Source organism: Physcomitrium patens, chromosome 1 (genome assembly GCF_059467195.1).
Source record: "Physcomitrium patens ecotype Gransden chromosome 1, ASM5946719v1, whole genome shotgun sequence".
Classification (NCBI taxonomy): domain Eukaryota; kingdom Viridiplantae; phylum Streptophyta; class Bryopsida; order Funariales; family Funariaceae; genus Physcomitrium; species Physcomitrium patens.
This window is the reverse complement of record NC_143410.1, coordinates 3,426,952-3,499,040: the sequence shown is the minus strand read 5'-3', so window position 1 is coordinate 3,499,040 and position 72,089 is coordinate 3,426,952. Positions and strand designations below refer to the sequence as shown.

The 72,089-nt window shown below is 35.0% G+C and overlaps 1 protein-coding gene and 1 long non-coding RNA gene across 3 annotated transcripts; both read left to right on the top strand.

The window, feature by feature from the left end:
- Nucleotides 1-30,181: 30,181 nt before the first annotated feature.
- LOC149989826 (uncharacterized) lies at nucleotides 30,182-33,834 on the top strand. The gene is made up of 2 exons (XR_016498360.1): nucleotides 30,182-31,696; nucleotides 31,817-33,834. It is a non-coding gene; the product is annotated as an uncharacterized LOC149989826 (long non-coding RNA).
- A 2,327-nt stretch (nucleotides 33,835-36,161) lies between these two features.
- Nucleotides 36,162-39,034, top strand: LOC112293745 (GCN5-related N-acetyltransferase 7, chloroplastic). 2 transcript variants are annotated; one of them, XR_002973339.3, is made up of 6 exons: nucleotides 36,162-36,973; nucleotides 37,357-37,515; nucleotides 37,654-37,752; nucleotides 38,245-38,365; nucleotides 38,461-38,678; nucleotides 38,865-39,034. XR_002973339.3 is itself a non-coding variant. In XM_024543944.3 (5 exons), exons 1-5 carry the CDS (start codon nucleotides 36,605-36,607, stop codon nucleotides 38,613-38,615), a joined length of 903 nt encoding a protein of 300 aa, XP_024399712.1. In that variant the 5' UTR covers nucleotides 36,181-36,604; the 3' UTR covers nucleotides 38,616-39,034. The 2 variants fall into 2 exon arrangements, 1 of the variants encoding a protein (XP_024399712.1); XM_024543944.3 differs by having other exon boundaries at nucleotides 36,181-36,973; nucleotides 38,461-39,034.
- The last annotated feature ends 33,055 nt before the right edge of the window (nucleotides 39,035-72,089 follow it).

The following is a 72,089-nucleotide window of genomic DNA, read 5'->3' as shown; positions in this document are numbered from 1 at the left end:
AAATATATTCAACTGCCAACATGTTGCATCAACATCTAATATTGATCAAAAAATAATATCATGGATATATACATTTATTTCAATAGTTACTTATATGATTAGATAGAAGGATCTATTTTTCGTTGCCCTTGTCAAAAACCAACTTAGTTGCACACACAAAAAAAAAATAGTAGAGCTTGTAACAAGTATAGCTTGAATTTGGTACTGCTGCTCTTATTTGCTGAATGTTTCTTTCTTCAATGAAGCACAATCAATCAATGCAAAATAGTAGACGTGTAGTACTTCCACCATAAGAAACATATATAGGATAAAAAAAAATTAAAACAAAATAGAGAGATTAAGGTCTCGAACCACCTAGATCCTATCAATAAAGAAATTAGTAGAATTCTACAGTAGCTTTTTGTCTTTCTCTTTAATTCCTTTATTTTCTTTTATTTATTTATTTTTTCTACTCTTCTTTTTCTTCTTCTATATTTTTTTATTTTTCTTCCTACTTTCTTCTACTTTTTGCTTATTTCTCTTCTCTCTATTTTATTTTACTTTATTTTTCGAGTTACAATTTTATTTATTTATATTTATAATTTATTTATATTTTTTAATTTCTTTTGTAAATGATCAGATCTGGTTTTCATTTATCTCTTTGCCCAATTAACTTTTTAATCACAAAGTCTATCATTAAAATATTATAAATCTTTATTAATTAAATTAAAAAGAAGATATATAATTTAAACTCTCTTTCTAAGGATAATTCTATAAGAGATCCATTCTTACAACTAATATTCTATTTTATTTTTTATTTTTCTATTTATCTCAAGATTATTATACTAATTCACTAAACTAATGACTTAAAGCAATATAAGAGTCTTTTTTGTAGTTACACAACTAGTAAATCAATTATATGACTCACATATGGCAACTATCTAGGATGACTTGCAAAAAAAAAGAACCTAAAATTGACCATATAAAATCTATAATTTGAGAAGCAACTTGGCTTTAGATGCTATCAATTTTTTTATTTTTTATTTTTTTATTTTTTAAGAGTCTAATCAAGTACTCTTCTTATTTACATAGAGTTTGTTGAATGTTTTGTGAAGAACTAAATTAAATAGAAGATAAGATGAATGAACATATGAATTATTTGTCTTCAATTGAAGAGTTTAATTTTCTAAATTTTATCTAATTTTGATGATCCATTACTTAAAAAATTAAATAAGAGTGAATTTAAAGTGATCCATTTGACCACATATATAATAAAAATCACACTTATATTCTTTACATCTATTTTTTGAAGTTCTAGTAGGAAAATCTTCCTTGTTGAGAATTTTCAATCAAACTGGATTATTTGGATAGTGTTTTTTAACTAGATATGTTTTCAATTATATGGCATCAAATTTTTTAGGAAAATCTAGTCTCTTAGCATTTTATAAAAAGACCAACATGCTAAGCTAAAAGATTGTAATCTTATGTCATTTGTCAAAGATAATTTTTTTTCTTCTCTAAATTCTTTCTATATACAGAGCACTTTGTCTTCTAGCTTTATTGAAACTTTCTAACTGTTCAAGCCTATCAATTAAAGATTGTTTAATTGAAAATATTTTAGATGACTTCTTTAGATGACATTTCCTACCCTTTTCTGATACTACATATCCTAGTAGAACTTCCTTTCTCATTTTTAGGAATATTTTGTCAAGGTTCAAACCTATACTAGTTTTTTTTACACCCTTGAAGATTATTCTTTATACAATCATGGTAGTTTGTTTTAAAAGATTGGATACTAAAATCATCAATGAATATTGTCATTGATTTGTGTAGTAGATCTGAGAAGGCATATGACATTGCTCTTTGAAATCGACAAGAGCATTGCAAAGTCCAAAGGCATGACCACATAAATGAAGGTATCTCAAGGTGTAGTGAAGGCCATTTTATGGTGATTTTCTAAGGCTATAGAAATTTCATTGTAACCTTAATATTCATCTATAAATATATATAATTTATGTCTAGTTACCTCATTTAGGATGGAATTTATGATTGAGAGGAAAAATTGATCATTTTGAGTGCACTTATTAAGCTTTTTATAGTCTATATATACTCAAAGTTTTTTCTTTTTCTTTTTAACTAATACTATTAATGAAACCTAATCTATAATTTCTACGAGTTGAATAAATCTAATTTTTAATAATTTTTCTATTTTTTCCTTGACATTTAATTGAAGATTAGGATTCAAGTAGCAAATGCATCAAAATATGAACTAAAATAAACCTCTACTAATTAGAAGTTTATTCTAGCTTATAATGAGTAAATTAATTTGTAAATTATAATAAATAAAGCTATGAATCGAAGTTTATTCAAATCACTCTTAACTATTTTTAAATAATCCAAGCCATTAAGCCAAAATTCTATAATTAATTCACCTTTATCATAATAAATCACTCAACAATTTAAAGCCATAATTTTTTTTTTATTATTATTTTATTATTATTACTACTATTATTAATTTTATTTTATGTTATTATTCTTATTATTATATTTAATTTTAATGAATATTTATCTATTAATAAAAAATAATCTATAAATAAAAATTTATTCTTAAATAATATTTCATCTACTTACTTTACCCATACTTAAAAAATCATCCTTAAAAAATCATCCAATACAACTCTTTTATACAAATCTTTCATTTAATGGCATTTTAATTTAATTGTATTAATCTAATATTTCTTATAATCAAGGTGCACCTTTTCAATTTAAGCTTCTTTGGTAGTCTAGCCTTCAACACCACATATTGTACCGTTAAAACTGGTAGGAGGACTTGGTTGCAAATTCCTTCTTTTTCAATGCATTTTTTAATATCTTGTAATTGCAAGTAGGTTGTAATGTTCTAAGCAGAGTGTCACTTTTATACACATCATATCTTCTTTGAATCTTGTACTATTTTCTTGAGGATATTTATTAAGATTTGGTATATTCTTTTTGTATAATTATTAATTTGTTGATGATAAGAAATAATCATATAATCATTTATATTAAATCTATTGATCATTTCTTCTATCATACTATTAAAGAAGTATATTCTTTGATTATTAATCAAAATTTTGGAGCAACCAAATCAAGTAATGATTTTTTCACAATAAAATCATAAAATCAGCCACGTAGTTAGTATCATTGATTTTGACAGCTCTTGTTTCAACCCAATTTGTTAAATATTTCATGGCTATTGCAATATGCTTTATCCTTCTTGAAAATTGGAATGCACTTCTTCTATATAATTAATTCTCTATTTTTCAAAGAGAACTTAAGGCAAGAATATATAGAGATGAAGTACCATATGCAAATCATTTTTTATATAATATTTACGAGCATCACATCTTTTAGCATAATCATACATATTTTGAAATATAGAAGACTAATAATATCTAGATTTTATTAACTTTTGAGCCGTCAATCTATCCAAAAAGTGTCTTCTATATGTACTATCATGGCATGCCATTAATGTAGCAAGTACTTCACTAACTATCATACATTTTTTAAGTAAACCATCTATTCTTTGATAATATAATCATTTTTCTATAATAAAAAAATAAATACTATTAATTCTAATTTTATGTCATTTATATTTGGACAATTCTTTCAAAAATTGATTAGAATTTAAATTTTTTGTAATGTAGTTTTATCAAATAAGATAGATGAAAATGTTAAAAAAGAATTTATTTACCAATTTTTCATTAATAGAAATAGGGCTTAATTTTCTTTCTAATCTTAAAAGATGATCAACTTGATTATGTAATTTTTCAAGTTTGTATTTCATCTTGTAGTCAAATTTTTCTAGTGATAATATCCATTGAGCTATATAATCACTCAAATTTTCTTTATTGACTAGGTATTTGATAGCCATATAGTCAGAAAAAAATACCATAGAATTTAATAAAAAGCAATGTTGGAATTTCTTCACAGAAAAGACTATAGGCAAACATTCTCTTTTTGTGGTACTATAATTTTGTTTTTCTGCAATTAACTTCTTGCTAACAAATATTATAGGATAATCTTTATGCCTACCTTTTATTGATTGATATAATATACTACTTACTACTATAAATAAAGTATTTAACAAAACCTCCTTTTAGACTGTCAAGTACATTTTATCAAGATTTAAAGTAATTTCAGTTTTTTTACACCTTTCTAAGGTTTCTTCTACATTTTCTAGATGGTCTTTGGTATTAAATTAGATATTAAAATCATCTATGATTACTGTCATAAATTTGTGTAGCAAATCCAAAAAAGTAAAGATCATAGTTTATTAAAAGGCAGAAGAGGCATAATAAAGCCTTAAAGGTATGACCAAAAAAATAAAAGTACTTCAAGGAGTAATAAAAGCTATTTTATATCAATCTATTAGAATTATGGTAATTTGATTGTATTCTAAATATCCATCCATAAATGTATAGATTTTATGACTCACTACTTCATCTAAAATACTATTAATGAAAAAAAAGAAAAAAATGGTCTTTTGGTATATGTTTGTTGAAATTTTTATAATCCATGTATATTTTTAATTTATCATTTCTCTTCTTCACAAGTACCATAAGAAAGATCTAATTTTTTATTCCTATTGATTTTATAAAACCTACTAATAATAAATTTTTTAATTCTTCTTTAATAATAAATTAGAATTAAAAATTCATACATCATTTCTTTTGTCTAATGGCTTTGGTATCAAGAATAAGGAGAATATGGTATTGAGCCACCTTAAGTGGTATATCCTTCAAATCCTTGTAGGACCATGTTAAAATGTCTTAGTATTTTATGATCAAGTCACAATATCTAAATACTTCCTCTTAATTCAAATAAGCTCCAATTTTAATGTTTATAGGCTCTTCTTTTCTATGAAAAACATCTATAAGTTTCTATTCAAATTCTCATATAAGAGATTGTTCAAAAAAATGTCTATACCAATGACTAGGTATAGGAAGGTAGTTGACAACTTCATTGCCATCCAAAACTTTTGATGAAGTGTTTTGAAATCTTAGAAGTGGAACTAATTCGTCATCTCATTTAAGAACTTCAATTTTTTCTTCTAAAATTCCATCTACATTAATGCTAAAGACTTTGATATCTTCAACTTCTACAATCTCTAACGTTCCTTTCATAAAATTGATTGATTTGAAATAATCAAAATTAGAGTCAAGTTGATTGTTTAACTATTGTTTAAATTTTCTATTATTATTTTAGTAATAGAGGTTGGAACCTAGATATTTTAATTTCTTTAAACTTTGATCAATTGAATTAATCACCTTTGTTAAATTATGTTGTTTTTTAATTTATTGGATATCCTTCTCAAAATCAATGGAATTATTTTTTTATTGATCAAATTTAAGTTGTATAATTATTTCGGTTCTATTTTTCCATAGACCATAGATAATGTGACATTTTTCTCCTTTCGAATTAACTATGGCTTTTGAATCCCTCAACTATGGCCTATCAAAAAATAAAAATAAAAGAATCTTTTGATCTATGCATTCAAATGACATGTTATGTCACGGCATATTCTTTTCTTTCAATCCACATCTTACAATTTCTATTTGATCCACTAGAATAGATGGGCTTTGATTTGCTATCTTTATAACAAAAGGAGATGGATTAGTATTATTTAGTCGAATATTGGGAGCAACGACCAATTTCAATGCAAATACTAGGAGGCCAAGTTCAGTCACCCCGTTACAGTCAGCCGGGGCATACTGAAATGCTCCATTCGATTCCAATAACGGGAGTCAGTAGGAAGGGAAAGAACCAATTCAATGACGGATGAGCCAGGTTCGAAGAGCCAATTGGATCCAATTTCAAGACATCCAATCCGGGTCCTATTACGGGCCTCTTACTCAATATGAGACCTGACTTGGTCGGACAATCCAATGCGGTTCAATTATGGGAACATCTACGTCTTACTACAAGTCTCTTAGCCAATATGAGACCTGAATTGGTCGGGCGACTCAATGTGATCCTGATTACGAGGCTCCGATTCCGCTTCAGGCTGCTCCATCCTTCGTACCGTTCCGAGAACGTCCTTTTGGTAAAAAGATCTCTTAAAGGTAAAAACGAAGGAGAGAAAGCTCTGAAGGCAGGAGCCAATTTCGGATCCAAGACAGAAGATTGAAAAAATTCAAAGGCTAGGGTTTGAAAGAGGAGAGAATTAGGGTTAAAAGGGGAGGATAGGTTAAGAAATGAAGTTTTTTTTTGGGAGGAGAATAAGGTTTGAGAAGGTTCGGAGAGTGAGTTTCATGCTTCGGAGCGGGGAAAAAAGACAGAGAATTGGGTTTTTTTTTCTTCATAGGGTTTTTGGGAAGACTGAGGCAATTGTTGCTGAATAGTCGAAGTGTTGTACTGGAATCGAGATTTTTAATGAAGTGGATGTGATTGCTCTTGACTGTTTTGTGAAATCGAGTTACGTCTGTGATGAAGAATTAAAAGGATGTCTATAGGATTGAGGATGCGGAGTGAATGAAATTTATTGGGTTAATCTAACAAGACAGTCAATGGATATAAGATCGTGAGTATAAAGCGGTATCAAAAATTAGCAGTTGGGTTGTTCTGGGTTCTCTGTAATGTCTAGAGGCCTACCGGCTGGAACAAAAAGGACTTCGATGAGCAGTCGAAGAGCATTCATATAGATTTAGGATGTATTCTTGTAGTAGTTTATATTCCAACAGTAAAAAACTGATAAACTACTAGAATATTAGCGAATCTCTATACTACCTTCTACAACCAGACGCCCGGCACGTTCTCGAGCAGGAAAGCGACTAATACGACATAAAGTGGTAAATCCGACGTGAAAGCTTGAGGTCGAAGATATTGGATTTTGTTTGATTTTATTTTTATTTTTATGGGAAACAAAAATAAAAATTTTGAAGGATCTTTGGGAAAAGTTTCTGGTGGGGGTTCTTCTAAAGGACAAGGTATGCACATGGATCCGTCTATTGCTAGTATGTTTCAAGCCTTCTCATTATCAATGCAGCAACAGTAAAGCAATGATCGAAAAGAAGCTTTGGCAACCAAAGCATTGTAAGCAGTGATCAATAAAATTGATCAATTTGATGGAAGGAATATTTCAAGGTATTTAAGATGTTATGTTCGTGAAATGGAATTAAATTGGGTTTTTGAGAAGAAAATGGTTGAATTATTTGGACTTGCCACGATACCGGAGATAAGAGACCATATTATATCGATTACGAATCATTATGGAAATTCATGGGAGGTTTTTTCACATGCATTGAAAGACAAATATTTCTTGAAAGATGCTGATCGCGTTACTAAGAAGCTATTTCTAGAATGTATTGAACGGCACAATAAGAATTTGCAAGCAACAGAGCTACTAAAGAAATTTGAGAGGCAGTACTCTCAATTATCGAAGGTAGAAAAATTGACATTCGAGCCGAACAAAGTTGATCTATTTTTTCAAGCTGCTGATGGAGAATTGCAAGGGAAATTAGAACTCCTTCTTCAAGACAAAGAAGAAGATGAAGGATTGACAACAAAGTGGAAGAACGTTGAAGATGCGGTGGGGTTGCTTACAAAAAGAGAAAGGAGGAAGGATAGGAGCAATATTCCGAAAAGAGTACAAGCACCCAAAGCTCCTGTACGTACAATACCACCAACAATGCCTACAGTTCAACCTTCGACATCCTTATAAAAGAAAGCAGATATGGGGATGGAAGAAATTATATAAGGAATGCGAGATCTTCAAATCAAATTAGCAAGACTTGAAGAGAATACTTCTACAAACAATTTGAAGAATGTTTCAAAACAAGGATATGTACAAAGATGCATTTGGTGTGATGACGCTTCACACACTAGGAAAGATTGCAATGAATTTAATAATATGATACGACAAGAAATTATTTGCTGAAAAGATGGAAAGATAGCATTAAAAGATAGGGAGGATCTTCTTCAAACCAATTTTGGCAAGAGAAGAATGAGAGCATTGGTTCAAGATTACTTAAAAGAGCATGAAATAGCAGCACGAGAAAGTACAAGTTATGATGCTAGAGTAGATGATGACCTTGGTGGAAGTACGGAAACTAGTGAGTTTTGGACTTCTGCCATTTCTACAATGCAAGAAGAGAAATTACCTTGAGAAGCGTTATTGAGGACTGCAACTACAATATGAGATACAACATGTTGGAAAGATCCTGTTGAGTCTCTTTCAATTCATGCATATATTGCTAAGAGCCAACATAAAGCTTTGATGGAAGAAAAGAAACCAGGAAATTTTGATGATACGAGAGAAGGAAATTCTTCTAAGAGGCAAACTGTCACGGCCATAATCATGTAAGCTAATAATTACATATAGAAATAGGTAGAAGTAAGTAAAAGTAGATAAAGTAAGTTAATTGTATAATATTTAATATAAAAGCTTCCTAGAAACTTCCTAGACGCTGCTTTGACTTCATAGGTGTCTTTAATTGACTTTTTGGATTAGAAACGTGGTCAACAAGTTGGCCATGTGCCACACATGTTGTTAGCTTGAAGATCAAGCTAACTATGTGGCCCACACGTAGAAAAACTTGCCTTGTAAGTCAAGGCATGTGTCCTACAAAGTCAACACATATTAGAGGTCCTATAGAACATCGCCACGTAGCCCCTAGTTAGATAGTATATATAGAGACAAGAGTGAAGGCTTCTTCACTCTTGTCAACTCCTTTCTTGCTTCTAGTCTAGTTTCAAGGGTCTCTAGTTTTCTTGTATTTTGGCAATAGCCATTCCAGTTTCTTTCTTAATATACATATTTCTATTTTGTCCTATTTCTTCTTGAGAAAAGTCTCATTTACTCTTTAGCTTTCATCGAGTTCTTGTCCTTGACAGATTGACAAGAGTACACTTACAATATCAGAGCTTTGTTTTTTCTTGAGTAAGAGTGGATTACCCTTTCTCTTGACAAGACATAAGCGTATTAGAAGTTTGCGGATTACCCACTTCTAAACTGATATTGTTCTTAGTATCTTCTTTGTTATCAAGTCTTTCTTTTCTTTTGTCTTGAGCAATATCAAACAAATTTTTCTTCTTAGTGTCATTATGGCAGAGCTTGTTGAAATGAAGAGTGCAATGGCACAAATGCAAGAGCAAATGAGGGAGTTAATGCTTGCGATGCATCAACTCAATTCACCAACACATGAAAGAACAAGAATAGCAGAAAGTGGAGATATAGAGATGATCGGAGCTGCTTCAACATCTACAACAAATCACGTTCCTTCTCCAATTGTACAACACCCTATAAGCACTAGAGAACCAAGAATTGCCTTACCCGAGAAATTTGATGGTACGAGATCAAAGTTTCGAGGGTTCATCAATCAAGTACAATTGGCAATTGAACTTCAACCGCAAAGCTATCCAACTCCAGGATCACAAGTCAGGTTTATTGGCACTCTACTTTCTGGTTCTGCATTATCATGGTTTTCGTCTTTTCTTGAACAACAAAATCCAATATTGGACAATTTGGAAGCTTTTTTGGCAGAGTTTCGATCTATGTATGGTGAACACGATGCAACTTGTGTTGCAACAAATAAGATCCGAATTTTGCGACAAGGAAATCGCTCAGTAACAGTATATGCTTCACAATTTCGACAACTTGCAATTGACATCAAGTGGGATGATGCTGCACTCATCAGTCAATTTCTTTATGGATTGCAATACGAAGTAAAGAAATTGATGCTCAACTTACCTGATCCTCAAACTTTGAGTCAAGCAATCAATTTTGCGGTAAAATGTGATAATCGACTTTTTGAATTTCGATCTGAGAATCATTCACGGGAACCTCAACGTTATTACTCAATGGCAACATCAACATCTTTGCCAAACGTACATTTGGAAGTAGAAGACATGCAAATTGACGCGGTACGTTTTAAACCTCTAACTGAGCAAGAAAAGATTCGTCGTCGTCAAGAAGGATTATATTTATATTGCGGAGAACCTAAGCACACTGCTCAACATTGTCCAAAGAAACGACGCAACTATAAAATGAGGGGTACGACGGTCAAAGAAGACAACATGTCGGAAAACGGATTCGTCTAGCTACAATAGGGACCGTGCAGCTGGAACCTTGTACAACTCCTAATGAAGGTCCTATCCTCTCCTCAGAACCCTCTCCTTGTTTTATAATAGACTTATATTTAGGACCTAAGAATTACAAAGCCTCTGCTTTATTAGATTCGGGAGCCTCAGCATGTTTTTTTAGATGAACAATTTGTTAAAAGTCATAAAATACCTTTTATACAGAAACCTAAACCAGTACATGTAGAAGTCATAGATGGTCGTCCCTTGTCTTTTAGAGATGTCACTCATGAAACTCATCCTATAAAAGTAACAATAGACGGTCATGATAGCTACATAGCTTTTAACATAATTAAATCCCCGTCCAATCCAGTTATTTTAGGTTTATCCTGGCTAGAAAAATATAACCCTCAAATAGATTAGAATTCGCATAAACTTGACTTTTCCAAAAGCGTTATTAATAGTTCTACGAACCAAGTAAAAAATTATAAGTCTAGTACAGTAAAACCCGTACTGATAGGTGCAAAAGCATTTATACACGTAGCAAAAGAAGGATCAACTTTTGCTATTTATGCTGCACCTATTTCTGAAAACGTAAAGACTTCAAGTGGCATTCCAAGTCAATATCAAGAGTATCAAAACGTTTTTGAGAAAAAGAATGCAGATATTCTTCCTGAGCATCGTCCATATGATTGTTCAATCGACCTCAAGGAAGGAACTCAGCCACCATTTGGACCAATTTACAGTTTATCGCAAGATGAGATGGCTGAACTCAAGACATATATTGACGAGAATTTAGCGAAGAATTTCATACGCCATTCAAAATCTCCAGTAGGAGCTCCAATTCTATTTGTAAAGAAAAAAGATGGATCTTTACGAATGTGTGTTGATTATCGAGGACTCAACAAGATCACAATCAAGAACAGGTATCCATTACCTTTGATATCAAGACTCCTTGACCAGTTGAATCAAGCTAAGATCTATACAAAAATAGATCTAAGAGGAGCATATAATCTAGTACGGATCAAAGAAGGAGATGAATGGAAGACTGCGTTTCGAACCAGGTATGGATATTTCGAATATAATGTCATGCCCTTTGGACTCACGAATGCACCAGCTGCTTTTCAACATCTCATGAATGATGTATTTCGTGAATTCTTAGATAATTTTGTCGTCTGCTATCTAGACGATATCCTGATCTATTCCAAGAACGTCGAAGAACATGAAATACATGTTCGTCAAGTATTACAAAAACTTAGAGATGCAGGATTGTACGCCAAGATGGAAAAGTGTGTATTTCACACTACTCAAGTTGACTTTTTAGGATACATCATTTCAAATGATGGTCTCATGATGGATTCTAAGAAAGTCCAAACAATCGTGGATTGGAAGATTCCAAGGACGGTAAGAGATGTCCAATGTTTCTTGGGATTTGCCAATTACTATCGGATCTTCATCAAAGATTTCTCACGAGTTGCAGCTCCACTTACACGCTTGACTAGTAAAGATAAATTTCAATGGAATCAAGAAGCGAAAGCAGCATTTGAAGCCTTGAAGACATCGTTTGTCTCTGCACCAGTCTTATATCGTGTTGACTTTTCCAAGGCATTTTTTATGGAAACAGATGCATCAGATTTTGCCTTGGGTGCAGTTTTATCACAAATGGGAACAGATGACAAACTCCATCCGATAGCTTTTCATTCAAGAAAATTCTCAGCAGCCGAGATCAATTATGAGATCCACGATAAAGAACTTCTTGCGATCGTGGATTCCTTTCAAGAATGGCGTCATTATCTAGAAGGTGCTTCTAGTCAAGTCATTGTGTATACAGATCACAAGAACCTCGAGTATTTCATGTCAGCACGCGTGTTGAATCGTCGTCAAGCTCGTTGGAGTATGTCTTTGTCAAGATTCGACTTCATTATCACTTATCGGCCAGGAAAACAACAAGGTTTATCCGATGCCCTATCTAGACGTTCTTATTTTGCACCAAAAGAAGGAGATACAGCTTATGAGCAACAAAGAACGGTCCTCTTGAAACCGGAGCAATTTCATCTCCGAGCAATGAAATCAACATTGACTGTTGATTCAACTTTTCTCAAGCAAATCCAGTCCAGTATGTCCTCAGACCCTCTTGTTTATGATATCGAGAATAATTCTACCAAATCTCATGATCCTTCTAAGTTTGAGTTCAAGAATAATCTATTATATTTTGAAGGACGCCTATATGTTCCAGAAGGAGAAGCACGTTTACGTGTTCTTCAAGCACGTCATGACTTTCCAGCAGCAGGGCACTTTGGATATAATAAGACTTTGGAACTCATATCAAGAGATTTTTGGTGGCCACAAATGTGGAAGTCAGTCAAAGACTTTGTACAATCATGTGATATTTGTTCAAGATCAAAAATTCCTCGTCATCGACCTTACGGACTTCTTCAGCCATTACCTATACCAGAACAACCATGGTCTTCTGTTTCTATGGATTTCATCACAGATCTTCCAAGCTCAAGATCTTATGATTCTATATTTGTGATAGTAGATCGTTTCACCAAGATGGCACATTTTATGCCATGTACAAAATCTATCACAGGTGAAGAAACAGCTAAGCTTTTCATTGATAATATCTATCGCTATCATGGATTGCCTAAAGATATCATATCGGATAGGGGAACTCAATTTGTGTCAAGATTTTGGAGGACTCTTTTCAAGATTTTAAAAGTGGACATAAAGCTATCTTCGGCTTTCCATCCTCAAACTGATGGACAAACAAAGCGCATAAACCAAGTCTTGGAGCAATATTTAAGGTGTACTATCAACTACCAACAAGATGATTGGACAACCCTTCTGCCATTGGCAGAGTTTGCTTATAATAATACAGTACATTCTTCCACGCAACAAACACCTTTCTTTGCCAATTATGGCTATCATCCACGACTTGATACTTTTGATTTTTTAAAAGTTGATAATCCTGCAGCAGAAGATATGGCAAATCGGTTGTCAGAGTTACATGCAATAATGAAGGCGCAGTTGAAGGAAGCTCAAGAACGACAAAAGATAAATGCAGATCTATATCATAAGGAGCAACCACAAATCAACGTGGGTGATAAGGTATGGCTACTTCGTCGCAATATCAAGACTACTCGACCTTGTGACAAGTTGGACTATCGTAGGCTTGGGCCCTTTTCTGTTTCTGAACAGATCAACCCAGTTGCATATCGATTACATCTACCGGAGTCAATGAAGATCCATCCTGTATTCCACGTATCTCTTCTTGAACCATATAAGACAGTGGATATACAAGGAAGAAGACAAATGCCACCGCCTCCTATAGAAGTAGATAATAATGAAGAATTTGAGGTGGAAGAGATATTAGACTCAAGGCGACGCCAAAATAAGCTGGAATATCTTGTTCATTGGCGCGGATATGATATTAGTGAGCGCACATAGGAGCCATCCAGGAATCTAGCAAATGCATCAACTAAAGTCAAAGTTTTTCATCAACGACATCCATCAAAACCAAGATGAAAATCTCTCTTATAAAAGAGACAAGATTGAGGCAAGATAACATTCAATTTCCTATCCTTGTTTGTAACATCTTTACATTTGTGACGCTAATTAGATGGAGAGCCAACAACCAACGGATTCAACTCAAGAACCTTCGTGTGCTGACCTGCCAGACGAGACATTACGATTGTCACAACCTTCAAGACGACGCAATCGAGATGAAGATCTTCAAGAACGACATGTTCTTCCTCGAACAGATGGTGAGATACAACTCGTTTGGTATCACGATTTGGGATGGGACTCTCGATGTTTGGTGATTTTGCTAGAGGTAGGAACAACTCCTGATGGTGTTCCGAATATTCTATTCGAAGGAAGTTATGAAGGCCTCAATAATGATCAAATAACTGGGTGGTCTTCCCGCCCTGGTATGGGATACTACCGATGGTTGAGAGGCCCTATCAATCATCTTCGAAGAGAACAGAGATCAGAGTATGTGGCGAATATAATTCGTCGCATCATAGATTTCCTCAACATATGATGACCGCTCCTCGTGGAACTCGTCTCTAGAAGGGGGGATAATGTCACGGCCATAATCATGTAAGCTAATAATTACATATAGAAATAGGTAGAAGTAAGTAAAAGTAGATAAAAGTAAGTTAATTGTATAATATTTAATATAAAAGCTTCCTAGAAACTTCCTAGACGTTGCTTTGACTTCATAGGTGTCTTTAATTGACTTTTTGGATTAGAAACGTGGTCAACAAGTTGGCCATGTGCCACACATGTTGTTAGCTTGAAGATCAAGCTAACTATGTGGCCCACACGTAGAAAAACTTGCCTTGTAAGTCAAGGCATGTGTCCTACAAAGTCAACACATATTAGAGGTCCTATAGAACGTCGCCACGTAGCCCCAATTAGATAGTATATATAGAGACAAGAGTGAAGGCTTCTTCACTCTTGTCAACTCCTTTCTTGCTTCTAGTCTAGTTTCAAGGGTCTTTAGTTTTCTTGTATTTTGGCAATAGCCATTCCAATTTCTTTCTTAATATACATATTTCTATTTTGTCCTATTTCTTCTTGAGAAAAGTCTCACTTACTCTTTAGCTTTCATCAAGTTCTTGTCCTTGACACAAACTCGAGGAGACAAGGCTCGGGAGGCAGCTTCACAAGAATTGCCTGTAAAGGATATCTCAGCATCATTGGAAGAAAAAACAAGGGAGACAAAAGATAAGGGCAAATCAATTGCTTATAAGCTACTTTCTGACATTGAAGCGGCAACAAATTTGAAAGGGGTGTTAGAAGAACGTATATTAAATGCTAAGGTGGAATTCACATTGAAAGAAGTCTTGGAAATTGCAAAGAAGAAGTTTCATGATGTTATCATTGACAACATTAAGCGAAAGAGGCAATTAATGGACAAAACTAGAATGAATCATGCTATTGATGCAAGAATATATAGAGATGAAGAAGAGGTTGATATTGGTTACAAGCAAGTAACAAATGAAAAGAATGGATATAATCAATGAGTACGTTTCAAAGATTATAGTGATAAGAAAATAGAAACTTTGAGCCATTATACTCGAAAGCATTGAGCAAAGGCAACTACTGAGGTATTGGTGAAAGTAGGAGATATAGAAGAACCAATTGTTGCTTTAGTCGACCATGGTTCTGAAATAAATCTCATGTCTATAGATCTTTATAAGAAGCAAAAATGGCCAATTGACATGGAACATGGATGAGCAATACAAGCAGCTAATAACACACGGGGCGAATTATATGGAGCTTGTCCAGATGTCAAAATTCGGATTGGAGATGTTGCGACGGAGCAACATTTCTTTGTTCAAGATACAACATCTTATCCGTTGATTTTAGGACAACCTTATATTACAGCAATACGGATGGAAATAAAAGTACTTGACGATGGTTTTGCTTATGCAAGGTACGTAGCGAAGATGGGAGAAAAGCTATATAATTTCTAACAGTACCTCCTAACCATGAACAGAATTGAGATAGGTTGAGGGAGAATCCATTGCCAAAGATTGTTGAAGGATTTAAGGATTTTGGGGAGGTACCACTGTAAAGCGAGATTATGGAGGTACAAAAGAGGATGTTCTCTCATGAGAAGAAGGTACCTTTCATGCGAGTTTTATTGGTATTTTGGAGAATGGAAATATTTTGTATAAAAAAGTTGATGATTTTAAAAGAAAAGAAAGAAAAAGATTATATAATATTGAAGGAGAATTACGCAAATTAGGTACATTGCAAGATGATGAGAGGATTTTAGGTGTTTATGAAGAAAATGGACTGGAAGATTCATTGGAATTGATTACATCTATTGGGTTAGGAGATAATGATAAGATTGTTGAGATTCATTCAAGAGAGGTTTATACCATACTTGAATCTTTTCAAGCACCAAAAGTCACTGTAGAGACAAGATATAAAACGGCAGATAAGAAGATAAAGCCTGTTGCCAAACGATTATCAGAAGATTCTAAGGAACAAATGAGAGAAGCATCAAAAGAAGCAAGTTTAATAGATCCAATGAGTATTGGATATCAGTTTACTAAAGAGACTTTTGAAGAATTGAAGATTGGTTTTGATGGTTCTTTATTGCCGGAGGAAATCACTTGCTTCAAAAAAATGTTGGCTAAACAAGGTAGATCGTTTGCCTTCAAATCTCATGAAATTGGGTATGTGGATCCAAATATTATAACACCTATGGTAATCTTCACTGTATCGCATGTACCTTGGAATCTAAGACCAATTCCAGTAGCGAGGGCACATTTACTCAAATTAGTGGAACTATTAAAAAAAAAGATAAAGATGAAAATATTGGAACCCTCATTTGCACCGTATTCTAGTCGATGGTTTACGGTACGTAAGAAGAATGGATCACTACGGTTTATTCAAGATATGCAAACGCTGAATGCAGTAAATGTTAGGAATGCAGGAATTGGACCTATTGTGGATGAATTTCTCTGAGGCGTTTGCAGGAAGGGTGATCTATTCAATGGGTGACTTATATTCAGGGTATGATCAATTTCAAATTGCCAAAAGAAGTAGAGATATGACAACAATGAGGACACCACTCGGATTGGTTAGAATGTGCACTCTTCCTCAAGGCGCGACCAACTCAGTTGCGCATATGATGAATGGGATGAATAAGGTATTGAGAGATTTTATTCCGGAAAAGACTATGCCTTTTCTAGATGATGTTCTTATAAAATTGTGCAAAGAAGGAGACAAGGATAAAACTTTAGATAAGAGGGGGTGTCGCAAATATGTTGTTGATCATATACAAGATTGTGAAAAGATTTTAACTCCGCTTGGAGAAGTTCATCTTACATTACCGGGTATGAAGTCTGTATTTGGGGTACCTGAGGTTGTGATTGTTGGACATTTATGTGGATCTTATGGAAGAAAACCAGATCCGACTAAAGTTGATGCAATTAGAAGGATGAAAGAGGATTGTGAGTCTTTAACAGAGGTTCGAAGGTTTTTAGGTGCATGTGTATTTTATCGAATATGGATCCCTCATTTTGCTCACATAGCGGATCCATTATATGAACTGTTATGCAAGGGTTACTGATTTGAATGGGAAGAAAGGCATATTCACGCAATGCAAAGATTGAAGAAATTATTGATGTCACCTCCAATATTGAGGAAGGTTGATTATAAGTGCAATAGACCAGTGATTCTTACTGTGGACGCTAGTCCAATTGCCGTTGGATGGGCTGTGGGTCAAGATGATTCGAATGGGAGTAGATTTGCAGTTCGATTTGGGGCTAAAGTTTTAAGTATTCGTCAGCGTGCATATTCGCAAGTCAAAAGAGAACTTTGGGGAGTTGTTTTGGCTATGAAAGCTGAAAAGGACTATTTGATTGGGGCAGTAGTAGTAATTGAAACAGATTGCTTGCCATTGCTCGGAATGATTATTAACTGTTCAACGCCAGATATTGCAATGTTGAGATGGATTGCTTATATTAAGTCACTAAATCCGGAATTTAAGCATATTACTGGGAAAGACAATTTAATAGCAGACATGCTATCTTGAGCTAGATACGAGAAGGAGGACGAAATGATTGAAGACATTCATGACGTCAGATTGAAATTCTATTCAATATCAAATCTCAACAGAGAAGACAAGCTATTTCTTGAAGAATCTTATGAAGGAGAATTATTGGATATTGGTCATTAGTTGAATACCTTGACTAAGCAGGGGAATTGGTCTACAGAAAAATTCAAACAAATAAGAAAAAAAACATATGGATTTTTGCTTTGAGATGGATTCTTATGGAAGAGACCGAAAAAAAGAATTGGGATGTCACAACGAGTGATAGGTAAAAAGGAAGAAAAACTAAAATTATTAAAGGAGTTTCATGATAGTTTATGGGCAGGGCATAGAGGAATCTGGGCTACTTTTGCTAAACTCAAAGAACGATATTGGTGGAAAAATATGTATCGAGATGTGCTCTCATTTGTAGAGTCATGTGAAATCTGTCAATCGTATTCTAATATCCGACATCGAGATGGTCTTCATCCTACGTATCTTCCGGCTATTCATTTTAATGGATTGTTGATTTGGTTATTATGCTAGTTGAGTTATGACAGATGAGATATTTGGTTTTAGCTCATGAAGATTTATCAAATCAAGTAGAAGGAAGAGCATTGAGGACAAAATCTATAGAAGGGATTTGTAGGTGTTTTCTTGAAGATGTCATTTGCCGCTATGGATGCGTAGGAAAAATCACTGCAGATCATGGAGAATTAAATTCACAAGAAGCTCGTAAGTTCTTTGAAAGATGTGGAGGTAAACTATCACTGACTACTACTTATAATCCGGAAGGGAATGTAAAAAGCGAACGTGGTCACCCACCGATTGTGAAAGCATTAGTTAAAGCTTGTAATGAGAAAGTTAAAGAGTGGCCACGGCTTTAGTCATTTGTATTATGGGCTGATCGAACAACACATAGTTTGGTGACAGGATATATGCCAATAGAACTTATGATAGGTCGAAAACCAATTATGCCGATTGAAAAAAAGATACTTACTTGGAGTATGCTACCATGGGATGATGGATTGACAAGAGAAGAACTTCTGGCTATTAGGATTTGACAGTCGGAGTAATGATCGGAAGATGTGCAGATAGCATTGGAAAGGTTAAAAAGAGCAAGGTTACAAAACAAGGTGTGATTTGATAAGCAACATCGATTGAGACCTAAAGCAATCGAGGAAGGTGATTGGGAACTTGTTTATAACAATAGTTTGGATAATCAACATAGTATTTTGTGAAAATTTTCAAAACGTTGGTTTGGACCATATGTAAGAACAACTATTTATGATAATGCGACTTACTCATTACGGAAGTTAGATGGTACAAAATTGAAAATACCAATTGTAGGGAAGCGGGTAAAAATATTTAAACGAAGACATGTGGAGATGAATATGGAAGACCTTAATGAAGGTATAGAGATTCCGCAGCAAAAAGATGAAAGTGATTTGGATAATGAAGGTGACGAAGACGAACTAGACAAAGACGTAGAGAATATATTCTAAATCAAACAGCAATTGGGTAAATTGGTGCATACTAGAGGATGCACAGGTTCAGAGGGGGTGGATTTCGTGTTATAACACGAGTATACCATGAAAATATAAAGAAAGGGGACTTTTATTAATGTTCAGTTACATCGAATATTGGGAGCAACGACCAATTCCAGTGCAAATATTGAGAGGCCAAGTTCAGTCACCCCGTTACAGTCAGCCGGGGCATATTGAAATGTTCCATTCAATTCCAATAACATGAGTAAGGAAGAAGGGAAAGGATCAATTCAACGACGGGTGAGCCTGGTTTGAAGAGCCAATTGGATCCAATTTCAAGACATCCAATCCGGGTCCTATTACGGGCCTCTTACCCAATATGAGACCTGACTTGGTCGGGCAACCTAATGCGGTCCAATTACGAGAACATCTAGGTCTTATTACGGGTCTCTTAGCCAATATCAAACCTGAATTGGTCGGGTGACTCAATGTGGTTCTGATTACGAGGCTCCGATTCCATTTCAGACTGCTACGTCCTTTGTGCCATTCCGGGAACGTCCTTTTGGTAAAAAGATCTCTTAAAGGTAAAAATGGAGGAGAGAAAGCTCTGAAGGCGGGAGCTAATTCCGGATCCAAGACGGAAGATTGAAGAAATTTAGAGGTTAGGGTTTGAAAGAGGGGAGAATTAGGGTTAAAGGGGGAGGATAGGTTAAGAAATGAAGTTTTTTTTTTTTTGGCAATATAAGGTTTGAGAAGGGTCGAAGAGCGAGCTTCATCCTTTGGAGCAGGAAAAAAAGACAGAGAATTGGGTTTTTTTTTCTTCATAGGGTTTTGAGAAAACTGAGGCAATCGTTGATGAATAGTCAAAGTGTTGTACAAGAATCGGGATTTTTAATGAAGTGGATGTGATTGCTCTTGACTATTTTATGAAATCGAGTTACGTCTATGATGAAGAATTAAAAGGGTGTCTATAGGATTGAGTATGCGGAGTGAATGAAATTTACTGGGTTAATCTAACAAGAAAGTCAGTGGATATAAGATCGTGAGTATAAAGCGGTATCGAAGATTAGCAGTTTGAATTATTAGGGGTTCTCTGTAATGTCTTGAGACCTATCGGCTGGGACAAAAAGGACTTCGGTGAGCAGTCGAAGGGCATTCGTACAGATTTATGGTGTATTCTTCCAGTTGTTTATATTCCAACAGTAAAAAACCGATAAATTGCTTGAATATTAGTGAATCTCCATACTACCTTCTATAGCCAGACGCCCGATGCATACTCGAGCAGGAAAGCACGTAATATGACACCATACAAGTGAACCTCAACGTTACTATAATTCAATGGCAACACCAACACCTCTTCAACACATACATTCGGAAGTACAGGATATGTAAATTGATGCAGTACGTTTCAAACCTCTTACTAAGCAAGAAAAGACGCATTGTTGTCAAAAAGGATTATGTTTATATTGTAGAGAACCAAAGCACACTGCTCAACATTGTCTAAAGAAAGGACGTAATCACAAAATGAGGAGTATGGCTGTGAAAGAAGACAATATGTCGAAAAACGAGTTTGTCCAACTACAATAGGAACAATGCTACAGGAACCTTGCACAACATCTAATAAAGGTCCTATTCTCTCCTCAGAGCCCTCTCCTTGTTTTACATTAAATGTTATTTTAGGACCTAAACATTACAAAGTCTCGGCCTTGTTAGATTCCGGAGCCTCAGCGTGTTTTTTAGATGAAGAATTTACTAAAAGACATAGCATATCTTTAGTAAAGAAAACTAAACCTGTTCATGTAGAAGTCATAGATGGTCGTCTATTGTCTTCTGGAGATATTACTCACAAAATCTTTTCTATAGAAGTAATAATCAATGGTCATAGTAGTTTTGTAGTATTTAATATCATTAGATCTCCCTCTAATCCAGTCATTTTAGATTTATCATGGTTAGAAAAATACAACCTTCAAATAGATTGGATTTTTCGAACTCTTACTTTCTCTAATAGTATAACTAACAGTATAGTTAATCAAGTAGAGAGTCATAAGTCCAGTTCAATTAAACCCGTATTTATAGGTGTAAAAGATTTTTTGCATGCTGCTATAAAAGAATCACCATATATTATTTATGCCACACTTGTTCCTACTGGTGAAAAGACTTCAAGTGGTATTCTAAGCCAATATTAAGAATTTCAAGATGTATCCAAAAAAAAAATGCAGATACACTCTCGAAACATCATCCCTATGATTGCTCAATTAACCTTCAAGAAGGAGCACAACCGCCATTCGAACCAATCTACAGCTTATCACAAAATGAGTTGACTGAACTCAAGGAGTATATCGAAGAAAATCTAGCCAAGAATTTCATACGCCATTCTAAATTTTTGGCAGGAGCTCCAATTCTATTTGTGAAAAAAAAACATAGATCATTGCGGATGTGTGTTGATTATCGAGGACTCAACAAGATTACCATCAAGAACAGGTATCCACTACCTTTAATATCTTGACTTCTTGATCAGCTGCACCAAGCTAAGATCTATACAAAAATAGATCTTCGGGGAGCATACAATCTAATATGCATCAAAGAAAGAGATGAATGGATGATCATGTTCGTGGTGTGTTACAAAAATTAAGAGATGCAGGACTCTATGCCAAGATAGAAAAGTGTGGATTCCACACTACTCAAGTCGATTTCTTAGGTTACATCATTTCAAATGATGGACTTATGATGGATCCTAAGAAATTTTAAACTATTATAGACTAGAAGATCCCAAAAATGGTAAGAGATGTCCAATGATTTTTGGGATTTGCCAACTACTATCGGATCTTCATCAAAGACTTCTTTCGAGTTACAGCTTCACTTACACGTTTGACTTGTAAAGATAAACTCCAATGGAATCGAGAAGCGGAAGTTGAATCTTTGAAGACAACGTTTGTTTCTGCACCAATCTTGTATCGTGTTGATTTTTCGAAAGCATTCTTTATGGAAATAGATGCATCAAACTTTGCTCTAGGTATGGTTTTATGACAAATGAGAACAAATGACAAACTTCATCCAGTAGCCTTTCATTCAAAAATATTCTCAGCAGCAAAAATTAATTATGAGATCCATGACAAAGAACTTCTTGTAATTGTGGATTCTTTTCAAGAATGGCGTCATTATCTAGAAGGCGCTTCTATTCCAGTCAACATGTATACGGATCACAAGAACCTCAAATATTTTATGTCAGCACGCATATTAAATCGTTGTTAAGCTTGTTGGAGCATGTCTTTATCAAGATTCGAGTTCATCATCACTTATTGGCCAAGACAACAAAAAGGTTTGTCCGATGCATTATCTAAACGTTCTTATCTTGCACCAAAAGAAAGAGATGCAGCTTTTGAGCAGCAAAAAATGGTTTTCTTGAAGCCGGAGCAATTTCATCTTCGAGCAATAAAATCAACATTGACTGTTGATTTAACTTTTCTTAAGCAAGTCCAGTTAAGTATGTCTTCAGACCCTCTTGTTCATGATATCAAGAATAATTCTTCTAAATCTCATGATCCCTCTAAATTTGAATTCAAGAACAACCTACTCTATTTCGAAGGACGCCTATATGTTCCAAAAGGAGAAGCATGTTTACGTATTCTTCAAGCTCGTCACGACTTCCCAACAGCATTACATTTTGGATATAATAAGACTTTGGAATTGATGTCTAGGGATTTTTGGTGGCCTCAAATGTAGAAGGCAGTCAAAGATTTTGTACAATCATGTGATATTTGCTCAAGATCAAAAACTCCTCGTCATTGACCTTTTGGACTTCTTCAGCCATTACCCATTCTAGAACAACCATGGACTTCTATTTCTATGGACTTCATCACGGATCTTCCAATTTCAGGTTCTTATGATTTTATATTCATGATAGTAGATCGTTTTACCAAGATGGCACATTTTGTACTATGTACAAAATCTATCACATGTGAAGAAACAACTAAGCTCTTTCTTGATAATATCTATCGCTATCATGGATTATCCAAGGATATTATATTAGATAGGAGAACTCAATTTGTATCAAGATTTTGGCAGACTCTTTTTAAGATTCTAAAAGTGGATATAAAACTATCTTCGACATTCCATCGTCAAACTGATGGACAAACGGAGCATGTTAATCAAGTTTTGGAGCAATATTTAAGATGTATTATTAACTACTCACAAGATGATTGGACAACTCTTTTGCCATTGACAAAGTTTGCTTATAATAATACGGTACATTCTTCTACAAAACAAACACCTTTCTTTGCTAATTATGATTATCATCCACGACTTGATACTTTTGACTTTTCAAAAGTTGATAATCCTGCTACAAAGGATTTGGCAATTCATTTATCAAGGCTACATGCAACGATGAAGGCGCAGTTAAAAGAGGCTCAAGAACAACAAAAGGTCAATGTGGATGTCTATCGAAAGAAACAACCGTCATTTGTCTTGGGTGATAAGGTATGGCTACTTTGTCGCAATATCAAGACCACTCGTTCTTGTGACAAGTTGGACTATCGTTGCATGATAGATTTCGTCATCATATGATGACCGCTCCTCGTGGAACCCGTCCCTAGAAGGAGGGATAATGTTATAGACATACTCATATAAGCTAATAATTACATATATAAGTAAGTAAAAGTAAATTAATTCTATAGTATTTAATATGGCAGCTTCTTAGAAGCTTTATAGACGTTGCTTTGACTTCATAGGTGTCTTTAATTGACTTTTTGGATTAGAAACATGGTCAACAAGTTGGCCATGTGCCACACATGTTGTTAGCTTGAAGATCAAGCTAATTATGTGGCCCACATGTAGAAAAACTTGCCTTGTAAGTCAAGGCATGTATCCTACAAAGTCAACACATATTGGAGGTCCTATAGAACATCGCCACATAGCCCCTAGTTAGATAATATATATAGAGACAAGAGTGAAGCCTTCTTCTCTCTTGTCAACTCCTTTCTTCTTTCCAGTCTAGTTTCAAGGGTTTTTAGTTTTCTTGTCTTATGGCAATAGCCATTCTAGTTTCTCTTTTCAATATACATACTTATTTATTTATATTTTTTTACCTTTCTTTAAGTGAAGGCTCACTTGTCTGAATTATTTTTTCATCGAGTTCTTGTCCTTGACAGTTATAAACTTATGCTTACAAATAAGCATCTAACCATCACCATAGTATAAAAGTATATATATAAGAAAAACAACCAATCAATCCACTTAATTTAATATGTGTATACCATAAATTTTGATATAAGGCTTATTAATAGTAATCTATCATATTCTTGCTACAATTCTATATTTTGATGACTTTTGTCTTTTGATGTATTAAAATATGATGCCTTTATTTAAATTATTTCAACCATAAATTTTTTTCTTTAATATAATCACTTCTTTCAAATATTTACAAACTTTAGTTGTTGTAAAGGACTCAAGCTCCAACACTCTTTAAGGAGCTTAGTCAATTTATCACAATTTGAAGGTAAATTTGATCTTTCATTATTTCCTATTCTTTTCAATATCTCTTTTATCTTCTAGACATCACAAAATGGATCTTTCTTAGAAAGCATCTTATAACATATCATTGCAAATAAATAAATATATACTTGAAAAGGATACATTATTATTGTTTGAAATCTTTTCTTTAATACCTTGAGAATCAAGTATTTTTTACTACCATACCTATACATATTCTTTATAGCTTTAGGATTTCTTTTAACTTCAATTTTAGACATTCCAAAATCCATTTCTTTTATAGTAGTATATTAAACAATTTTATTTGAAATTTTCTTTTCTTCTATATTAAGTAAAATATTGTGAGGCTTTAACTCATAAAATATAATGTATATGTCATACAAGTAACACATCCATCTTGCAATTTGATACATGATATCAATAAGAAAAATATAAGATACTTTTCATTTTTTTTCAACCATCTTGCTTAAATTCATTTGCAATAATTCTATTTCCAAATACAACTTCTTCTTTTTTCTTTTTCTTTTTAGTTGCTAACATTCTTGACTTTCATTAGTATTCCTTTTATTTCAAAAAAATACTTAATCAAGTTGGCATAGCTTAAACTTACTAGAATGTCCACCTCTTTGATAAATAAATGCCCAACATCCATCTTTTTAACTATACAAACAAGTTCCAACCATTTTGACTTGTAAACTTCTTCAAAAGATCCTTCATTTATATAATCCATAATTTCAAGAATTTTTATATTTGATGGTGGTCTTTAAGCAAAAAACTCTCTTGGAACACAATTCTTTCAACCTTTGCAATAGATATTTTGCTAATCTATATTCTTAAAAATATTCTTTATATACAAAAATCAATCTCTCATATAAATATTTTTCATCACCTTCCACTTTATCATAGAATGCAATGTCAAAAGTACCATATATATTGTCTTTCAATTTGTAAGAATTGTGCTTTACAAGCATATCACTTGCTATATCAATTCAATGCTTCAAATATCAAAATAATTCTCTATATATTTTGTTGTTCTTCATTCAAAATATAGTTGCTTCATACCAATTTTTTTCTCCACAATTCTTTACTAATAAATAAGCTTTTTTCAACACAAAACATAACTTGCTTAATAAAATCCTATATACTATTATATTGTTGTTGCATATTCATAGGCAATCAAAATAACTTCATGATATTTTTAATTTATTTATATTGATTTGCACATTGATTTCTATTCAATATGTCTTTTCTCTTCAATAAAACCTCCAATGCTCTATGTATTTAACATTTTTTCCATAAATCTCTTCCAATACCTTGAATGTTTAATATTGTTCCAATATCTTGCATTTAATTTTGACTAGAATATCCATGTTGACTAGAAATCTTTACTTTCAAAAACTTGAAACAAACATTTGGATCTTCTATGAAAAAGTATGCTATGAAGAGCCACTTCTTTAAATTTCACCCCATCACCAATACAACAGACAATTCAGACACAGGGCAAAGACAATTGCAAGTGGAAAACACAAAAAACCAACTTCGTGGGTCAGGATTCGCAGACAAACCCTGAAAAACAAGACGATGCTCCCACGTTTCCCACCACCATCTAGCGCTTCAATTGGTCTCCGACAGAAAGCACAGCGTGAAGCACGCCGATAATTCCAGAGATGCACTAGAACTTGTTCCGGCAAATGTCGATCGCTTTCATGCGATGGGCTGGATCGCAGTTCGATCAGAAGATACAGACCGAGAGTGCGAGAAACCGAGAGAGCTCATGCGAAGTGGAGTCGGCGGCTGAGCGGGCACCGAACATGTCTGGATGGTTCCGCCTTGTAAGTAGATCCATCGTAGTTTTATCATCCGTTGATTGAATTGCGATTGTGGGCATGGATTTTCAAGCTGATTCTTAATCTTCGGGTTGAGATTACAATGTCCACGTGGAAGCTTGAGGGGTACACTAAAAAGCGACATCAATATCTTATAAAATTTTAGTAGAAAATAATTAAATTCAAGTGGCACCTAAATAATCTTTGCCCCCTAAGTTTTGAACTACATTTTCTCTTGACTATATATATTTTATTTTAGAAAAATTATTCACAAGTTTATATTTTAAATTTATAGATTTATTTCATATAAATTTTAATTACATTTAAAAATAATATTCTACTTTAAAATATTAAAAAATTCATCAATAATTTAATTAAATAAACATAAAGATATATTTCTTCTAACTATGTAAATTTTTATTTAATTTTAAGCTTTCATTGGTTTTTTAATAATTACTAATATTACAAGGAGATTTAATATTTCTGTTTTAATGTGGAAAATATATATATATATATATATATGAGAGTAGAAGTTGCATGAGATTAATCCTATAGATTGAATATTTTGAATTTTTGTTTAAATTTTGAATTGTTTAATGCATTCAAAGCTTAATTTATACCACTTGCAACTTCTTCTTGTATGGTAGAATAGTTTTTAAGCATTGTGTATAACTCAATTGTATTATATCTAACTTAAAAATGCAAATAGGTTTATAATTATATTTTATTAAAATATTAATTTTAAAAATATGTGTATTTATATATGTATGCATGTGTGCTTATATATATATGTTTCTATATCAATATTATAAATAATGTAAATTATATTTTTTATTATTCTTAATTTTATATCTTTGATTCATATTATTTTTAAATCAATATAAAATTATTCTAGTAGTAATAAATACCATACTTAAATCATATAATTGAGTAGTTTGTCTTGTGACTTTAAGTATTTACTTTGATAACTCAAAGAAATATTAATATGTTGTATCACATTGATATACTACAATACATAATAATCAATAAATTAACAAATTTATTGGAAATTTTTTATATTTATAAGACTATTTTTTTTTTAAAATACACATCTCTTATATTCCAATGAACTTTTAAAACGTTTATTTTTATTTTTATTTTATTTATATCAATTTAATTTATCATTACATGTAATAAGAAAAAAATACATATAGCTTGATTATTGTAGTTATATTAAATATATAAGGCAGTGTTATGGATATACATGAATTATCTAGATGTGAAGTGTTAGGTAAAATATAAATACAATTAGATTTGATAATATTTTATGGTAAAGCTTCTTAGAAGCTTCATAGACTTGGATTTGATTTTAGAGGTGCTTGTAATTGATTGGTAGGTTAGAAACTTGGCCAATATGTTAGTCCCATGATGCATATGTTGGTAGCTTGTGATACAAGATAACCATGTGGTACACATGTAAGAAACTTATTGTCACGGACATACATATAATTACCTATATGAATAGATAAAAGTATGTAAAAGTAGGTTAATTGTGTAATATCTTCTAGAGAAGCTTCTTAGAAGCTTCATAGACGCTGCTTTGACTTTATAGGAGTCTATAGTTGACTTTTAGGTTAGAAACTTGGTCAACAAGTTAGCCATGTGCCACGCATGTTGGAAGCTTAAAGAACAAGCTAACTACGTGGTCCATCCATAGAAAACTTGCCTTGCAAGCAAAGGCATGTGGCCTAGAAAGTCAACATATATTGGAGGTCTTATAGAACATCGCCACGTGGCTTCTAGTTAGATAGTATATATAGAGGCAAGAGTGAAGCCCTCTTCACTCTTGTCAACTCCTTTCTTGCTTCTAGTCTAGTTTCAAGGGTCTCTAGTTTTCTTGTATTTTGGCAATAGCCATTCCAGTTTCTTTCTTAATATACATATTTCTATTTTGTCCTATTTCTTTTTGAGAAAAGTCTCACTTACTCTTTAGCTTTCATCGAGTTCTTGTCCTTGACAGATTGACAAGAGTACACTTACAATATGAGAGCTTTGTCTTTTCTTGATTAAGAGTGGATTACCCCTTTTTCTTGATAAGACATAAGCGCATTAGAAGTTGCGGATTACCCTCTTTTAAACTGATATTGTTCTTAGTATTTTCTTTGTTATCAATTCCTCTCTTCTATTTGTTTTGAGCGTTATTAGACATCTTCTCTTTTCTAAGTGCTACTATGGCAGAGCTTGTTGAAATGAAGAGTGCAATGGCACAGATGCAAGAACAATTGAGGGAGTTAATGCTTGCGATGCATCAACTCAATTTACCACCACAAGGAGCAACAAGAATGGTAGGAAGTGAAGATATAGAGATGATTGGGGCTGCTTCAACATCTGCACCAAACCATGTCCCTTCTCCCAGAATGGAACACCCTTCGAGTGTTAGAGAACCGAGAGTTGCCTTGCCCGAGAAGTTTGATGGTACCAGATCCAAGTTTCGAGGATTCATCAATCAGGTCCAACTAGTGATTGAACTTCAACCCCAGAGCTATCCAATTCCAGGGTCACAAGTAAGATTCATTGGTACACTTCTTTCAGGTTCAGCATTGTCATGGTTTTCATCTTTTCTTGAACGACGAGATCCAATATTGGATAATCTGGAGGCTTTTTTGGCGGAGTTTCGATCCATGTTTGGAGAACATGATGCAATTCGTGTTGCAACCAACAAGATCCGTATTTTGCAACAAGGCAATCGATCAGTAACATTATATTCTTCGCAATTTCGACAACTTGCAACTGATATCAAGTGGGATGATGCCGCACTTGTGAGTCAATTTTTCTACGGATTACAATATGAGGTAAAGAAATTGATGCTTAATTTACCTGATCCTCAAACATTGAGTCAAGCAATTGACTTTGCTGTGAAGTGCGACAATCGACTTTTTGAATTTCGATCCGAGAGTCGCACAAGTGGGCCTCAACGTTACTACAATTCAATGGCAACACCGACGTCTCCTCAACACATACCTTCAGAAGTAGAGGATATGCAAATTGATGCGGTACGTTTCAAACCTCTTACTGAGCAAGAAAAGTCTCGTCGTCGACAAGAAGGATTGTGCTTATATTGTGGAGAACCTAAGCACACTGCTCAACATTGTCCAAAGAAGCGACGTAACTACAAAATGAGGAGTACGGCTGTCAAAGAAGACAGTATGTCGGAAAACGAGTACGTCCAGCTACAATAGGGACCGTGCGGCTGGAATCTTGTACAACTTCTAATAAAGGTCCTATCTTCTCCTCAGAACCATCTCCTTGTTTTATAATAGATGTGCGTTTAGGACCTAATAATTACAAAGCCTCTGCCTTGGTAGATTCAGGAGCCTCATCTTGTTTTTTAGATGAAGAATTTGCTAGATGTAATAGAATATCATAAATACAAAAAACTAAACTTGTACACGTAGAAGTCATAGATGGTCGTCCGTTGTCTTCTGGAGATGTAACTCACGAAACACTTCCTGTAGATGTAGTAATAAATGGTCATAGTAGTTGCATAATTTTTAATATAATTAGATCTCCCTCTAATCCAGTAATTTTAGGCTTATCATGGTTAGAAAAGTATAATCCTCGAATAGATTGGATTTCTCGTAAACTTGTTTTTCCTCAGAGCATTAGTAACAGTTCTATTAACCAAGTAAAAAACCATGAGTCTAGTATAGTAAAACTGGCACCTATAGGTACAAAAGCATTTATACATGCAGCAAAAGAAGGATCAACTTTTGCTATTTATGCTGCACCTATTTCTGAAAGCGTAAAGACTTCAAGTGGCATTCCAAGTCAATATCAAGATTATCAAGACGTTTTTGAGAAAAAGAATGTAGATATTCTTCCTGAGCATCGCCCATACGATTGTTCAATCGATCTCAAGGAAGGAACTCAGCCACCATTTGGACCAATTTACAGTTTATCGCAAGATGAGTTGGCTGAACTCAAGACATATATTGACGAGAATTTAGCGAAGAATTTCATACGCCATTCAAAATCTCCAGTAGGAGCTCCAATTCTATTCGTAAAGAAAAAAGATGGATCTTTACGAATGTGTATTGACTATCGAGGACTCAACAAGATCACAATCAAGAACAGGTATCCATTACCTTTGATATCAGGACTCCTTGACCAGTTAAATTAAGCTAAGATCTATACAAAAATAGATCTAAGAGGAGCATATAATCTAGTACGGATCAAAGAAGGAGATGAATGGAAGACTGCATTTCGAACCAGGTACGGGCATTTTGAATATAATGTCATGCCTTTTGGACTCACGAATGCACCAGCTGCTTTTCAACATCTCATGAATGATGTATTTCGTGAATTCTTAGACAATTTTGTCGTCTGCTACCTAGACGATATCCTGATTTATTCTAAGAATGTTGAAGAACATGAAATACATGTTCGTCAAGTATTACAAAAACTTAGAGATGCAGGATTGTACGCCAAGATGGAAAAGTGTGTATTTCACACTACTCAAGTTGACTTTTTAGGATACATCATTTCAAATGATGGTCTTATGATGGATTCTAAGAAAGTCCAAACAATCATGGAATGGAAGATTCCAAAGACTGTAAGAGATGTCCAATGTTTCTTGGGATTTGCCAATTACTATCGGATCTTCATCAAAGACTTCTCACGAGTTGCAGCTCCACTTACACGCTTGACTAGTAAAGATAAATTTTAATGGAATCAAGAAGCGGAAGCAGCATTTGAAGCCTTGAAGACATCGTTTGTCTCTGCACCAGTCTTATATCGTGTTGACTTTTCCAAGGCATTTTTTATGGAAACAGACGCATCGGATTTTGCCTTGGGTGCAGTTTTATCACAAATGGGAACAGATGACAAACTTCATCCGATAGCTTTTCATTCAAGAAAATTCTCAGCAGCCGAGATCAATTATGATATCCACGATAAAGAACTTCTTGCAATCGTGGATTCTTTTCAAGAATGGCGTCATTATCTAGAAGGTGCTTCTAGTCCAGTCATTGTGTATACAGATCACAAGAACCTCGAGTATTTCATGTCAGCACGCGTGTTGAATCGTCGTCAAGCTCGTTGGAGTATGTCTTTGTCAAGATTCGACTTCATTATCACTTATCGGCCAGGAAAACAACAAGGTTTGTCCGATGCCCTGTCTAGACGTTCTTATTTTGCACCAAAAGAAGGAGATGCAGCTTTTGAGCAACAAAGAACGGTCCTCTTGAAACCGGAGCAATTTCATCTCCGAGCAGTGAAATCAACATTGACTGTTGATTCAACTTTTCTCAAGCAAATCCAGTCCAGTATGTCCTCAGACCCTCTTGTTCATGATATCGAGAATAATTCTTCCAAGTCTCATGATTCTTCTAAGTTCGAGTTCAAGAATAATCTATTATATTTTGAAGGACGCCTATATGTTCCAGAAGGAAAAGCACGTTTGCGTGTTCTTCAAGCACGTCATGACTTTCCAGCAGTAGGGCACTTTGGATATAATAAGACTTTGGAACTCATATCAAGAGATTTTTGGTGGCCACAAATGTGGAAGTCAGTCAAAGACTTTGTACAATCATGTGATATTTGTTCAAGATCAAAAATTCCTCGACATCGACCTTATGGACTTCTTCAGCCATTACCTATACCAGAACAACCATGGTCTTCTGTTTCTATGGATTTCATCACAGATCTTTCAAACTCAAGATCTTATGATTCTATATTTGTGATAGTAGATCGTTTCACCAAGATGGCACATTTTATGCCATGTACAAAATCTATCACAGGTGAAGAAACAGCTAAGCTTTTCATTGATAATATCTATCGCTATCATGGATTGCCTAAAGATATCATATCGGATAGGGGAACTCAATTTGTGTCGAGATTTTGGAGGACTCTTTTCAAGATTTTAAAAGTGGACATAAAGCTATCTTCGGCTTTCCATCCTCAAACTGATGGACAAACAAAGCGCCTAAACCAAGTCTTGGAGCAATATTTAAGGTGTACTATCAACTACCAACAAGATGATTGGACAAACCTTCTGCCATTGGCAGAGTTTGCTTATAATAATACGGTACATTCCTCCACGCAACAAACACCTTTCTTTGCCAATTATGGCTATCATCCACGACTTGATACTTTTGATTTTTCAAAAGTTGATAATCCTACAGCAGAAGATATGGCAAATCGGTTGTCAGAGTTACATGCAATAATGAAGGCGCAGTTGAAGAAAGCTCAAGAACGACAAAAGATAAATGCAGATGTATATCGTAAAGAGCAACCACAACTCAACGTGGGTGATAAGGTATGGCTACTTCGTCGCAGTATCAAGACCACTCGACCTTGTGACAAATTGGACTATCGTAGGCTTGGCCCCTTTTCTGTTTCTGAACAGATCAACCCAGTTGCATATCGGTTACATCTACCGGAGTCAATGAAGATCCATCCTGTATTCCACGTGTCTCTTCTTGAACCATATAAGACAGTGGATATACAAGGAAGAAGACAAATGCCACCACCTCCTATAGAAGTAGATAATAATGAAGAATTTGAGGTGGAAGAGATATTAGACTCAAGGCGGCACCGAAATAAGCTGGAATATCTTGTTCATTGGTGCGGATATGATATTAGTGAGCGCACATGGGAGCCATCCAGGAATCTAGCAAATGCATCAGCTAAAGTCAAAGTTTTTCATCAACGACATCCATCAAAACCAAGATGAAAACCTCCCTTATAAAAGAGAAAAGATTGAGGAAGTTATGAAGGCCTCAACAGTGATCAAATAACAGGGTGGTCTTCTCGCCCTGGAATGGGACACTATCGATGGCTAAGAGGACCCATCAACTATCTTCGAAGAGAACAAAGATCAGAGTATGTAGCAAATACAATTCGCCGCATATTAGATTTTCTCAATATATAATCACCGCTCCTCGTGGAACTCGTCCCTAGAAGGGGGGGTAATGTCACGGACATACATATAATTACCTATATGAATAGATAAAAGTATGTAAAAGTAGGTTAATTGTGTAATATCTTCTAGAGAAGCTTCTTAGAAGCTTCATAGACGCTGCTTTGACTTTATAGGAGTCTATAGTTGACTTTTAGGTTAGAAACTTGGTCAACAAGTTAGCCATGTGCCACGCATGTTGGAAGCTTAAAGAACAAGCTAACTACGTGGTCCATCCATAGAAAACTTGCCTTGCAAGCAAAGGCATGTGGCCTAGAAAGTCAACATATATTGGAGGTCTTATAGAACATCGCCACGTGGCTTCTAGTTAGATAGTATATATAGAGGCAAGAGTGAAGCCCTCTTCACTCTTGTCAACTCCTTTCTTGCTTCTAGTCTAGTTTCAAGGGTCTCTAGTTTTCTTGTATTTTGGCAATAGCCATTCCAGTTTCTTTCTTAATATACATATTTCTATTTTGTCCTATTTCTTTTTGAGAAAAGTCTCACTTACTCTTTAGCTTTCATCGAGTTCTTGTCCTTGACACTTATCTTGCTAATTAGACACATGTCTTAAAAGTTCCTTGTAATTAGATAGTACATATGATAAGGCAAGAATGAAGCCTTATTACCTCTTGTCAATGCTTTCTTAGTTCTTAGTCTTGTTTCAAGAGTCTTCAATCTTTTTGTCTTCGGCAATAGCCATTCTAGTCTTAATATTATACCATCTTTGAGTGATTATCTTCCATGTTTAAGTGATAGAAGGTGATTGTATATTGATCCTTTGGTTCTTTGTGATTCATGTCTTTGATATGAAATAATGTGTATATATATTTTTTAACCCTAAACTTTATTAACTATAATATTAACATCTTCTTTATTTACAAGAAGTAGATTTATAGTGAAAAGCTACAAATTGGTCTTCATGTAGAATTTTGAAAAAATGTAATAAGCTTCTACTTATTATAACTATCTTATTTTTTTATCTATTATTAATAAAAATTCTTGTCATAGATATTAATATGAATTCTTGTCATATAAATTATTAAATAGTATAGAAATACTATTTTATTTTTTTTTAAAATTCATCTCTTTCTTAAAATAAATTTCTTTTCAACTCCATATAAACTCTAATAAAGATTATAAATATATGATTGAATATAATTGATGAAAATTTGGACATACAAATTATACTTAAGAAAATACTTGAGTTATTTGTTATATTAAAAAACTAATAATATTTTAAAAATATTTAGATGATATTAAAAGCTTTGACACTAATTTTGTTCTTAATTATTCTAAATTAACACTATTATTTTAAAACTAAACTCAATATATTTGATATGTCTAACAATAACTAATAATTTTAGTCTAAATTAAAATCGATTGCCACTAAATACAACAAAGACTTTAATACACAAAATCGTATCTGTTAAACAAACAAATGAACATTAATATTATTCTAAAAAAATCTAATAATGAATAAAGAGCTAATCAAGGGGCATTATCGAAATTACGATGACATTAGTAAACAAAAAAAAAAAAAAAAAAAAAAAGTTTTGTTACAGCAAATTGGCAAACAAGATTAGCAGAAAAAATGGGCATTGGGAGGGTGGGGGCAATGGCTCATGAGGCCCCGAACTGGACTGGCCCGAAGAGTCTCCACAAAACCCTAATTCCGAATGGTGATTCAGGTTTAATTTGAGCTTGATTTCCGGTGGAGAGCGATCTCGAATGGGCAACCACAAATTGCCCTCGAAATAATCTGTCGGTGTAGTCAGAGGGAAAGAACAAAAGAACGCTAAAAAACACGAAACAAAACTGGAAACAGTGCAAGTGAAATGTGTTGAAAAATGGAATCCAGGCCCTGGTCTCGGTGCTCGCTTCGGGGAGGAAATGCTCCCAGAATTAGAGCATCCACAACTTCCGATTGCTCGTAGTCGTCGAATCTCAGTGATTGTCTTAGCTTTTACCCTCTATGATTCTGTGTCTGAAGTTTGATTGTGTAATTGCGGTGTCTCACTCGGCTGATCTGTGTTAAGAGGCTAGTTTTCAAAAGACTTGTTTTTTTTCTTTCGTTCTTAGGTCATGTGCGATACGACCCTTGGTAACTGCCAGGGGTTTGGAAGGAGGGAGTGCGAGAATTATCTTGGTAGGGTAGTAAATCCTTGAGCTCAAGCATACTTGAGCGTTTCGTCGATACGTTTTCTTAATAAAAAGCCGTTGAAGTCGCTACTAAGGCGGATGTGAGAGGGTTGAGCTGTCCAAAAAAGGCTTCTGCCGTGCTGTCACTCGATAGCCTCTTTTGCACGCAGTAATTGGGAGAGAGATTGCATGCCAGGGTCATGGCAGTTACAGTGTCGCGGGTCGTGGAAAGCTGTGCCAACAGAAACGAAGAAGAACTGCTGGAAGTGAACTATAAAGAAAACGGGAAACAGGATTGGAAAGAGGAGCGAAACGGGCCCACGTGCTAAGCAACGAAGTGGTGAAGAAGCCATCGGTCCCATCACTCGCAGAGCTTCGAAATACTGCGGGCAAGCTGAAAGTGATTGTGGTATGCTCTCGTGGGTGCGGGCTTTGATCATCTGGGGCTGAGAACGGCGATGTATGCAAGACGAGAGAGAGAGGGAAAGGTTGAGAAGGTATATCGAAAGAGGGTTAGACAGAGGCTATTGAACTGAACAGCATGACATGCGCTTTTGCTTTTCATTAGAATTATGTGAAGCAGCTTGCTCTCATTGCTTCACCACCGTTGGTACATGAAACGGTTTGGGTGGTCCTGACTCGCTGGTGGATAAGGAATTCACAGTATCACACGGATGTAGCTTAGGACTTACCATCAAACACAGATCACATCGCGCCATCTCCTCCTCTTTAATATTATCCATCTTCGACCGCGGCCTTTTCTTTCCATTTATTCGCTTTGGAATGTCGATTGTTGATCAGGTGCTGTGAGGGGGATTTGGTTGCGAGAAAATTCCGTGAGTTTGGTTTTGTGGGCCCGGATGACTTGCAGAGTGGGGCTTTGTCGCGAGGGTGATTTCTCGGCGGAATGAGAATTGGGACAATGAGCTTTGAGTTTCCGAATTGTAGGATGGGATGCAGTGCGTGGAGAGTCAATGTTTAGGCAGATTTGCATTGGTGATACGTACTAGATTTTGCGAGGCGACGTAAAAATCCGGCGCTGAAGCGTGAGAAATTTGGGTTTCCATCGCCAACTGAGATGTTGGAGTGAGAATTAGGTTCTTGCAACGGAGGTGCTCGGTTTGTTGTCGCAATGTCGATCCCTACGTTGTTGCTGAATCGTGGGATTGTAGTGTCTGGACCTTCGGCATCGGTATGTGCTCCGAGTAAACTTGGATGGAAGCCGCTCCCTCTGGTTAGAATCCCCTCTTATGGATTAACTGGGAGAGTTTCTAGGGTCATTGCGTGTGCGGCACCTTGTGATAGTTTGGAGGTTACAGCACCAGTTGCAGGGAAATTTGAGTTTGGAAGTGCCCCTTTTGACTCCAGCGTTCTGCAATGTGTGAGAGATGGGTTAGTCTTCCAAGAAGGACGCACGCCAGAGATTATTCGAGCGGCGGCTTATTTGCGGGCTCTCTCATTTTATACGTATCCTGAAGGCCGTGGCGAAGAAGCCATCAGGGTATTACCTCTGACGTAAATGCTCTCTGCTGTTTTAAAATTTTTGAGTGCACTTACTGAGAAAGTAGAACAGAGTGAACTACATTTTTTTTACTACTCTGATAGCGGTGTAATCCATGGTGGATTCCTAATGCAGAGGAAACCATGCTTTCACTTGGTGTTGTGGTTTGAGACTGTCCGTACAGGTTTTCCTTCTTGTTTCCGCACGCTAAACTCCTCTAAATGTTTGTATCGTTTGATGGCTTCGTTTGTGTTATCTGAAGAGTCCAGAGTGCGGAATAAATCGACCAGTCCTAGATTTAGGAAACACTCAACTTTATTTAATTCAATTGTGAGAGAAATATGGAAAGAATATTGATGCAAAGACTTTGGATGGTTGCATAGTTGCATCGCAAGATGAAGGCAGAAGATGAATTTACTGCTCTCACCTCCAAAGTCGCGGGTCTCGAGCAAGGCTATAAACGCATTGTCTGTATTCTGGCACTCTACCCTCTCTCCTGCCTCCCTGATCGGTCTCTCGTCGATCTACACCCTGCCTTAAAGGTGAGAATCAACTTGTAAATAAACTTCTGCACTGATGGCTGTACCTCGATACTGCATTTTGATGTTTGTAATTCAACTGAAATCTAGAGTTTGTGTACCTATTTGGTGTGATTAAAGTCCTATTGGTTATCTGTGCAGGTTACGTTGGCAAATGGCGAGGAGCATGTGCTCGTGGGATCGCTTGATTTGAGTCAAGGCAAAGTTCTACCAGGAGAGATTGTTGGGAGTAAACCCCAGGTGGGCTCTAAATCGACAATTTTTCGTATCAAAACATTGGTTCCCTAAATAGAAACTTAAGTTATCCATGGCCTTTCCTAGTTGCAGTCTTGCCCCAGTTGATTAGCACGCTTGTTCCAGAATTTGAGAATTTCATGAAAGGTACAGAATATGAGACAAGCCAGGACAGTGTCTGGCAGTGCAATGGACAAGCTTGAGTATTACAACTCTTGGATTAGTACTGGTGGAGTTGGTGTAACTGCCTTCCTCTTAGAGATGGTGAATCTTTACTAGTATTCCCTTCAGGACATCGATCTTGCCAGCGGGCGGATAGTGACCTAGATCCCTGCATGTAAGAAATTGAAGGTGGATTTCTTAACTGGAGATGTGGACCATATTTTAGACTATTTGCACTGACCTGGCTTGATTGCTGGACTAGTTGTCAACCCTCACTGGCTAGAAGGTGGATTACTCATGGAACATCACTGATAAACTTGTCGGTGATTAATGCAGGGCAGTAGTGCTGAGCGTGAAAGAGGCTACCTTTCAAACGTATGCGTGGCGCCTTTGATGCGTCAAAGAGGCATTGGTGTGGCCCTTCTGCTGCAGTCCCAGAAGATTGCTCAGCATTGGGGTAAATCAGACTAAATACTACGTTCCTTCTGGTGAAATGAGCTATATTTTGAACTCTGAGTCACTACTCAACTCTTTTTTCGTGGTATTCTTCAGGGATAACTAGTTTGTATGTCCATGTCGTGGTCACAAACGACGCTGCTGTCAAGCTCTACAGCAAAGGTGGATTCATCCTTGAGAAGGAGGAAACTGCCTCAGAAGCGAGGAACCAAGCCCGACCACGTCGCAAGTTATTACACAAATTCATTTGAGCTCTAGTCTTAAGGAATCTAAAGCAAGCTTTTTCCAAAGTGCTCTGAACTGATCTCCAACGGGTAAGGTCACTAGCTCATACCACGGTTGTAGTCTATGGCTGCACAGAATATCTCTCATTGCTAGAATATGCAATTGCAGGATTTACAAGCGTCCCTAGTAGATTTTAATCAGTACAAACTGCGTGTAGATTAGAGTTCCTATTTCAATGTAGACTAAAAACTTCGATGCATACTCACTGGCTCCAGGATATAGCTCAGCAAACACAGGTGTGCAGTTTCATCTCCTCTTGCTCTTTTGGGTGAACCATTACTGGTCTACTATCACCTTACGCTCACAAATTCTCTCAGTGCTGTGCTATTTGGCACTATTACACTTAAAAGTGTAGCTGAATCGAAAATTTTCAGATTTTTTCCTCCCTCTGAGACATTATGGAAGGACTTGCAATGATATAATGTGATATCTAAAGTTTTGAAGAAATGCAATGCTCTTATTGAAAAAGAAGTCATATATATATATATATATATATATATATAAATAGTTGTGTTGCTGTATGTGTATATGGAACCTAGATTCTAGGGTAGTGAAATAGAATTTGAGTGGACATTATTAAATCAATGCATTCAAAAAAATTAGATGTACGATCTGTGAATTTACAATATTATTTGTCAAATACAAAGTATGAAAGGCAATACAATTAATGTATCCTATCACACCTAAAAATGCAATTTATTTTAATAGGATATTATATTTTTAGCATTTTTAATGTTTTTGGAAATATCTTTACATAATTTAAATTTATATGTTTATTTTGAGTGTTTTGGATGCATAAAGTAAATATTGAAGTCTATAATATCTTTAATTTTATAATTAATTATGTTTTGAGTTTTATTAAACGTGGTAGATAACTATCAAGATTACAAATAAAAGATATTATGTAAGATTGGAATTCAAATTGTTACTCCTTTTTTGAAGTATTTTACAGTTGATGTAAGTAAGGTAGTTTAGTGGTTTTTTTTAGTTGTTAAAACTTATTAATTTGTGCTACAATAGCTATAGTTTGAAAATAACATTATATATGCTATGCATAACATTTAAGAAAATCAAAAAGTAGATTTGATAATCTTTAGAATTTTTTTCTCATATGCCACAATTAACTATTGTTTATTTTGATTTAGTAAATTTACCAAAAAACTTGAAAAAATAAGACTATTCCAAAAAACAAAGCAATATTTAAAGATCTTACAAACTTCAATGGCTATAAACATACATCTCCTAACACAATGACAAAGTTAAGTTTACAAACAAAATTGTATAATAAAAATATCTTGTAGATGTTGATGCACTTGTTTTATGTGGTTTATAATTAATAATTAATAATAGTGGGGTAAAAAGATAATTCCTCTAAATCATTATAGAACTTTTAGATATATTTTTTTTGATATGTTAATGAATTTATAAGTTGGAAATAATTCATATTACTTTCAAAGTATGTATTTGATTATTCTATGTATACTTTGTTATCTAAAACATTCATACAATATTTAGTATAATCGACATTGAAATAATACTCTTCAATCATAATCCTTTGGTATATTCAAATACAAATACACATACACAATTTTAAAAATATAACTTTTCTAATAATTTTATTTTATTAGTTATATTCTTTTGATTGTATTAATTATATTTGGTTTTTTGTATTCAAATCAAACTCATTATTTCACATATATATATATATATATATATACATACAGACACATGTATATATATATATATATATATATATACATACAGACACATGTATATATATATATATATATATATATACATACAGACACATATATATATATATATATATATATACATACAGACACATATATATATATATATATATATATATACACATATATATACACATATATATATATATATATATATATATACATACAAATACATGTATATATATATATATATATATATATACATACACACACATGTATATATATATATACATACACACACATTGTAGAATAAGTAATTATTTGCTGATTTGTAGATACTTAGTTTATAGTGTAAACAGGGATAGATGACTGTTGGAAAGGTAGTTTAGTAGTTAAAATGGATGAATAGTTAGGAAAAGCAGTTTTCATTAGAGATGTAGTAGTTGGTATCTCGTGGTAGGATAAAGAGGATGAGAGAGAGGAAGAAACGGCCATTATTGTGATAGTGTGAGCCGGGGTAAGCTTGGTGCTACCTCTTTTCTTTTGTTGTTATGTTCTTTGAAATAAGAGTATTGAGAGTTTCTGAATATTGTGAAGTGAATCATGGAATGAAAGTGTGATTGAAATTATATGTTATTGAATGAGAAGAAGAGAGATTGAATGCTGAAATCTGAATGTAGTTCAGCAGAAAGAGTGAATCTGTGGTTGTGTGAAACACTGTAATGTGAATGGTAGTTCTGTGTGAAGAATTCCAGTAATTGGAATGAGGGTAATTGTGTGCTGAAGCTGTGATGTTGTGGTATTACAGTTGGAGATTATAAGAGTGAAGATATATTGGTGGAAATAACAGTTATTGGTATGACTGAATTGTTGTAAGGAAGAGATTGATAAGGTGAAAGGAGAGATTATAGTTTCCTTGTGTGCTTAGACAATGGAAATAGAGACGATACATTGGAAGTAATTAATTGTGTGACCCTAACGTGAACGCTTAAGCAACTAGTCACTCCTCGTGTTCGAATTCTCCTATACAGGTTTATTCTGGGAGGTTTCTTTCGAAATAAGTAAAACGATCAACCACATTTTGGCGCTGCTGCCGGGGAGTGATAATAGCTTTGAGTGTTAGGAATTAATTACTAACGTGTGAGAAAATGGGCAATGGAAGACGATTTCAGTAGTGTTTGAAGAAAGATTATGGTTAATAAGAACGAGAGCATTGCATCGAGGAAATTAAATCAGTTGAGAGAAAGGCAGGGAAGAGCGCAAGGAAGGAACTTGCGTAGAGAGGAACAAGAACGTAATCTTAAAAGAAAGCATCGACAGAATTGGATTAAACCATGGTTGCAAGCTTGTCAACGCATCCAAACAAATCAAGAATCAGACAGACTATTAATTCTGCAGTCATATGTACCGTTAGAAAAATTGCCAAGAACACTCGCGGGAAATTTTGTTAACATTCCAATGGAAATCTTGAGGCCATTAACTGAAAGAGAAGGAGGCATAGAAGTATTTGGTACTCCATTGGATAATTTTTCAGTAAGGGGTACCGCTGAAACAAGCAATAGGGGCTCTGCAGATTGGCATGAATTGGTCACCAATAAAGGCAACTATATCGTATTTCAAAATCCGACTTTTTCACCTGCAAGTCAATCAACAAAACTATTTGCGGAGAAAAACAGTAAAGCAAGGACCGCTGAGAGCTCGGTAATTAGAATAAGGAAAAGTAGAGATTATTTTAAAACAAATTTTAGAAGAACAAAAAATTCAATGGCGGCAAGAGGACCAGCCGTTCCGATTGCAGTTCAAATGGGTACCTTGGGCGATCGTACGACTAGCGTCGCACCATTACCTACTTTTCGTGGTTTGCCAAGTGAGGACCCAGATCAACATTTGTCTCAATTCTTGACGACGTGTGTAGCCAATAATGGAAGGATAGAAGACATTTGGCTGAGATGGTTGCTAGCGACACTAAAAGACACAGTGTTCGAGTGGTATAACCGCCAACCTGTAGGTCAATTTATCAATTGGGAGGCATTGAAAATGGTATTTTTAGCCCATTTTTGACCAATTGGTTTTGAAGAACGTCTTCAAGAAAGATTAATGAACAGTAGAATGGTACCAAGGAAAGCGGTACAGTCATATTATCGTCGTGTAGTAGATATACTTCGAAAATGGCTAAATAACCAAATGCCGGAATCGTTTGTGTTGTCCATATCGGTTAATAGATTATACCCACCAGAATTGAAGATGTTTGTAAAGGAGGCCCAATCAGCTACCATTGTAGCATCTCTTGAGCGAGCAAAAGTATGGGAGGAATGTCATTACGACCAGCACTTAACCGTTGGCACCACGATGATTCCATCACAAGGCGGTTATCAAATGACAAATTGGAATGACGCATTGGAAAGTTATCCGGGAAGGAGTGATTATGGTAGAATTCCACAGGGAATAGTGAATGCCGTTCCATTGCAGGCTGTACTACCATCATCGTCACAATCGTATGTGCCTTATTCCGCATATCAAAAATCAATACCTACGAAGGAATTGACCAATGAATTGGTATCAAGGGATCCCAATGACTCATTGCTGTTAACATTAACGAAGAAAATGGATGAATTGGTTGTGAATCTGGCCAAGGATAAAGAAAAAAGGCATAAACCGACCAATATGCGACCCAATGTTTGGTGTAGCAATTGTAAGGGACAAGGTCATTTGGTAACCAAATGTTCTTCACCACCCCAAATGATGGTTCTATGTACCTTTTGTGGACGTAAGCATATCACTGCCAATTGTTGGAACTTAAGGAAACAACAACAAGTCGGACAACAGACCATGAGTCAACCAACTTCGTGGGATGTAAATCAAATATAAACGAATAATAGGTTCGGCTAGAATGGAAATCGAGCGAATAAACAAAACAGAAATTATTCCAATTTCCAAAACTCTGAATTTCACCAAGAAGGTGTATCCAATACCCATGGCTTGGGGCTGAATCAACAAGGATATCATCAATATTCAACCATGCAGAAGCCAATGCCAGAATCTACAGTACCAATGGGTCAACCAGGATCCTTCACTCAACCGACATGGAATAGACCGAGCCGTTATATACCAGTAGAGACACCCAATATCCCTGAAGGAGTTGGCAGAAGACCACTTCGTTGCTATTGGTGCAGAAAAATCGGACATTATGCGAGTGAATGTCCTAATCCAAGAGAAAGTGATGATTATGCCCCAATATGTGGAAATTATAAGTAGTCTGGTCATACTTATCAGCAGTGCAACGCGACATTTAATTATAATAACCGTGACCAGCAGATGTAAACAAGCCAGCCGGCGGAGGACAAAGGTCCTGTTCAACGGGACTCACTAGTACATCGCGTCGAGGTAGTGAACGCAGTGCTTACCAAGGGTCAACAAAAAGGCAAGAATCTAATTTAGGACCTGGATGACCCAATCGAAGTAACAACAGTAGCGCCCTCCATGAGGCGAACCGAATCAATACTAATATTGGACCGTATTCCAATATTGGGACCTCAACAGGACGAGGAACCCAATTCAATTTCACGTGCCAATTTTTCGGGGACATCAAGATCAATTCCAAATGACCCCGTCCCAATACCCGCACAATCCAATATAAGCTCGTACCTATTGAAGGAACCTTTAGTGGTAGAAGAGTCGACTAAGAGGAAGGAATTACTGCCAAACAGAATCAAAACGAAACCAATGAAATGTAAAAGAGCATTGGGAGTTACTCTCAATATGCAATCCTACGACATATTGAAGGATTTGAATGTTATCCAGCCTTCAATTACAATGAAGCAACTTTTGGCTTTAGCACCAGAATGTCGATCAATATTGAATTCAGCGTTAGTATGGTGAAGATCTCGCACTAAAGAAATACATGAAGTTAGCTTAAACCCAGATCCGGGAGCACCAACAATCGATGTATCAATCGATGGAGTTTTAATTCCAGGGGTACAAGTCGATGGTGGCTCCAGTGTGAATTTAATGAACACTGATACAATAGAAGACTTAGATCTAAAGCAATTGCTCCCTACGACATTAGTTTTACAAATGGCAGATCATAGTCGGGTTAAGTCGATGGGAATCTTACACGATATTGCCACTGTAATCGCGGGATTGACATACAAAATTGATTATGTTGTATTTTGGTTACAGAGTTCTACGTTATCGTATCCCATTTTATTAGGCAGACCTTGGTTGTATCAAGCCAAGGCTAAGAACGATTGGGGCCACGGCACATTGACAATTGGAAAAGGCAGTGACCAGATTGTTCTATAAATGTACCCTGTACAATATCACAGAGAAACCCCATTGCCCGAATCAAAATTTACATCGGATAACGAGAGTCACTCGATTGAGAAAGATGACGATGCTATAGTTTCATCGCAATTTGGGGCAAGTCAAATCCCTTCAACAACCAAGGACGGAGTCTACCAATGTGGTGGCCCCGACGAATATTTACTGCATCAGGAGGATGCCTCTAACTCGGATCATGTTATTACCGAATGGATGACCCGATATGATGTCAATCATGTGAGTGCAATGCGGTCAGACATGAGTCACCAGCAGTTGTAGTCTCCTTTGCACGACGATGGGCCAACAGGCGATTTTAAATCGGCGGCTGTAGAAGAACCTGTTTTCCTGTCACAGCCATAATCATGTAAGCTAATAATTACATATAGAAATAGGTAGAAGTAAGTAAAAGTAGATAAAAGTAAATTAATTCTATAATATTTAATATAAAAGCTTCCTAGAAACTTCCTAGACGCTGCTTTGACTTCATAGGTGTCTTTAATTGACTTTTTGGATTAGAAACGTGGTCAACAAGTTGGCCATGTGCCACACATGTTATTAGCTTAAAGATCAAGCTAATTATGTGGCCCACACGTAGAAAAAATTACCTTGTAAGTCAAGGCATGTGTCCTATAAAGTCAACACATATTGGAGGTCCTATAGAACGTCGCCACGTAGCCCCTAATTAGATAGTATATATAGAGACAAGAGTGAAGGCTTCTTCACTCTTGTCAACTCCTTTCTTGCTTCTAGTCTAGTTTCAAGGGTCTCTAGTTTTCTTGTCTTTTGGCAATAGCCATTCTAGTTTCTCTTTCAATATATATACTTGTTTATATATATTTTGTTACTTCTCTTTGAGTGAAGGCTCACTTGTCTGAATTATTTTTTCATCGAGTTCTTGTCCATGACAGATTGACAAGAGTACACTTACAATATCAGAGCTTTGTTTTTTCTTGAGTAAGAGTAGATTACCCCTTTCTCTTGACAAGACATAAGCGTATTAGAAGTTTGTGGATTACTCACTTCTAAACTGATATTGTTCTTAGTATCTTCTTTGTTATCAAGTCTTTCTTTTCTTTTGTCTTGAGCAATATCAAACAAATTTTTCTTCTTAGTGTCATTATGGCAGAGCTTGTTGAAATGAAGAGTGCAATGGCTCAAATGCAAGAACAAATGAGGGAGTTAATGCTTGTGATGTATCAACTCAATTCACCAACACATGAAAGAACAAGAATAGCAGAAAGTGGAGATATAGAGATGATCGGAGCTGCTTCAACATCTACAACAAATCACGTTCGTTCTCCAATTGTACAATACCCTGTAAGCACTAGAGAACCAAGAATTTCCTTACCCGAGAAATTTGATGGTACGAGATCAAAGTTTCAAGGGTTCATCAATCAAGTACAATTGACAATTGAACTTCAACCGCAAAGCTATCCAACTCTAGGATCACAAGTCAGGTTTATTGGCACTCTACTTTCTGGTTCTGCATTATCATGATTTTCGTCTTTTCTTGAACAACGAAATCCAATATTGGATAATTTGAAAGCTTTTTTGGTGGAGTTTCGATCTATGTATGGTGAACACGATGCAACTCGTGTTGCAACAAATAAGATCCAAATTCTGTGACAAACAAATCGCTCTGTAACAGTGTATGCTTCACAATTTCGACAACTTGCAATTGACATCAAGTGGGATGATGCTGCAGTCATCAGTTAATTTCTTTATGGATTGTAATACGAAATAAAGAAATTGATGCTCAACTTACTTGATCCTCAAACTTTGAGTCAAGCAATCGATTTTGCGGTAAAATGTGATAATCGACTTTTTGAATTTCGATCCAAAAATCATTCACGAAAACCTCAATGTTATTACTCAATGGCAACATCAACATCTTTGCCAAACGTACATTCGGAAGTAAAAGACATGCAAATTGACGCAGTACGTTTTAAACCTCTAACTGAGCAAGAAAAGATTCGTTGTCGTCAAGAAGTATTATGTTTATATTGCGGAGAACCTAAGGACACTGCTCAACATTGTCCAAAGAAATGACGCAACTATAAAATGAGGGGTACGACGGTCAAAGAAGACAACATGTCGGGAAACGGATTTGTCCAGCTACAATAGGAACCATGCAGCTGGAACCTTGTACAATTCCTAATGAAGGTCCTATCCTCTCCTCAGAATCCTCTCCTTGTTTTATAATAGACTTATATTTAGGACCTAAGAATTACAAAGCCTCTGCTTTATTAGATTCGGGAGCCTCAGCATGTTTTTTAGATGAACAATTTGTTAAAAGTCATAAAATACCTTTTATACAGAAACCTAAACCAGTACATGTAGAAGTCAAAGATGGTCGTCCCTTGTCTTCTAGAGATGTCACTCATGAAACTCATCCTATAAAAGTAACAATAGACGGTCATGATAGCTACATAGCTTTTAACATAATTAAATCCCCGTCCAATCCAGTTATTTTAGGTTTATCCTGGCTAGAAAAATATAACTCTTGAATAGATTGGAATTCGCGTAAACTTGACTTTTTCTAGAGCATTATTAATAGTTCTACCAACCAAGTAAAAAATTATAAGTCTAGTATAGTAAAACCCGTATTGATAGGTGCAAAAGCATTTATACACGCAGCAAAAGAAGGATCAACTTTTGCTATTTATGCTGCATCTATTTCTGAAAACGTAAAGACTTCAAGTGGCATTCCAAGTCAATATCAGGAGTATCAAGACGTTTTTGAGAAAAAGAATAAAGATATTCTTCCTGAGCATTGCCCATATGATTGTTCAATTGACCTCAAGGAAGGAACTCAGCCACCATTTGGACCAATTTACAGTTTATCGCAAGATGAGATGGCTGAACTCAAGACATATATTGACGAGAATTTAGCGAAGAATTTCATACGCCATTCAAAATCTCCAGCAGGAGCTCCAATTCTATTCGTAAAGAAAAAAGATGGATCTTTACGAATGTGTGTTGATTATCGAGGACTCAACAAGATCACAATCAAGAATAGGTATCCATTACCTTTGATATCAAGACTCCTTGACCAGTTGAATCAAGCTAAGATCTATACAAAAATAGATCTAAGAGGAGCATATAATCTAGTACGGATCAAAGAAGGAGATGAATGGAAGACTGCGTTTCGAACCAGGTATGGACATTTCGAATATAATGTCATGCCCTTTGGACTCACGAATGCATCAGCTGCTTTTGAACATCTCATGAATGATGTATTCCATGAATTCTTAGACAATTTTATCGTCTATTATCTAGACGATATCCTGATCTATTCCAAGAACATCGAAGAACATGAAATACATGTTCGTCAAGTATTACAAAAACTTAGAGATGCAGGATTGTACGCCAAGATGAAAAAGTGTGTATTTCACACTACTCAAGTTGACTTTTTAGGATACATCATTACAAATAATGGTCTCATGATGGATTCTAAGAACGTCCAAACAATCATGGATTGGAAGATTCCAAGGATAGTAAGAGATGTCCAATGTTTCTTGGGATTTGTCAATTACTATCGGATCTTCATCAAAGATTTCTCATGAGTTGCAGCTCCACTTACACGCTTGACTAGTAAAGATAAATTCCAATGGAATCAAGAAGCGGAAGCAGCATTTGAAGCCTTGAAGACATCGTTTGTCTCTGCACCAGTCTTATATCATGTTGACTTTTCCAAGGCATTTTTTATAGAAACAGATGCATCAAATTTTACCTTGGGTGCAGTTTTATCACAAATGGGATCAGATGACAAACTTCATCTGATAGCTTTTCATTCAAGAAAATTCTCAGCAGCCGAGATCAATTATGAGATCCACGATAAAGAACTTCTTGCGATCGTGGATTCCTTTTAAGAATGGCGTCATTATCTAGAAGGCGCTTCTAATTAAGTCACTGTGTATACAGATCACAAGAACCTCGAGTATTTCATGTCAGCACGCATATTGAATCGTCGTCAAGGTCGTTGGAGTATGTCTTTGTCAAGATTCAAGTTCCTCATCACTTATCGGCCAGGAAAACAACAAGGTTTGTCCAATGCCCTATCTAGACGTTCTTATTTTGTACCAAAAGAAGGAGATACAGCTTTTGAGCAACAAAGAACGGTCCTCTTGAAACCGGAGCAATTTCATCTCCGAGCAATGAAATCAACATTGATTGTTGATTCAACTTTTCTCAAGCAAATCCAGTCCGGTATGTCTTTAGACCCTCTTGTTCATGATATCGAGAATAATTCTTTCAAGTCTCATGATCCTTCTAAGTTCGAGTTCAAGAATAATCTATTATATTTTGAAGGACGCCTATATGTTCCAGAAGGAGAAGCATGTTTACGTGTTCTTCAAGCACGTCATGACTTTCCAGCAGCAGGGCACTTTGGATATAATAAGACTTTGGAACTCATATCAAGAGATTTTTGGTGGCCACAAATGTGGAAGTCAGTCAAAGACTTTGTACAATCATGTGATATTTGTTCAAGATCAAAAATTCCTCGTCATCGACCTTACGGACTTCTTCAGCCATTACCTATACCAGAACAACCATGGTCTTCTGTTTCTATGGATTTCATCACAGATCTTCCAAGCTCAAGATCTTATGATTCTATATTTGTGATAGTAGATCGTTTCACCAAGATGGCACATTTTATGCCATGTACAAAATCTATCACAGGTGAAGAAACAGCTAAGCTTTTCATTGATAATATCTATCGCTATCATGGATTACCTAAAGATATCATATCGGATAGGGGAACTCAATTTGTGTCAAGATTTTGGAGGACCCTTTTCAAGATTTTAAAAGTGGACATAAAGCTATCTTCGGCTTTTCATCCTCAAACTGATGGACAAACAAAGCGCATAAACCAAGTCTTGGAGCAATATTTAAGGTGTACTATTAACTACCAACAAGATGATTGGACAACCCTTCTGCCATTGGCAGAGTTTGCTTATAATAATACGGTACATTCTTCCACGCAACAAACACCTTTCTTTGCCAATTATGGCTATCATCCACGACTTGATACTTTTGATTTTTCAAAAGTTGATAATCCTGCAGCAGAAGATATGGCAAATCCGTTGTCAGAGTTACATGCAATCATGAAGACGCAATTGAAGGAAGCTCAAGAACGACAAAAGATAAACGTAGATCTATATCGTAAGGAGCAACCACAACTCAACGTGGGTGATAAGGTATGGCTACTTCGTCGCAATATCAAGACTACTCGACCTTGTGACAAGTTGGACTATCGTAGGCTTGGCCCCTTTTCTGTTTCTGAACAGATCAACCCAGTTGCATATCGATTACATCTACCGAAGTCAATGAAGATCCATCCTGTATTCCACGTGTCTCTTCTTGAACCATGTAAGACAGTGGATATACAAAGAAGAAGACAAATGCCACCGCCTCCTATAGAAGTAGATAATAATGAAGAATTTGAGGTGGAAGAGATATTAGACTCAAGGCGACGCCAAAATAAGCTGGAATATCTTGTTCATTGGCGCGGATATGATATTAGTGAACGCACATGGGAGCCATCCAGGAATCTAGCAAATGCATCAACTAAAGTCAAAGTTTTTCATCAACGACATCCATCAAAACTAAGATGAAAATCTCTCTTATAAAAGAGACAAGATTGAGGCAAGATAACATTCAATTTCCTATCCTTGTTTGTAACATCTTTAAATTTGTGACGCTAATTAGATGGAGAGCCAACAACCAACGGATTCAACTCAAGAACCTTCGTTTGCTGACCTGCCGGACGAGACATTACGATTGTCACAACCTTCAAGACGACGCAATCGAGATGAAGATCTTCAAGAACGACATGTTCTTCCTCGAACAGATGGTGAGATACAACTCGTTTGGTATCACGATTTGGGATGGGACTCTCGATGTTTGGTGATTTTGCTAGAGGTAGGAACAACTCCTGATGGTGTTCCGAATATTCTATTCGAAGGAAGTTATGAAGGCCTCAATAATGATCAAATAACTGGGTGGTCTTCCCGCCTTGGTATGAGACACTTCCGATGGTTGAAAGGCCCTATCAATCATCTTCGAAGAGAACAGAGATCAGAGTATGTGGCAAATACAATTCGTCGCATCATAGATTTCCTCAACATATGATGACCGCTCCTCGTGGAACTCGTCTCTAGAAGGGAAGGTAATGTCACGGCCATAATCATGTAAGCTAATAATTACATATAAAAATAGTTAGAAGTAAGTAAAAGTAGATAAAAGTAAGTTAATTCTATAATATTTAATATAAAAGCTTGCTAAAAACTTCCTAGACGCTGCTTTGACTTCATAGGTGTCTTTAATTGACTTTTTGGATTAGAAACGTGGTCAACAAGTTGGCCATGTGCCACACATGTTGTTAGCTTGAAGATCAAGCTAACTATGTGGCCCACACGTAGAAAAACTTGCCTTGTAAGTCAAGGCATGTGTCCTACAAAGTCAACACATATTGGAGGTCGTATAGAATGTCGCCACGTAGCCCCTAGTTAGATAGTATATATAGAGACAAGAGTGAAGGCTTCTTCACTCTTGTCAACTCCTTTCTTGCTTCTAGTCTAGTTTCAAGGGTCTCTAGTTTTCTTGTCTTTTGGCAATAGCCATTCTAGTTTCTATTTCAATATATATACTTGTTTATATATATTTTGTTATTTCGCTTCGAGTGAAGGCTCACTTGTCTGAATTGTTTTTTCATTGAGTTCTTGTCGGTGACATTTCCAGACTATGAACTTAAGCACCCTGACGTGCCCCAAAATATAAAGATAAAGAAGGGTATTCAAGGTAACGAATTGAGTCAGTGAAAAGCATTCTTCCTCCAACATAAATCGTCCTTTGCTTGGACGTATGCAGATCCGAAGGATATTCTAGAAACGGTGTGTGAACATCATATTATATTGGTTTCGAATGCTACACCAGTTCGTCAAAGACCACACTGTCTCAACCCAAAATATTCTTTGATAGTAAAGGAGGAATTGGACAAATTATTGTGCGTGGGATTCATTTATCTGGTTCCGTATAGCGAATGGGTCTCACCAATGGTAATGGTACCTAAGAAAAATGACAAGATTAGAATCTGTCAAGATTTTCAGAAACTCAATGCTGCTACCAAGAAGGATTATTTTCCTCTACCTTTTACGGACAGTATATTGGATGCCGTAGCAGGACACGAATGTTATTCATTTTTGGATGGTTTTTCGGGTTACAATCAAGTCAAAATTACCAAGGAAGATCAGTCCAAGACTACTTTTACGACAGATTGGGGTATATATGCATACAAAGTGATGCCATTTGGATTATGCAATGCACCAGCCACATTTCAAAGAGTGATGACACAGGCCTTTCAAGATTATTTACGAGTGTCAATGGAAATATTCTTAGATGATTTTTGCACGTTCAGTATGACAGCCGATCATTTGAACTGCCTGGGACGATGTCTGGACCAATGCGATAAGTATGGTATATCGTTGAATTCAGAGAAGTATCAATTTGGGGTCCCCTCTGGAAGAGTCTTGGGCCACATAGTGTCCAGCTACGGTATTGCTACGGACCCAGATAAAGTAACTCGAATATTGGCTTTACCAAAGCCAAAAATGGTGTCAGAAGTACATGGCTTTGTGGGCCATGTCAGCTATTATCGGCGTTTTATTCACTCCTTTGCGGTACTATGTCAGCCATTGACAAATTTGCTAAAGAAACCACTATTGGATGGATCTAGTCCCGTTTGGACGGCAGAATGCAGTGTTGCGTTTGAGGCCTTAAAGCAAAAATTGGTGTCTGTACCAATACTGGTTGCCCCATGCTGGACAAAACCATTTCAGGTTTATGTCGATGCATCCAACGTCACGATTGGATCAATATTGAGTCAGAAGGATGACAATAACCATGATCATCCGATATATTTTGCGAGTCGACAATTGGTTATGGTCGAACGCAATTATAATACTACCAAACGAGAAGCCCTCGACATGATTTATTCTGTACAGAAATTCGGCCATTATCTACTGGGCTACCCATTTGTATTCCACGTTGATCATGATGTGCTTAAGTATATGATAAATAAACCCCAATTGAGCGGACAAATTGCTTGCTGGGTGTTACTTCTTCATGAATTTAATTTTACAATTAATGTTCGCCCTAGCAAGACACATGCCAATGCAGATCACTTGTCCCGTTTATCTAATATACTGGGTAATGAGCCGATAAACGACGCCCTTCTGGATGCACAATTATTTGCTGTAGAGGTTATTACACCCAAATATGGTGACCGGATCCAATATCTCACATTTCAAACTTTTTCAATTTCTTATAATGAAAAATTAAAGAAGCGTCTGATTATAAGAAGTGCGCCGTATACCATGATTGGAGCCGCATTATACAAACAAGGACGGGATGGTATTTTACGACATTGCATATTTCCAAGTGAAGTGTGTACCATATTGGAAGGATGTCATTTGGATAGCTGTAGAGGACATTTGCGGGTGATAGCACCGTGCATAAAGCTTTAATGGCTGGTTATTAGTGGCTAACAATGTTTTCGGATGCTCACAAATATGTTCGTCGTTGTGACCCTTGTCAACGAATTGGTCGACCTACTGAAACTTCTGCAATGCCATTGGTACCAGTTTTGGTGCAAGCACCATTCGAAAAATGGGGTATTGATTTCGTCGGACCAATTGCACTTGCTTCTCGAAATGGACAAAAACGTTATATTTTAGTAGCCACCGATTATGTCACCAAATGGGCGAAGGCTATGGCAACAAAAACTGATAATGCCACTACTGTAGCAACATTTTTATACATTATCACTCGTTTTGGTTTTCTGAAAGAATTGATTAGTGATCGAGGAATCTATTTTGTTAATGTAACCATTGAAGCATTGACAACGAAGTATGAGATCAAGCATCAAAAAACTACCCCTTATCATCCACATGCCAATGGGCAGACCAAAAAGACCAACGGTATCCTATGTAAAATCTTAACAAAGACTATTTCAAGAGTGGGAACCGACTGGGATACTAAATTATTTGCAGCATTGTGGGCATATCGAACTGCGTATAAAGTAACGACCAATTCCACACCTTTTCAATTGGTATACGGGCAGGAGGCCATCTTACCAATAGAATTGGAGGTTCCTAGTTTAAGAATTGCATTGGAAGAACGGTTGGGTACAAAGAATCTCTCCAATATCGGTTAACAGAATTGGAAAAATTGGATGAGATTAGGGCTTTGGCTTTGATGACCATGGAAGCTATTCAGCGCCGCCGAAAGAGTTATTACGATAGTAAACTCCGCACAAAATCATTTATGCCCAATGATCTTGTTCTGCTGTACGACAGCCATTTTTACAATTTTCTGAGAAAATTTTAAATTCGGTGGCATGGACCCTATCGCTTATTGGCAGCCTTTCTCAATGGTTCCGTCCAATTAGAAGATTTCACGGGAACCAAATTCACAACCCGTATCAATGGAAACCGACTACGCCTGTATTATACATAAATCCGGGGGCGGGTTTATCAAGATTAGAGGGGGCAGACGTGCCGTTCATGATGACTTGCCTGCCATCATAAGTGTCTAATCGGAGGCAAATGACAGTGGTTGATTAGTGTATTAGAACATCAGCAATTAAGATTAGGGATTCTTGTTTCATAACTAGTTAAACAGTTAGGAGAGGGGCACTCTGTGTAGCTGCCTTTAGTATTTTGTCTAGAATTGTTGAAGCATAGTTCGTTAGTGGAGAGTTCACAGCAAATCATAGTATTAGTGCGAATATGCAGAGCTTTATAATGTCAAGGGAGAAGGTGAAGAGAGCCTCTGAGAAGGAAGAAGAGGGTAGAAGGGTGAGGTCAAGGAGTAATATGGATGAGCTTTCTCTTTGTATACTCACAAATATGGAATCCATGCGGTTAGAAATTTGCTGGAATGCAACGCGGCAGAAGGACTTTAGAAGTGCACAACTATATCCTTTTCTACGAGCGGTAGACAATTTACCATCAATCGATGTAGAACTATTGGAAGAATACTTGACGAACTATGATCCTGAGGATGGTTCGAGTGTTGTAAAAGAGAGGACTTTGGGAATTGATGAGAATACCTTGCATAAGGCATTACAGTTACTAATAGGAGAGTTAGCAGTTGGCGCAGAAGAGTCTTCAGACTTCAATCCGGGGAGTTATTTTAAAGGAGGTATGACGCCGCTAGAAAGGAATCAAGGATGGGGGACGGTAGATGTACTTATATCAGAATTGATGGAGTGGATGCGCTTCATTCAGAAGAGGTTGGGATTAAATAGACATACGATGTATATGGCTAAACGATTATTATATGCGACAATAGGCTCCTTCAAGGGTATGGTGTTCAATTGGGCAGCGTACGTGGCCACCAGAATTCATGCAGAGTTGAGTTACAAGCACAGGTCAGGTAGAATTGCAACGCTTCTGTGTTCCAATTATATACAGTCTGCAATAGTTTATGAGTTGAGTCAACCGTTGTCGGAGAAAGGGAAGACGATAGCAGCTCCAGTACTACCAAAACCAAGGAGCAATTTATTGGCACTTCCATGGGGACTAGGAGAAACAAGCCAGCAGGCGGAAGAACCAATCAGTGTTTGGGAGAGGGGTCCAATGGTTCAGAGAGACAATAGGCCAGTGGACATTCAACATCGAACACCAGAGGAGAACAGTGTGAAAGAGCGATTTTTGGTGCAATTATTTCAATTACAAAAGACGGCAAACGAATTGGTTGATCACACGAATTTTAAGCAGCAATTGGTGGCGTGTAAGAGGGAGATGGCAGAACAACGTCAAAAACTGTTGGAACAAGATCAGGTGAATAGGGCCACCAAAGAAGCCAATTCGAGAGTGGAGCATGCCCTTGGAGTAAAACAGGAAGCATGGGAAAAAGAAAGAGAGCGCCTTCACCAAGGAATGGCGCATCAGAAACAAGAACTCTCCAATTCTCTCAATCAATTGAAACTGGAAGTTGAGAAAATGAAGCAACAATTGGAATTGAACCAGACGAAGATGGCGACTTTGGAACAGGAAAAGAAGACAATGAGTGACCAATTCGGAGTGAAAACAGAAAAAATGCAAGGAGAGATCAACACTCTAAAGGAGGTTGCAAAGAAATTGGAGGAAGAATTGGTCAGCATTCGACGGCCACAAGGGTCAATTGAAGGTTCAATTGGCAAATTGGAACAGGAGGTGAAGCAACAACAATACCAATTAGAGACAAAAGACACTCAAATTCTGTAATTGGAAAGCCAAGTCCGTGAATTGGGAGCACTTAATGAAGATTTAACGGCCAAATTGAACATAGTACTAATAAATGTATCAGACGGAGAAGACGAAGAAGTGACTTTAGAATTGTAATCAGTAGCTATGAGTATGGGCAATGCTAAGGAGTCATCAGTTCTTGTTTCGAACTGGTTGTTTGCGAGGACGCTGCAAAGTTAGGAGTGGGGCTATGTAGAATAAGTAGTTATTTGCTCATTTGTAGATACTTAGTTTATAGTGTAAACAGGGATATATGACTGTTGGAAAGGTAGTTTAGTAGTTAAAATGGATGAATAGTTAGGAAAAGCAGTTTTCATTAGAGATGTAGCAGTTGGTATCTCGTGGTAGGATAAGGAGGATGAGAGAGAGGAAGAAATGGCCATTACTGTGATAGTGTGAGCCGGGGTAAGCTTGGTGCTACCTCTTTTCTTTTGTTGTTATGTTCTTTGAAATAAGAGTATTGAGAGTTTCTTAATATTGTGAAGTGAATCATGGAATGAAAGTGTGATTGGAATTATATGTTATTGAATGAAAAGAAGAGAGATTGAATGTTGAAATCTGAATGTAGTTCAGCAGAAAGAGTGAATCTGTGGTTGTGTGAAACACTATAATGTGAATGGTAGTTCTGTGTGAAGAATTCCAGTAATTGGAATGAGGGTAATTGTGTGCTGAAGCTGTGATGTTGCGGTATTACAGTTGGAGATTATAAGAGTGAAGATATATTGGTAGAAATAATAGTTATTGATATGATTGAATTCTTGTAAGGAAGAGATTGATAAGGTGAAAAGAGAGATTATAGTTTCCTTGTGTGCTTAGACAATGGAAATAGAGATGATACATTGGAGGTAATTAATTGTGTGACCCCAACATGAACGCTTAAGCAACTAGTCACTCCCCGTATTCGAATTCCCCTATACAAGTTTATTCTGGGAGGTTTCTTTTGGAATAAGTAAAACGATCAACCACACACATGTATGTATATATATATATATATATATATATATATACATACATACACACACATGTATATATATATATATATATATAAGTTTCTAAGTACATGTATCTATTTGTTTTTTTTCTTTTATTTTATTTTTTAAAACAAATTAATAAATCAATATAAATGGATATTTTTAATCAAAATCAATTAAAATATAATTTATAATTTAAAACAAGTTACAATGTGTGAACTGTGAATTATGCTTTAAAATTTAAATTTTTATTATATTCTTATTTTATAATAATTAAGCATGTTAGATCAGGATTTATATAAGTAGAATTTAGTTTTATAGAATTTTTAGGATTATAACCTTTGTTGGTATAAATCATAGCCTAATTCCTTGAGTTAGGTTAATTAAGATCAAAGTGATAAGAGTTAGAAAATTAAAATAGCAATTTAGTTAGTTTTAATAATTTAGAGGTTCTTAGTGACTACTATAAGGATTGAGTAAGAGCCTATGAGTTGACCAACAATCATCTAATATGAGTGAGTTAGAATTATAATTTTCTAAAAGATTTAGTGAAGTTTAGAAAATGACAGTTTTGAGATTTCTTCCAAATTCAATAAATCCAAGTAGCATAGAGGTTCTTTTAATTAATGGAAGCCTTTCAAATGCAATGATGGCACCTGATTCACCCCATGGAGTGAAGAAAACAAGATCAGCACCCTCTCGTTCAAAATACAAGTGGAGCAATGAAATTCTCATTTTGAAGAATTTTACAAGAATTGCCAAAATTCTTGTAAGTAAAAAACTTTCATAAAAATTACAAATGAGCATGGATTGACACATTTGAATAGTCGATTTTAGCATAAAAAGGTGTTTTGAATACAATGGTGAAGTTAGACTTACCAAAAAAAAAAAATTTGACCACTTACAAGAGCCATCAGCCTTGGTATCAAGGACATACACCAGGAAGTTGTAGAAGATTCTAGAAGGTTCTAGAGAAGCTTTGTAGTTTGTAGAAGCTACTTGAGAAGTTTTCAAGCTCATAGAAGCTGCTTGAGAAGCTTCTTAGCTTGTAGTATATATAAGAGCCGAGACTAAGAGAATCCTCAGTCTCGACAACACACCTCTTGGAGTTCAAGCTAACTTCTCTAGTATTGTTGTTGTATTCATCTGATTAATCTAGTTCGTGCTGATTCTTCTTGAGCTTCTTGTTTAGATTTCTAGTCAGTATTCTAAATTTGTGACAGTTTTTCGAGACTACACTCATTTTTCATATTAGATCTAGTTCTTTCTTGTTAGAATGTGAATTATCTCTATGCTTGAAGGTGCTGGCATTTTAGAGGTTGCAGATTACCCTCCTCTAAATTGATATTTCTTCTATTGTAATATTGGAGTCTTATCTTTCTTGGAGAGAGTGGATTACCCCTCTTCTTGAAGGTTTCAAGGCATTTTAGTGGTTACAAAGTATCCTCCTTTAAACCAATACTACCTTCTTATAGAGTCATTTCTTTCCTTCTGTTAGAATGGGCGGAGGTCAAGATATTAATATGACTGAAAGTTTGAAGTCCAAGTTGGACGCCATTATGAATGCTCTTGCTATGTTATCACAAAGAACTGTAGAGATTGAAGGAATCATTACAAGACTTCATAATGATGGAGCATCCAAGATTGTACAATCGAGAATTCACCAGTCTCAAGCTTTAGCACCAAGAGTAGCAACTTTGCCTCTAGTTCAACAAGGACCGTCGGTCGTACAATGAAAAGAGCTCTAAATTAGCCTTCCAAACAAGTTTGATGGTATGAGTTCCAAGTTTCGAGGTTTTGTTAATCAAATTAGATTGATAACAGCTTTACGGTCCAAACGCTATCTGACGGAGGAGTCATGTGTTAGAAAGGTTGGAACTTTGATCACGGGGCAAACTCTATCATGATTTGTTCCTTTGTTTGAAAAAAGATCGTTAATTTTGAACAACTTTGAAACTTTTTTGGAGGCGTTTGTAGAAGCATTTGGCGAATATGACAAGGCACGATGGGTTACAACAAAGATCTGGTTGCTACGATAAGAGGCTTGCTCTGCGTCAATCTATGCATCAGCTTTTAGATAATTAGTGTGCGACATCAATTGGGACGAGGAAGCATTGATGAGTCAATTTTATTGGGGCTTGGAAGACGAATTGAAGGATTTGTTATTATCTCTTTCCGATCTGGAAATGTTCAACGAAGCCATTAGCCAAGCTGTGAAGTGTGATAACTACATGTTCCAACGTCACCAAGACTAACGTTCAAGATAATATACGGCTCATCACACTCCAACTATGTTAGCAAGTAGCTTTAATTCACATTCAGAGGTGGAAGACATGCAAATTGACGCGGTATGTGTCAAATCTCTAACTCTAAAAGAAAAAAAGTGGTGTATGGAAGAGGGACTATGCATGTATTATGGTGAAGAAGGCCACATAGCTGAAGACTGCTCTGAGAAGCAAAATCAATGCATTGTCAGGACTAGAGGCACGTTTGTTCAAGAAAACAAAGATGCATAGCCACAATAGGGACTGTGCGGCTGAACAATTCAATACGACAACAACAATCAAATTCCTCTCTTTCCACTCAGCCTGCCCATTGCTTTACCATTCCTCTATCTTTTGGCCCTCAAAAACTAAAAACCTTAGTGTTATTAGATTCAAGAGCATCAGCTTGCTTTTTAAACAAAGAATTTGCTAAGCATCACAAGATTCTTTTAGTGTGGAAACCTAAACCGGTTCACATAGAAGTAATAGATGGACAACCTTTATTGTCTAGTAGTATCACTCATGAATAAAAACCTATAGAGGTGACGTTTAAAGACCATAGTAGTTATATTATTTTCAATATTAATAGAACCCCGTCAAACCTTGTTATTATTGGTCTTTCTTAATTAGAAATGTATAATCCATCCATAGATTGGAGATTATAAAGGATGACATTTCCTATAGAGCATTCCGAGAATAAGCCTATTAGAAGATCCCGAATAAAAAAATCCTTATTTATTGGAGCAAGAGCGTTTGTAACATCGTCCAAGGAAGGGACACCGTTTATCATTTATGCGACTCCAACTAGCGTAGAGAAGATTTTGACAGCAAATATACCAGAGCAATATAAGGATTTTGAAGACGTGTTTCAAAAGAAAAATTCCAACATGCTACTGGAGCATCGACCATACGATTGTACCATAGACTTATAGGAAGGAGCACAACCACCTTTTGGCCTAATTTATAATTTATCGCAGATGGAATTAGCGGAGTTATATAAGGACATTGACGAGAATCTAGCCAAGAACTTCATTCGTCATTCAAAATTACCAATTGGGGCATTAATCTTATTTGTGAAGAAGAAAGATGGCTTGCTACGGATGTGCATGGATTATCGAGGTCTCAACAAGGTGACAAAGAAGAATCATTATCCATTATCCTTGATATCAGGTCTTCTAGAGCAACTTGGGCATGCAAGGATCTTTACAAAGATTGATCTATGGGGAGCTTAGAACCTTGTGTGTATCAAGGAAGGAAACAAATAGAAGACAGCTTTTCGTGCAAGGTATGGCCATTTTGAATATAATGTCATACCTTTCGGTCTTAGCAATGCTCTGATGATCTTTCAACATATGATGAATGATATCTTTTGGAAGCACCTTGACGATTTTGTTATTATCTATCTAGATAATATTTTGATATTTTCCAAGAATGTAGAAAAGCATGAGAAATACGTTTGTCTGGTCTTTGAAAAACTTCACGAGCAAGGACTTTACGCCAAGTTGGAGAAGTGCTTGTTTAATCAAACTGAAATGGAATTTTTGGGATTCATTGCAACTACAAAAGGCTTTAAGATGGATCCTAAGAAGGTGGAAGCAATCGTATCATGGGAAGTTCCAAAGACGATTAGAGATGTACAATGCTTTCTTGGCTTTGCTAACTTCTATTGGATCTTCATTAAGAATTATTTTCAAGTTGCTGCTTTGTTCACTCGATTGATATGTAAAGACAAACTCGAATAGAGACCTCTAGCGAAAAAAGCATTTAAAGATCTTAAGGTGGTATTTACTATGGCTCCAATCTTGGTACATCCAAACTTTGCAAAGGCCTTCTATTTGGAGACTAATACTTTAAATTTTGCTATGGGAGCTGTACTTTTGTAGATAGGCACAGACAAGAAGCTTCATCCGGTTGCGTTCTATTCTTGAAAGTTTTTTGCTACCAAGATCAACTATGAGATCTACGATAAAGAACTTCTTGTGATAGTGGATTCTTTCCAAGAGTGGCATTACTTTTTCAAAAGAGCTACGCATCTAGTAGTTGTATATATAGATCACAAGAATTTGGAGTACTTCATGTCGATTCGGGTTGTGAATTGTCATCAAGCTCGATGAAATATGTTACTATTCAAGTTTGACTTTGTTATTATTTATCGGCTTCGGAAGAAACAAGAACTATCTAATGCATTATCAAGGAGATTGTATCTAGTGCTAAAGGTTGGAGAAGCAACGTTTGATCAACAGTGTATAACATTGTTGAAGTCGAAAAAATTTAGACTTTGCTCTGTTATAGTACCAATTAATGCTGACTTCTTCAACTAGGTATGTACTGCGACTATTGGAGATTTTGTAGCCCTTGATATAATATAATGTATCAATAATGACAAGTTCAAGGTGGAATGAGATCTTTTATACTTTGAGGAGCAATTGTACATTCCAAAGAGATGAGCACGACTCCGAGTTCTCCAATCTCGACACGACTTTCCAACTGCAGGACATTTTGGATTCAATAAGACCTTGGAACTTATTTCCTGAGATTTTTGGTGGCTCCAAATATGGAAGGATGTCAAGGATTTTGTCCTCTCCTGTGACATATGTTTAAGATGTAAGAACCTTCGGCATCGTCCTTATGGTCTTCTTTAGCCATTGCCTATTCCATGTCGGCTATGGTCTTCAGTTTCCATGGACTTCATTATGGACGTGCCGCCATCGAATTCATTTGACAGCATCTTTGCTATAGTAGATTGACTTACAAAGATGACACACTTTATCCCTTGCAAGAAAATATCATCAAGCAAAGACACAGCAAGGCTCTTCTTTGATAGTGTGTATCGATATCATGGTTTACTAGATGATGACCTATCGGATTAAGGAATTCAATTCGTATCAAAGTTTTAGAGATCTCTCTTTGAGATATTGAAGATGGATATCAAGCTTTCTTTGGCTTTCCATCTTCAAACTGACGACCAAACGGAATGGATGAATCAAACTTTGGAGTAGTATTTACAATGCAGTATCAATTATTAGCAAGATAATTAGACTGCATATCTATCATTAGCCGAGTTTGTATATAGCAACATCCTTCAAGCATCGATTCAACAAACACCATTCTTTTCCAACTATGGGTATCATCTGAAGCTTGATTTGTTGAGTCTAACAAGCAATAACAACCCGACAGCTGAAGGATTTGTGAAATAACTATTAGAGCTTGAAACTACGTTGAAGCTTTAATTACAAACTACCTAAAAAGCTTACAAGGCGTTCGCAGATAAATTTTGGAATCTGGCACCTACTTTCAAAATTGAAGATAAAGTATGGTTGCTTGTAGAATAGATATTAATTCATTTTTGAAAGATATTAATAAAATATATTAATAGTCTATATAATAGGAAATTCAGGAGGATGGATGAGTGATTTAGTTATTAAAAGTGATTAATTATAGAATTACGATTAAAATCTAAAGAATCAGGAGAAAGTATATAGGAGTTGTAGAAGTTAATTAAAGTGCCATCGTTGTGATAGTTGTGAGCCGAGGTAAGCTTAGTGCTAGTTCTTTTCTTTTGTTTGTTATTTTCTTTAAATAAGAGGATTGAGAGTTTCTGAATATTGTGAAGTGAATTATGGAATGGAAATGTGATTGGTATTATTTGAGAAGAAGAAAGATTGAATGTTGAAATCTGATTGTAGTTCAATGAAAATGAGTGTGTGTTTGTGTGAAACACCGTAATGTGAATGGCAGTTCTGTATGAAGAATTCCAGTGATTAGAATGAGGGTAATTGTATGCTGAAAGCTGTGAAGGTGTAGTATTACAGTTAGAGATTATGAGGGTGAATATATTGATGGAAATAGCAGTTATTGGTATGACTGAATTACTATAAGGAAGAGATCGATAAGGTAAAGGAGGAGATTATAGTTTCCTTGTATGTTCAGATATTGGAAGTAGAGATGATATATTTAGGAGGTAATTGATTGTATGACCTTAATGTGAATGCTTAAGCAACTAGTCATTTCTCGTGTTCGGGTTTATTCCCATTAGATTAATTTAGAATAAGTAAAATGAATAATCACATTTTGGCGCCACTGTCGGAGAGTGATAATAGCTTTGAGTGTTAGGAATTAGTTACCAAACATGTGGAAAAATTGGCAATGGAAGATGATTTCAGTATTGTTTGAAGCAATATTATGATTAATAAGAATGAGAGCATTGCATCGAGGAAAATAAATCAGTTGAGAGAAAGACAAGGAAGATCACAAGGAAGGAACTTGTTTAGAGAGGAGCAAGAATGTAATCTTAAAAGGAAGCATCAACAAAATTGGATTAAATCATGGTTGTAAGCTTGTCGGCGCATCCGAATATATCAAAAACCGGACAGACTGTTAATTCTGCAATCATATGTACCATTAGAAAAACTGCCAAGAACACTTGCGAGAAATTTTATTAATATTTTAGTGGAAATCTTGAGGCCATTAATTGAAAGAGAAGGAAGCATAGAAGAATTTCGTACTCCATTGGATATTTTTCCAGTAGGAGGTACCGCTGAAATGAGCAATAATGGCTCTTCAAATTGGCACAAATTGGTCGCCAATAAAGATAACTATATTATATTTCAAAATCTGACGTTTTTACTTATAATTCAACCAATAAAACTATTTACAAAAAATAATAGTAAATCGAGGAGCACTAAGAGCTCAAAAATTAGAATAAGGGAAAGCAGAGATTATTTTAAAATGAAGTTTAGTGGAACAAGAAATTCAATGGCGTCAGGAGGACCAGTCGTTCCAATTGCAGTACAAATACGTGGAGTAGGTGATTGTACGACTAGTGTCATGCCACTACCTACTTTTTGGGAATTTTTGGATGTGGATCTCGATTAACATTTGTCTCAGTTTCTTACAGCATGTGTAGCTAATAATGGCAGAACTGAAGATATTTGGTTGCGATGGCTGTCAGTGACCTTAAAAGACACGACATTTGAATGATACAACCGCCAACCAATGGGTTAATTTTCGAATTAGGAAGCATTGAAGAATGCATTTCTATCTCATTTTCGACCAATTGGTTTTGAGGACCGCCTTCGAGAGAGGTTAATGAACAGTAAAATGATCCTAAAAGAAGCAGTGGAATTGTACTATGGCCGAGTGGCTGATATACTTAGTAAGTGGCCGAATCACCAAATATCAGAGGCATTTATCTTATCCATATTAATCAATTGTTTGCACCTACTAGAGCTAAAAATGTTTGTAAAGGAAGCTCAACCCATTACGGTGGTTGCATCCTTTAATAGAGCCAAGGTTTGGGAGGAATGTCATTATGATCAGTTTTTAACTGCAGGAGCCACGATGATTCCAGTTCAAGGTAGATATCAAAATTTGACTTGGAATAAATCAGTGGGTAGTTATCCACGGATGTTAGAAACAGGGGCCAATTCCAATACCAATATTCAGGGGCCAGTTAATGTCACCCCATTGCAAGCTATACCACCAAACATGACAATAATATATGCTCCATATTTTTCGTATCAACAACAAGCATTAACTACGATAGAGATATCAATAATGCCAGTCCTAAAAGATTCCAATGAAACCTTGTTATTAAATTTGACAAAGAAAATGGAAGAAATAGCTGTCAATATGGCCAAAGATAAGGAGAAGAGACAAAAGCCTACCAATTCTAGGACCAATGTATGGTGCAGTAATTGTAAGGGCCACGGTCATTCTGTAACAAAATACCCCTCATCCTCACAAATAATGGGCCATATCGTGTGATTGAAGGGTTTTCCAATGGGTGTGTTCAATTGGAGGATTTCATGGGTCATCGATTCAGTACCCGCATTAACAGGAACCGATTACAGTTATATCATACATAAAATCCAGGATGGATTTTCAATTTTTGGAGGAAGTCACGTCGAATGTACTTAGGATAGACCTAATTAAGTGCGTTAGGGTGTAGAGGCGACTGAAAGGATAGTTCATAATTACTAATGTGTCAGATGGGACGGAGGTGAGAAACGGACAGTAGGGGTAATATGTTGTCGTTATCACCATTAAGTAAAAGAATAGGAGTGGGACACCCATTTACGATCATTCTCAAGTATCGCATTTTGTTATTGTTTCTTTTTCGTGTTACAATTTTGAGTGATATCAACGCAGACCTGAAGAATTGAAGAACAAGAATGGATCATCCAAACAAATGCGGAATTCAAGCTACTATTGGAGCAAAAAATTGGGAAACAATAGGAAGCTTGGGACAAAGAAAGAGAATGCATGGTGGAGATCCACAGACAAGAACTATTCCGAGCTCGTAGTCATTAAATTTTGGAACTGAAAAAAGTAAAGGATCAGTTGGTAATGGAGTGAGAAAAGGCCGAGTTATTGGCACAAAAGAAATTGGTATTGAGTGTCCAATACAGATGTCAAGTGGAGTGGTTAAGGACTGAAATTGAAGCCTTGAACGCTGAGGTGACAAGATTGGCAGAGGATTTACTCAATATTGGTCAAGCACAAGTATCGACGTTGCCAGTTCCCGAAGTTCTAGAAGAGAAGAGTCACTTTTAGCGCCAGTTGGAATTGAAAGATGCCCAGATCCTAAAATTGGAAGCTCAAGTTCGTGAACTGGGCGAATACAATGAAGACCTTTTAGCTCAGTTGAGGCAAGAGTCGATGGAAGGATTGGAGGAGGATGAAGATTTGCAGTTAAAATTGGAATCGATGGAACTAATAACAGATACTGCAGCAATTGATTAATTAGATAGGCCAAAGAGATCGCAATTTTTGTAGAGTTTTGTTAGATAATTTTTAGATAGGTATCAATTAAGTGTTTGCGAGGACGCTGTATAGATAGGAGTGAGGCTATGTAGAATAGATATTAATTTGTTTTTGAAAGATATTAATAAAATATATTAATAGTCCATATAATAAGAAATTTAAGAGGATGGATGGGTGATTTAGTTATTAAAAGTGATTAATTACAAAATTACAATTAGAATCTGAAGAATCAGGAGAAAGTATATAGAAGTTATAGAAGTTAATTAAGGTGCCATCGCTGTGACAGTTGTGAGCCGAGGTAAGCTTAGTGCTACCTCTTTTCTTTAGTTTGTTATTTTCTTTGAATAAGAAGATTGAAAGTTTTTGAATATTGTGAAGTGAATTATGGAATGGAAATGTGATTGGTATTATTTGAGAAGAAGAAAGATTGAATGTTGAAATCTGATTGTAGTTTAGTAGAGAGAATGAGTGTGTATTTGTGTGAAACACCGTAATATGAATGGCAGTTCTGTATGAAGAATTCTAGTAATTGGAATGAGGGTAATTGTGTGCTGAAAGCTGTGAGGGCACAGTATTACAGTTAGAGATTATGAGGGTGAATATGTTGGTAGAAATAGCAGTTATTGGTATGACTGAATTGCTGTAAGGAAGAAATCGATAAGGTGAAGGAGGAGATTATAGTTTCCTTATGTGTTCAGATATTGGAAGTAGAGACGATATATTCAGGAGATAATTGATTGTGTAACCCTAACGTGAATGCTTAAGCAACTAGTCATTTTCCATGTTCAAATCCCTTTATATGGGTTTATTTCTATTAGATTAATTTGAAATAAGTAAAACGAGTAATCACATTGCTTCAACGGAATATCAAAACCAAGTAGCCATAAGATAAGTTGGAATATCAGAGATTGGGACCATTTGTCATCCAGAAGCAAATCAATCTAGTGGCGTATCATCTAGGGTTACCAGCTGCTATGAAAGTACATCCAGTCTTTCATGTTTCTTTATTGGAGCCTTATCAAGAATCATCTTTCATTGGAAGAGTGCAATGTCTGCCACCTAGTATTGAAATTAACAACCACGAAGAATATGAGGTAGAAAAGCTATTAGATTTGTGGTGAAAGTAGGAGAAATTAGAGTACCTAGTGCATTGGAGTGGCTATGATATCAATGAGTGCACATGGGAATCAACGGAAAATCTTATCAATGCATTGTAAAAAATATAGGAGTTTCATTAACGCTATCCTAAAAAATCTAAGCCCTTTCAATGAAAGTTTTCAATGAAGTCTCTTCTCCTTGAAGCCTCTTAATCCTCGACCTTACAAAGAAGGGAGAGAAGGAACCTCTAAAAGACATAGTTAGAGACTATAAATCTGTAACCTGAGCCCATTCTTTCATGTTTAGTACTTGTTTTTTTGGTTTGATATGGATAGCGAAGACATAGATGCCATACCAGTCATATTTTCTCAATCGAGTATGTCACAAAGATGACCCCGAGATGAAGAACTGCCTATACCATAAAGACGGCGGAAGATACCCAGTAACAAGTCACTAGTGATTGTGTTTGAGGTAGAACCTGCCTATGGTGATCTTCTCAAAGGAGTGTTTATAAGGCATTTTCACAATGAAGTTATGGAAATTTATGCCTGGTCAGAAATCAAAGCCGTAGGATACTATCGTTGGTTACAAGGACCAATGAACTACTTACTTCACGAACAACAATTGGAATATATTGCAGACACTATGCGACAAATTTTTAACTTCTTACATCGGTACTGACTTGCAATAGAAGTGCTTCTCGGAGACCTCAAAGCTAAAGAGGGGAGTGAAGTCAAGGACATACACTAGGAAGTTGTAGAAGATTCTAGAAGGTTCTAGAGAAGCTTTGTAGTTTGTAGAAGCTACTTGAGAAGTTTTCAAGCTCGTGGAAGCTGCTTGAGAAGCTTCCTAACTCGTAGAAGCTGCTTGAAAAGCTTTCTACTTTGTGGAAGCTACTTGAGAAGCTTTCTAGCTTGTAGTATATATAGGAGCCGAGACTGAGGGGATCCTCAATCTCAACAACACACCCCTTGGAGCTCTAGCTCACCTCTTTAGTGTTGTTCTTGTATTCATCTGATTAATCTAATTCTTGTTGATTTTTCTTGAGCTTTTTGTTTAGATTTCCAGTTTATATTCTAAATTCGTGACACTTGGTAATGAAATTAGTTCTTGAATGAATGAAGGCTGTAGATATACATAAGGAATTTTAGAAATCAAAGGTGGAGAGGTGGACACTTTTTCACAAGCCACTACTCAATTGTGTAAGAGTAGCTTGGTTTTTTAAGCCCTCTCTTTCTCTCTTTTTTTGGTGAAGGATGAAATCATGTGAAACTTTGGACCTAAACCATAATCTTAATTTCATTTTTGATTTTATATCTCAATATTAACTTTACAATTGTGTGTGCATGAATCTTAAGTAGTGAATGATGGTCATTGGGATTTAAAACATATTTCATTGTAGTAGATAGCTTCCTCAGCTAATTGGACATTATTAAGGTACTTTTGCTTTTATCTCTCTTTAGTTTCACTTTTATTTTTATAATAATTTAAAACTTTTATATTTTAACTTTTTTTTAAAATTTTTAACTTTTAATCTTTAAGATTTTTACTTTTACTATAAATTAATAGTAATTACTTGATCAATTATTGCAAATACCAAGATTGAACTGCAAACACCAAGATTTAAATTAACTTAGCAATTACACAATTGAGAGTTCTTCCATTCCACCTCCTAAACTTGTTGTCTAGTATCAATTTTATTGAATGGTGAAATTTAGACTCATACAATGCAAAATAAAAAATATTTTTTTGTAATACAATATAAAATAATAATTTTTAGGAGATTTAGTAGTTCTAATATCAAGCTTCAAAGAACTACAATTGTGTGTATTTTTTAATCATATTGAAGTAAAATAAGTCCATTGTGTATACATTTTTTTATGTGTATGTGATCTTGTGTTTGAGTTCTTATCATGATAATAATCTTAGTTTTTATATAAGTATATATTATTATTTGATATAATATTATATATATATATATATATATATATATATATATATATAATATTACATATTAAATAATAAGTGAATAAATAATTTATAATTATCTATTAATTTAAATTTATCTTACTATTTTTTTATATATTTATAATTAAAAATTATAAATAAATATTTCCAATAAAATATAAAAAATAATAAAAATTGTAATGATATAATCTTGTTATTTAAAATATTAGTAAATTAAGAAATTTAAATAAATAATCTTATTTAAAATTAATATTTAAATATAATGATCACATTGAAATTTGATTTTGCAAGCTTGAAAAATTGAATTGAAATAAGATACATTTTAATCTATTATAATGATTTAATCTTTATCTATTATTTAAAAATAGAGGTTGTAATTATAGAAATAGATGAATTAAATAAAAAATAAATTAAATAAATATTAAATTAATATAAAACTTTTAATAAAATAAATGATTAATATATAATATGAAAAAAGACTTAAAAAAAGATTTATAGTTGATTTATTGTGAATAAATAAATAAATTTATAAAAGGTATCTACATATGTATTAGAATAGATTATTATGGCCATGATCTTCGATACAACTCATTATTCAAAAATTAATATATATAAAATTCTATAATATAATCAATAAATCTTAAAAAAATAAAATACAACATATATATTTTAACAAAAATTCACATATAACAATATTTAACTACATGCTAAATTTTTTTTAGCAATTTCATTAAAATATATTTTTGTATGGTATAATTTTTTATTTGGAAATATACTAGATACGTAATTATAGACATTTTAGCTTTAAATTATTGGCTAAGCTTTAATAAGTGATTTATTTTTATTATAAAAGATAAATAAATGCAAAAATATAGATAGATATTCTAATAGTAAAAATATTTTATATTTAAAAGATTTATACCTTAGGCTTTCTAAATCATCTAAAAATGTCCTAACATCCTATGCTAAACCAAATCACAACTAACTATTTGTCAGTAACTTAGATTTTTGATCAGTTTAAAGAAAATCCATAATCTTCTTACAAAAATCCAAATTTATATCATAATTTTTTCATAGCTCCAAATCTCTATCTTTAACATATATATAAAGTCTTGGCTTCCCAAAACCCCTTCATTTTGCATAAAATATCCAAATTTTAGCAAAATTCTTTTAAAATATTTTTCTCCTACAAAGTTTTTTTTTTTTTTTTTTTTTTTCTAAATTTTAGAATATCATATCTCTTGATCCAATTTTTTAATTTTTCTTAAATTTCTAAATAATTTAGCATTTATCCTTAAGCTTTACTACAAAAAAATCAAACCATAAGTCCAATAGAAATTATTTGGCATCTTAAATTCCATCGCAGGTGCTCTAAATTCTAATTTATAAATATTCAAATACTATTTTCTTTATATCTCAAAATTATAAAATCCAAATGCCACAAAATTTGGTATGTAACTTAATAATATAATAATACATATTTATAGAAAATTTTAGCTAAAGATTCTTTCAAATATCTAAGATATGGCTAAAATTGAATCCTTTATAAAATTGGTTTATTGAAAAACCTCAACTTAGAAGCAATGTCTTAAAGTAGTCATTGCTCCTCCAAATAAGTTCTAAATGTTTTTTTTTACATGCTAAATATAGCATTATAAACTAACTTTTCAATTGCATAATTTGATCTTCAAAAGTCCTTTAAATACATGTACTATGTTCCAAAGAGTGATAATAGGTACAAAATCAATACCTTAACTTTGAGTGCATATATATTTTTTGTAAAAAATATAATTTATACAAATTTTTTACCAAAATTATATCCAAAATCCTAACCTTGATAATTGTAACCTTCAATTTTTGGATTTCTTTAGAAAAATAATCTTAGTTCCTAATAAAATCTTAGATAGCGTCCTTGAAGTCTATTGGACGTGATTTTTGGCTAATAAAAAGGAGATTTTCATCATCCATCTCTATTCATCCATATGGTTGGACTAACTACCTCTTTTTACATAAAACCTTTTTCTAATCTTTTTTCTAATACGTTTTATATAATATGTATCTTAAATATCAAATAAAAGAAACAAAACAAGATTTGAAGAGTCACCATTATCTAATAAAGGTGGCTTTAAATATATAAAAACTATTATCAATATAAAATCAATCTCAATTATAATTCTTTTTAACTAAATACTTCAAAGTAGTAATCTAATCATATTTTGTGAGTAATTAAAATTTAATAATATGGCTCCTATTATATTACATAATAAATTATATAATAAATATATATAAGTATTATTTTTATATGATAGCCAAACCACAACAAGACATCGACCTAGTCTATAATAGGATATGGATAAGATATTTGTATTATTGATGCATAAGAATAGGTAGTTGGAGCCATGTTTAAAAATTTTTTAGAAGTCTCAAGAATTGCACCTTGGTTGATGGTTTATGTGGGATCTACCATAGAACATTCTAAAAAGGATTTAAGGTATTTATCTAAGTAGAATCTACTATTAAAAACATTCTAGAAAGTCCTAAGGTAGTTGGATAAAGTATAAATAGAATTACTCAAGGCCATTTGGATATTTAGTCAAATATGGCTTCACATCCTTTTTCTTAGTAAAGTTTGATTTTGCATTCTATGGTTCAATTATGTTTTAATCTCTTTTGTTTTATTCTGCCTTTTAAGTTGTATTTTGTTTAATTTTGTTCTAATCTATGCTGCCTTACATTGTGACAGGATTTATATTACTATAGACAGGAAGGATCTTAAATCTTAGAAATAATCCAATTGCATTGTTGTGTCATATTTATACACAACATATAAAATCTGGATAAAAACTATGAAATACATTAGTTTTAAGTTTATTTTTTTTATAAAATAAAATATATTTTTTAAAATAATTAAAAATTAGAATTAATTAATTAATTAATTATTATAAAATTTAATAAAGATATATTTAGAATATTATCCTATTAATAAAAATTATTATAATTATTAGAAATATAAAATTAAATTTTTATAAAAAAATAGGTTTTAAGATAATTAATTATTTAAGTGTCTAT

What these genes read in the sequence shown, in the direction of transcription:
- LOC112293745 (XM_024543944.3), top strand. Translation starts at nt 36,605, where the DNA reads ATGTCGATCCCTACGTTGTTGCTGAATCGTGGGATTGTAGTGTCTGGA. An exon ending in GTGGCGAAGAAGCCATCAGG is followed by an intron (nt 36,974 to 37,356) that starts GTATTACCTCTG and finishes ATGGTTGCATAG; the next exon opens with TTGCATCGCAAGATGAAGGC. An exon ending in ATCTACACCCTGCCTTAAAG is followed by an intron (nt 37,516 to 37,653) that starts GTGAGAATCAAC and finishes TTATCTGTGCAG; the next exon opens with GTTACGTTGGCAAATGGCGA.